We start from the raw sequence: 72,089 nt of genomic DNA, 5'->3' as shown, positions 1-72,089 counted from the left end.
TACCCACTGTGCCACCGTGCTACACCAGTGTGTGTTTTGGTGTATACAGGTAAACTTTTACTGGCACTCTTTTTTTTTCTGTTAAATGAATAACATCAATATTTTAATGTCTAAAAGTCAGGACCAAGAAGATCATGGCAGCAGTGACTCGGTGAGGAATATACTGATACAGCCACACCAAGGTATTAATGTAGAACTTAGTCTACCACTGTGTTTTGATACTTGATTCAACTTGAGTAAAATCCTTAAAATTGAACATGGTATGAAGGATAGTCATAAGCTTTTTGACCCGTTGTCACATGGGGAGTGTTAGATTGGTTATTTTGATGGTTAGAATAAAAATATCTTCAAAGCTTTTCTGTGACTTGCATATTACTTTAGCCAGTGTCCGGACTGGTGCAATCATAATACTCTGAAGTAATGGATGTATTCAGAAAAGCTATTGAGATCACATCCAACAGGAGTTTTTGTAGTGATCCACAGAGTAATCCTCACAGTTTCAACTGTCTTCCAATGTGTCCACTTTTCCGAGAAAACACAACTGTTCAGACCAAAACCAGACAGCTTGCATACGACAAATACTACATGTGATAGTCTGCTGCATTTATTTGTGTGTGTCCACAGTGTAGGAGAGCAGGCTGGCTGTGTGGCTGCAGCCGGGCAGCTGACTGAAGAACAAGTGGCTCAGGTTTTTGCAGCTGCAGAGATCAGCAGGGCCTACAGGAGGACTCATCATGAAAAACTGTTAGAATTCATAATAAAGGACCATGGAGCAGATGATCACTTGCTGGTAACTTAGTTCAGATGACAAGTAAAACTTTGGTATTGTAATCTATCTGGCAGCAAAGAGCTATGATGACTTTATAGTGCCAAACACTTGTATTTTCTTATCCAACAGGCTGTTGTATCTCGTAAGGTATCGTCCAAATGGTTAACAAATTATGAAAATCCTAAAGGTCACCGGGTAATGACTTATATAGAAGATGAGGAGCTGATAGATGGCCTCTACAACTTCTTAGATGAAGAGCTGTAGGCACTTTTGAGAGGATTGACAGAGTTTGCATCATTCTGGATGTGCTGATGCCAGAGGTTAATTAGCCTTCGTAAATCTCTAATGAGTACAGAAAGTGTGTCTATGAGTAACATCCTCTCTTTTTCTGTGTTTTTGATGGGCTCTTATTAAAGCTGTACAAACAGTTGAGAGGATTTCTCTGCCAGAGGCAGAAAATCTGTTCATGGATGGACCAGCATACAGTGAGTGGTACGTCATGTGGTTAAATAAACAGTCCTTTCTTTTTCTTTTCAGCGCCATTATTCTGTTAAATAGAATACCCTATAGTTGTTGTGAATTTAGACAAGAATATAAACTAAATATATATAAATGTGAATATATATGTTTAAAGTGACATTTAAACTGTACATTAGTACATTTTTAGTATTGGTAAAAATACATTTAGAAGTATGCCATATTTAGCATTTATTCTAAACTGTACAAGGTCAAGAATTGTGGTTTCAAATGACAAATGCAGAAGTGTTTCTGGTTGGTATGATTAGAATTTGTTCATTTGTGTGCTTGTTTTTGTTTTGTTTTTTAGTGAGAGGGAAGAGTTTGACAAACTGTACTTGTTTTACAGCAGTTGGAAGCACAAGGAAAGCACCACTGAGACATTTAAACTCAGGATTACATCTCAACCCTACTCAAATAAATGTGTCTCTTTCTTTACTTCTCTTTTGCCTTTTTTATTTCTCTGTGTTAAAATGATTGCACATAATAGAGTTGTATATATTTAATGTAACTATTGATGTAAATAATAAAGGACACTTTCTGTTATTGTTAAAGATTGTTGATTAAGTTCTGTATATTTGAAATTGCGTGTCTGTTTTTAGACAATTGATGTCTTCTGGATTTTTTCTTTAATTGTTATAACTGCTTTGTACAGTTGTTATGCATTTTACATTGTTGTTTTATTTATATATAATTTATAGAAGCGGGCATGCTGTTGTTTTAATACTTCAGTATATTCCTTGATCAGTCTGTTTGTTAAATTTAATCTTTGTGCATTCTTTCTTTCAATTCAACTGACCAATCATTATTGATAATTGTAAATATTTCTTGAAATTGTTGCACAATTTTTATATTGAATATTTATTAATAAAATCTTGTTTTTGGTAGTGATAATACTGAGTGTTCTGTTTAAGTGGTGCTGGTCCAATCACCTTGCGTATTAACACTGATAGATGTGACCAGAGCCTCCACTCGTATCCACATGGTTACAAATGGTGTGCACTTAATCCCACAAGATAAAAGAGCTTGGAAACTGAGCGTCCTGATCAAGGCTTTGCTGTTCACTTACAAACTTACTCCAGAATAATATGCTTCTTACTTATCTTTTATTAGGAGTCACATTTTCAATAACACTTGCATTTTTAACTTAAAATACAGGTTTTACATATGGGAACAAAATTAAAAGAAAAAGATTGTATACGCCTGATAAATAGTCAAAACTTTTGAAGCTCAGTATTCTAAAACCATGATTCACAGCTAGGACCTTGTTGTTCTAAGGTCTTGACATTATATATATATATAGATATAGATATACAGTATATATATATATATATCTATATCTTCTCAAAAAATGAAAGGAACCCTTTTTAATGAGAGTACAGCATCAAGTTAGTGACACTTGTGGGCTATTGATTTGGTCAGTTAAGTAGCAGTGGGGCTTGTTCATCAGTTTCAGCTGCTTTGGAGCACTAGAGTGGGGGGGGCAACAATGAGACGACCCCCAAAACAGGAATGAATGGTTTAACAGGTGGAGGCCACTGACATTTTTCCCTCCTCATCTGTTTTGTCACTCATTTTGCATTTGGCTATGGTCAGTGTTGCTACTGGTTGCATGAGGCCATACCCTACAGAGCTGGCACAGGTAGTCCAACTTCTCCAGGATGGCATATCAACACGTGCCATTGCCAGAAGGTTTGCCGTGTCTCCCAGCACAGTCTCAAGGGCATGGAGGAGATTCCAGGAGACAGGCAGGCAGTTACTTCAGGAGAGCTGGACAGGGCCCCTCGTAGAAGGTCCTTAACCCATCAGCAGGACTCACCAGTTTCTGCTCCTTTGGCCAAGGAGGAACAGGATGAGCACTGCCAGAGCCTATAGAATGACTACCAGCAAGCAGGCAGGCCACTGGTGTGAATGTCTCTGACCAAACAATCACAAACAGACTTGAGGAGGGTGGCCTGATGTCCTCTAGTGAGCACCATGGAGCTCGATTGGCATTTGCCATAGAATACCAGAATTGGCAGGTCTACCACTGGTGGGCACCCTGTGCTTTTCACAGATGAGAGCAGGTTCATCCTGAGCACATGTGTCAGATGTGAAAGGGTCTGGAGAAGCCATGGAGAATGTTATTCTGCCTGTGGCATAGTTCAGCATAACCGGTTTGGTGGTGGGTCAGTGATGGTCTATGGAGGCATATCCATGGAGGGACACACAGACCTCTACAGACTAGACAACAGTGGGCACCTTGACTGCCATTAGGTATCTGGATGAAATCCTTGGACCCATTGGCAGACCCTATGCTGGTACAGTGGCTCCTGGGTTCATCCTGGTGCGCCACAACGGCCGGCCTCATGTAGTCAGAGAATGAAGAAACTGATCACATTGACTTCCCCAAGAACACCTCTGGGTGGGACATTATGTTTCAGTCCATCCGACGTCACCAGGTTGCACCTCAGACTGTCCAGGAGCTCAGTGATGCCCTGGTCCAGATCTGGGAGGAGATCCCCCAGGACACCATCCTTCATCTCATTAGCAGCATGCCCCCCCCTCCCCATATTGTCAGGCATGCACACAAGCACATGGGGGCCATACAAATTACTGAGTGCTATTTGGAGTTGCTGCAATGAAATTTCGGCAAAATGGACTCGCCTGCCTGCCTGCCGCATCGTTTTTTCCCTTTGATTTTTGGGATGTCTTTGAATTCAGCCCTCTGTAGTTTCATCATTTTCATTTCCAACAAACGATGTGCCATCCTTTTGTTCCTAACACATCAGTCCACAGCAGTAGAGACAGCCAGCAAGATTTTTTTTACCATTAAGATCTCATGTGCTTTCAAAGTGTTCCTTTAAATTTTTTATATATTATATATATAATACATACTATTGAAAACTACATTGTTTGCTTTTGAACAAAGATAATACAGTTTTGAGAAGATGGTTTATGTTGCAAGACGAGTCTAAGGTTTTGTGAGTGTGGCTTGAATTTCAGGGGTTGTGCTTACCGTTTTGAGGAAAGGAGAGGAGATTTTAGGAAATGTGTTTTAGCAATTCAGAAAAACGATATTGGCACCCCTTGTAAAAATTTGTAAGAAGGGATATAAAAAAAAATCAGTTTGTTGAAGAACTGTCACCTTGCACTGACAAAATGAGAAACATCGGACTTTTACTTGAAACAAATTCATTCAAAGAAAAACAAAGCTGTACAAAAGTCGCAGCACTCTGTTTGTTGCGTTATCACGCTGACAGGTTATGCGTGAGTATGCGCACATGTTATTTCTGTATCTGACGCGCAGAAATGCTGTACTTGCCACATTTGTTCAACTGTTTGTTGTCTTTGTGAGCGTCTGTTTGATGTAAGTTATACGCTTTGTTGTTAATTTTATTAGAAATATAACCATTCTTCTGCAAGTAATGATACAGCTCTTAACGATGTTTTACTAAAGTGTTCAGGCAACAATTTATGTCAAAATGTGTTCAGTTTAACGTTTAAAACTGTATAAAGTACACTCAGAAATGTCCTTTATTAATATATAAGACCTTTTATTGGCTGTTTAAGTAGTGATTTGTTCGAGTCTGTACAGTGCTAACTTTTATTCAGTGCCTTTGTCAACGACGACACGTCATAGCGCTGTTAATTTCTGCCGCCACCTACTGACCTTTTTGGGTATTACCTGTATTCTGTGAGCTTTCATTTTTGCGAGTTATTTTTATGTTATTGTATTTGTTCTGTTTCAGAAACCACACACACATTTATCCGCAAATAAATATTTAGCTCTACAAAGCCATTGCAACGAATCTTTCCTTTGCAACGTTCAGCAGTTAATTGAGTCTTTCTACATTAATTCTGGTCTGCTTCATCCTTCTTATCGGGGATTAGGATTTGGTGCCACATACACACACCAGTTTGACGCACACACGGTTTAACAAAAGCCCTCATTAAGAAATAAATATTTTTAACAAAAACACTTGCGCCACAATTGTTGGCACCCTTGGAAATGAATGTGAACCAATGTAACTGAAGCAGGCTTCCCATTTAAATTGGACATTGTTGAGTTGAACGGAGTGTATAGGCACTTTCCAGCTGAAATCAATGACGGGATACAAATGTGAGGAGACACAGAGCTAGACTTCCTTAGCCAACCATCATCATGAAAAAGAAAAGAGAACACTCAATCCAAATGAGGGAGAAGTGTGTTGTCCTTCATAACTCAAGGAATGGTTATAAAATAATTGCTACTCACCTGAACATGCCCTCTTCTTAAGTTAGGGCAATAATAAATAAAAGTGTCATCAACTGGATCTGTGACAAACTTGCCTGGAAGAGGACCCAAGTTTATTTTAGGATGGTAAGACAGGCAATATCATCTCCAAGGATCACTGCTGGGGCACTGCAAGAAAAAGTAAAATCCTGGGATTATCAAATCTCCAGAACCACACCGTCAGATGGCAGATTATTTGAAAGGTATGCCAGAAAGAAGTCTTTTCTGTCAGTTATCCACAAACGTAAGCGCCTGGAGTTTGTAAAACGTTACTACAACTTTGACTGGAACCGTGTTCTATGGTCTGATGAAACTAAAACTTTTTGGCAATAAACATGCAAAGTGGGTTTGGTGTAAAAAGAAGGATGGCTACAATGAAAAGATCTTTGTCCCAGCTGTGAAATATGGTGGAGGTTCTGTGATGTTGTGGGGCTGTTTATCCACCATAGGCCCTGGAAACATTGTTAGGGTGCATGGCATCATGGATTCCATGAAATATCAGGAGATTTGAAATAAAAACCTGGCTGCCTCTGCCAGGAAACTAAAAGTGAGTGGTCTTTGGATCTTCCAGCAGGATAATGAGCCAAAACATATGTCCAGATCAACCCTGCAATGGCTAACTGACCACAAAATCAAAGTTCTGCCTTAGCCATCTCAGTCCCTTGACCTGAACCCTACTGAAAACCTGTAGAGTGAGCTGAACAGGATGGACCCTGGATGATCTGGAGAGATTATGGAAAGAAGAATGGTGGTCTCTGGTGCCATGCTCTGTATTCTCCAACCTTATAAATGGAGAAGACTCTGTGATGTTATAAGGGAAAGGGAGGTTGGACAAAGTATTAAATGCAGGGGTGCTAACAACGGAGTTTTTTCTTAAAAATATGTATTTCTTGATGAGGGCTTTGTTTTTTCTTTGAATAAACTCAATTAAAAGTCCGATGTTTCTCAGATGACGGCTCTTCAGCAAACACTGTTTTATTTTCTAACCCTATAAGGGGTGCCAATAATAACGGATGTCACCGTATGTAAGCTTTAAACAGAACTTTCCTTTTCTTTGCTATATCAGTTTTTCTCTATTTTAGTGTGAACTGTTTCCTTTGAAATTTTCCTAAAGTTTTTAAAAACAAAAGATATTTTAACTGTGTATTCATTTCAATGTGTCAAGCCATTGCCAGAATCCCATGAAGCAAACTAAAGCTGCAGAACTTGGGTAATTTTGGGTTAACTCAGCTACAACTATGATAATAAAGTTACTTAATAGCTCAATCCTTTATCTAATACAGCAAGGTTAGCAGGTATAAAAGAAATAAAGCTAAGAACAAGGTCATCTTTTAAATCAGCATTTCTCAACCTTTAAGTATTTGTGACCAGAGTTTTCATAAGAGTTTTAATCGCTCCCCCCTAACGTTTTTTTGAAACCCTAATAAAATTTATTCCTATATTTTTTGCTGCCGATACACCGCTAAAAGTTTAAAATTTCCCTACGAATAGCGAAATTACATCACATATGGCAACATTCACGCCCCCTTTTTTGTTACTTCACACCCCACAGTTTGAGAACCGCTGTTTTAAAGCTTGCTTGCTGCTTCTCTTGTTAGGTGTAGGCCAAGCTTCCAAGGAAATATATTAATAAAAATAATAATACATTTTATTTATATAGCGCCTTTCCCATGCTCAAGGCACTTACAGAATATAATAAAGAACGGCAGCGTATACAGTATATAGCATTGTACAAACCAGATAAATAAATAAAGAAGATTAAGACAGTAAATTCTGGAAAAAAAACAAAAACAGACAACATAATTGATGGTCTCGCACACACATACAGGTTACATGAGCATCTTGACAGAGAAGTAAACTGAGAGAAGAAGGGTAATAAAGTCAAGTAGAGCTAAAAGCCTTCCTGAACAGATGAGTTTTGAGTTGTTTTTTAAAAGAATTCATGGAGTCAGCTGACCTGATTAATTTCGGTAGGTCATTCCAGAGTCTGGGCGCTATACAGCTGAAGGCCCTGTCACCCATGGAGTGTAGATTAGTGAGGGGCACAACAAGATTACCAGAATCAGAGGACCTTAGTGGGCGGACAGGCACATAGTGATGGAGAAGGTCACTGATGTAGTTTGGCGCGAGGTTATTTAAAGCTTTATAGGTTATTAGTAGGATTTTATATTCGATTCTGTAGGACACAGGGAGCCAGTGAAGACGCAGCAGGATGGGTGTGATGTGCTCGCTGCTGCTGGTTCGAGTAAGGACTCTTGCAGCTGAGTTTTGAATAAGCTGGAGCTGTGATATAAGATTAGAAGGGGCACCTGCCAGTAGGGAATTACAATAATCGATGCGGGATGTGATAAAAGCATGGACAAGTTTCTCAGCATTAGAGAAGGACAGGAAGGAGCGAACACGGGATATGTTACGGAGGTGAAAGTAAGAAAGTTTCTTAATGTGATTTATGTGGGCAGAATAAGAGAGGGAGGAATCAAAAATGACACCAAGATTTTTTTACAGTAGAGACAGGTCTGATGAGATCACCGCCAAGACAGACTGGGAAGGAGCTCATTATATTAAGTTGCATTTTAGTCCCAATTTGTAGGAGTTCAGTTTTATTGCAATTTAATTTTAAAGAGTTCTGCTCCATCCAGGTTTTAATTTCACTAAGGCAGGTTGTGAGCTGAGAAAGCTCTGATGAAGTTCCACTTTTAACATTGAAGTAGAGCTGGGTATCATCTGCATAAAAATGATAACCCAGTCCATGGCTATGGATAATATGGCCAAGGGGAAGCATGTAAATACAGAAAAGCAGAGGACCGAGGACAGAGCCCTGAGGGACTCCTTGTGTGACTGGCACAGAGTTGGATCTGCTCTTGCCAAGACTAACAAACTCTTGCCTATCAGTCAGATAGGACTTGAACCACTGGAGGGCAGTGCCAGAGATACCCAGCATGTTCTCCATTCTGGACAGTAGGATGTCATGTCTGACTGTGTCAAATGCTGCACTGAGGTCTAACAGAATTAATATGCTGGTTTGTCCAGAGTCTGCTGCCATAAGCAAATCATTGGTTACCCGTAGCAGAGCAGTTTCACAGCTGTGCCGCGCCCTGAAACCAGACTGAAAGGGTTCCATCAAATTATTAGAGGTTAGGTAATTTGTGAGTTGGGAAGCTACAACACGCTCAAGAACATTTGACAGGAAAGGTAAGTGGGAAATAGGCCGGAAATTGTTAAGATTGTCAGCATCAAGACCAGACTTTTTTAACATTGGGCTTACAGAAGCAATTTTAAAAGTGAGCGGCACAGAGCCAGTGTCAAGGGATGAGTTTATTATTGCTGTAACAGTCGGGATTATGGCATGAAGGCAGGATTTAAGTAGTGTGGTGGGGATGGGGTCCAGTACACAAGTAGTCGGCCTCATCTTACACAGCAGGTTATTAACAAACGCAGAAGTGACTTGTGAGAACTTAGAGAAGGAGCTGGATGGAGTGGGAAAACAGGGAGAGATATAAACAGATGATTTATTTATGTTAGTTGAATTATTTAGATCATTAATTTTGTTACGGAAAAAGTGGAGGAATTCCTCACAGACTTCAGTAGAAGAGGTAGTTGGGCCAGAAGCGGGTTCGAGTAGTTTATTAACTACAGAGAACAGAACCCTTGGGTTATCATGGCCACTTTCTATTATTCTGCCATAATGGGTGTTCTTGGCAGAAGTTAGTGCTTCTCTGTAAGCTCTTTGGTGGTCAGAGAAAGCCTGGATGTGCACGGTGAGACCAGTCTTACGTGACATTCTCTCAAGGCATCGGCCAGCTGCTTTCATAGATCGCAATTCTGAGTTATACCAAGGAGCTAAGCGTTTAAAGGAAACCTCCTTATGTTTTAAAGGAGCTGTTTTATCTAATGCTGAATGAAGGGCTGAGTTATAGTGGTCAACAAGACTATCTAGTGTTGATGGAGTAGGTGCAGACAGTAAAAGATCAGAAATGGATCCAGAAAGGATAGAGGGACAGACATTTTTAAGGTTTCTGTAAGAAATTTGTCGTTTACAGGTAAGAGGTGGGAGAGGTAATGAGACAGTGAAAAATACTGCTTTATGGTCAGAGAGTCCCAAATCAGTGCTGTAAATGTTGGCAACAGATAGTCCAGAAGTGCAGATTAGATCCAATATATGACCGTCAGAATGGGTTGGAAAATCAACATGTTGTGTCAAGTCAAAACAGTCCAGTAAGGAGAGGAATTCATTCCTCAGTTTAGATGTGGGGGTGTCAATATGGATGTTGAAATCACCAAGAAGGATAATTCTCTGAGAGTAAGAGCTTAGGTGGGTCAAAAGTTCAATCAGATCGGATAAGAAGGATGCATTGTATTTTGGAGGACGATAAAGAACAATGAGTGAGACAGGACCTGATTTCGTTATTAGTTTAAGAGCCAGGCACTCAAAAGACAATGGACAGTCAATCGGGACTCGTTTAATGTTTAAGTCATCTCTGACAATTACTGCAAGCCCGCCGCCTTGTCTTGAGCTGCGAGGCTCAGTGTGGAAAGTGAAACCAATTGGAGTCGCCTCTGTGAGACACGCAAATTCGTTTGGTTTTTGCCAAGTCTCCGTTAAACACAGAATATCAAGTTTGGTGTCAGTGATGAGTTCTGACAGCACCAATTCTTTGCCATTAAGAGATCTCGAGTTAAATAGTGCAATATTAGATAATGAGGCTTCTTTTTGCACAGAGCCGCGATCAGGGTTTATTTCCACATAATGTAAATTTGGCACACTGACAATTCTATTTCCAGGGTCATGAGAAGGACGGCGTATTCCTGAGCAAATGCTGCCGGTGGTCTTCTCATTCCAGCCCGGTGGTGGCGGCGACCTGACCCGCGATGTATATATTTCGGGCGTTGCAAAATACCGGCGTCTTTTAGGATGTTCCAGTCAGACCATTTGCTCTGGACAAACTGTTTAATAAGGAGTTTGTCATGAGAGTATTTTAGCATGATACTGGGCAATACTTATCTGAATAGCAGTGGAGAAGCAGCACAGCACAGTGGAACCAGTAGGACAGGCGGGTGTGGTAGCGTAGGTGAGCGGTGATAGCAAAGCAGCAGAAAGCATAGCAGGAGGAGGTAGCAGGATTTGGAGGTTCCAATACACAGCCACAAACAGTAACGCTTGGTAATTTCAGGCGTGATCGCCCCGGAGCCAAAAGCCAGGTTAATATGAAAATCAGATCAGTTTCCAGTCGTAGAGTACTGTAAGATGAAACGGGAGCAGATCAGCATAGCTAATTTAATAAAATCATGGAGACAGATCATCTCGAGGTCCTAGATTGCCAGGTACAAAGAAATGTTCGTAGTTTCTCATCCCGTGATCCACAGACTCAGCTGTTCCCAGTCAAAGTAGAGTCCACAAAAATCTGTAAATATTAAGCCAAATCCATACAATTCGAGTCAGCTGTATCCACGAACTATACATACAATAAAAGAAATAAAACAAGCGTAAGAAAGTGTAGAATTAAGGCGATTTTGTGAAAAGTGTTGTTAACAGGGAGGAGCGGCAACAACATCAGTGCGCCAGTGTCCCCTCACCTGTTGTGGTTATGCTAAGAGTTCGGGATGAAGTGGACGTGCTGGGGCACCATGCAGCAGTACACTCTTATACAGTAATCCCTCCTCTATCGCGGGGGTTGCGTTCCAGACCAGTGAAAGGTGAAAATCCGTGAAGTAGAAATCATATGTTTATATGGTTATTTTTATATTGTCATGCTTGGGTCACAGATTTGCGCAGAAACACAGGAGGTTGTAGAAAGACAGGAACTTTATTCAAACACTGCAAACAAACATTTGTCTCTTTTTCAAAAGTTTAAACTGTGCTCCATGACAAGACAGAGATGACAGTTCAGTCTCACAATTAAAAGAATGCAAACATATCTTCCTCTTCAAAGGAGTGCGCGTCAGGAGCAGAGAATGTCAGAGAGAGAGAGAGAGAGAGAGAGAAAAGCAAACAAAAATCAATAGGGCTGTTTGGCTTTTAAGTATGCGAAGCACTGCCGGGCAAAACAGCTGCAAGGATGTACAATGTAAAGGTAATCTTTCAGCATTTTTTAGAGGAGCGTCCGTATCCTCTAGGCCAGTATGCGAACAGCCCCTCCGTCAGAAGCAGAGAATGTCAAGAGAGAGAGAAAGGCAAACAATCAAAAATGAATACGTGCTGTTTGATCTTTTAAGTATGTGAAGCACCGTGCAGGAAGCCTATCGCTTGATAAAGCAGCCATATGTAAGCCCAGCAAGGAAGAGAGCAATGTGAAGGTAATCTTTCAGCGTTTTTTGAGGAGCGGTCGTATCCTCTAGGGGTGCGAACAGCCCCCGTGCTCACAATATATTTGAGGAGTTTTATTTAATACGTATATGGTTGGGATAGCTTCTCAGCCATCTGCCAATAGCGTCCCTTGTATGAAATCAACTGGGCAAACCAACTGAGGAAACATGTACCAGAAATTAAAAGACCCATTGTCCGCAGAAATCCGCGAACCAGCAAAATATCCGCGATATATATTTAAATATCCATCCATCCATTTTCCAACCCGCTGAATCCGAACACAGGGGCACGGGGGTCTGCTGGAGCCAATCCCAGCCAACATAGGGCACAAGGCAGGAACCAATCCTGGGCAGGGTGCCAACCCACCGCAGATATTTAAATATGCTTACATATAAAATCCGCGATAGAGTGAAGCCGCGAAAATCGAAGCGCGATATAGCGAGGGATTACTGTACACCTAAAAAAAAAATCACATCACATACACTTAACATAGCAGAAGTGGTGATGTGTCATTCAGCTTAGTGGAGCAGGTCAATCATGACCATGTTCTACTTCGTCCTGCTAACTACTGGATGTAGCCAATGATGTCAAAGGTCTTTTGATTATGTAATGAATTCCTGGGAATTGTGATCTAATCAATGAAGTGTATAAATGGAGTGCAGTGCTGACACTTGCTAATAAGGTTGCTTGCGCTCCTGTAAGGGTTACCCTCTTGTAAGACTTCGAAAATAAAGAAGACTGATTGGCACTTCCTCCTGCCTGCATTCATTGCCTCAGTTATACGGAGAGAACAGGGTATCCGGTGGGGGTGTCGGTAAATATCTTCCACACTAATCAGCCATGCAGAAACCTTATGTGCTACATTGAAGTGATATTAGTTTTTTTTTTGTTATCTGCTCATTTTTTATTAAACACATTAAATTCTGTTAGATTTTGTTCATACCATAAAAGTATTAAAATAAATAAAATCCCTTAAAATATACAGTACTGTGCAAAAGTTTTAGGCAGGTGTGAAAAAATGTTGTAAACAAAGAATGCTTTCAGAAAGATAAATAATGATTGCATTTTGTAAATTAATAACAATAAACAAAGTGAGCGAACAATAGAAAAATCTAAATCAAATCAATATTTGGTGTTACTACCTTTTGCTTTCAAACCAGCATCAATTCTTCTAGGTACACTTGCACAAAGTCAGGGATTTTGTAGGATTCTAGTCAGGTGTCTGATCAACCAATTCTACCAAACAGGTGGTAATGATCATCAATGTCACACGTAGGTTGAAACACAGTCATTATTGAAACAGAAACAGCTGTGTAGGAGGCTTAAAACTGGGTGAGGAACAGCCAAACTCTGCTACCAAGGTGAGGTTGTGGAAGAGAGTTTCATGTCATGGCAAGATTGAGCACAGCAACAAGACACAAGGTAGTTATACTGCATCAGCAAGGTCTCTCTCAGACAAAGATTTCAAAGCAGACTGGGGTTTCAAGATGTGCTGTTCAAGCTCCTTTCAAGAAGAAACGGGCAACGTTGAGGATCGTAGACACAGTGGTCAGCCAAGGAAACTTAGTGCAGCAGATGAAAGACAAATCAAGCTTATTACCCTTCGAAATCGGAAGATGTCCAGCAGTGCCATCAGCTCAGAACTGGCAGAAACCAGTGGGACCCAGGTACACCCATCTACTGTCTGGAGAAGTCTGGCCAGAAGTGGTCTTCATGGAAGAGCTGCAGCCAAAAAGCCATACCTCTGACATGGAAACAAGGCCAAGCGACTCAAGTATGCACGAAAACATAGGAACTGCGGTGCAGAAAAATGGCAGCAGGTGCTCTGGACTGATGAGTCAAAATTTGAAATATTTGGCTGTAGCAGAAGGCAGTTTGTTCGTCGAAGGGCTGGAGAGCGGTACAATAATGAGTGTCTGCAGGCAACAGTGAAGCATGGTGGAGGTTCCTTGAACATTTGGGGCTGCATTTCTGGTCAGGATTAATGGTGTTCTCAATGCTGAGAAATACAGGCAGATATTTATCCATCATGCAATACCATCAGGGAGGCATATGATTGGCCCCAAATTTATTCTGCAGCAGGACAACAACCCCAAACATACAGCCAAAGTCATTAAGAACTATCTTCAGCGTAAAGAAGAACAAGAAGTCCTGGAAGTGATGGTATGGCCCCCACAGAGCCCTGATCTCATCATCAAGTGTGTCTGGGATTACATGAAGAGACAGAAGGATGTGAGGAAGCCTACATCCACAGAAGATCTGTGGTTAGTTCTCCAAGATGTTTGGAACAACCTACCAGCCAAGTTCCTTCAAAAACTGTGTGCAAGTGTACCTAGAAGAATTGATGCTGTTTTGAAGGCAAAGGGTGGTCACACCAAATATTGATTTGATTTAGATTTCTCTTTTGTTCATTCACTGCATTTTGTTGATTGATGAAAATGAATGATTAACACTTCCATTTTTGAAAGCATTCTTTGTATACAGCATTTTTTCACACCTGCCTAAAACTTTTGCACAGTACTGTACTTTTTTTTTTTTAACTACTAAAATATGTACAAAAATATTTACCTGTATAATACTCAAAGATCCATCCCAGCCCAGTCACTCAGTACCAAAGGAGTCCAGTCTTCGTCTCAGGTCACTAGATAGCATCCATGTCTCGCAACCATATAGCAAGACAGGAAGCACCAGGACTCTAAAGACTTGGACATTCTTCCTTTTGCACACCCCTTTCCAGCGACCTCATTACCCCCTTTCTCTCCCAGTCTGCCTACTGACTTCATAAGAAGAGTCACCAGAGACATGAATGTCGCTGCCAAGGTAAGTAAACCTCTCGACAAGGTGGACACTCTCTCCACAGACAGACACTGCTGATGGTTGTACCCAAGAGATCATTAAAGGCCTGGAACTTTGGTTTTTATCCAGGGCACTCACAAACCAAGACACTCAGACACCTCACTCAGTCTCTTGAGTGCCCCAATCAGAGCCTCCATTGACTCCTCGAAGATCACAGCATCATCAGCAAAGTCATGATTAGTGAATCTTTCTTCACCAACAGATGCCCCACAGCCACTGGACCCCACAACCTTGCCCAACACCCAGTCTATACAAGCATTGAACAGAGTAGGCACAAAAACACACCCCTGACGAACCCCAGAATCAACTGGTACCAGTGTACAGGCCAGCCATGATATCCAGCAACTTCAGGGGGATCCCACGAACCCTCAGGATTTCCAACAGGGCAGCTCGATCAACTGAGTCCAACACTATCGACAAAGGCTTCAAAGGCTGCTCTACCGATATTTGCGTTTTTGCTCCATGAGAACCTTCAGTGCCAGGATGTGGTTAATGGTAGACTTCTTAGGCATAAAACCAGACTGTTCCGGTCACTGGTAGGTGAGCAAGTGATCACGGATCCTATTGAGGACGACTCTAGCAAGGACCTTTTACCTGGCACCGAGAGCAGTGTTATCCCCCTGTAGTTGCCACAATCCAGGCGATCACCCTTCCCTTTTCAGATAGGGACGACAAGTCCCGTTTTCCAATCAGTTGGGATGATGCCAGTCTCCCAAACAGAAGTAAAGATTGCTTGCAATGCCAGGAGGACAGCCTTACCACCAGCCTGGAGAAGTTCACCCCAGATACCACAGATCCCTGCACCCTTTCCTCCCCCTCAGCTGGTTCACCACTGATAGAATGTCATCCAATTTCATTGTACTTGTGCAATGATAGTAAAGATATTCAATTTAATTCAGTCCAATATAAAAGAAATATTGTTATAGAGCCAAGACTCTAATAAAACGTTAAAGTTTATCAAGAAGATACAAGGCTAATGTGCTTAACAAGTTTACATGTAAAATTGACACATTTGGCTGTTAAGCTAACAAGTCCATCATTTACTAAGCAGTGAGGGCTAACTCTTCTTTATCAGTTCCTTCCCGAATTAAAGATGTGAGCTGTAGTACTCGATACAAGCTCATTTGCTGTCCACAGTCAAGACAAGGAGCAGCCATTTTAACTACAGGACAAAACGAAAAAGGTCTGAACTCATTCTCTTCCTTTCTGCCAAAGATGCAGATTCATTTTCTTGTACATCGGCCATTCCTCTCCAAGCACAGCACTACTCCTCACATTCCCAGTTCTCAGTCCATTACTCCACTTTCTTTAATGTAAAAGCCAATATGTCCGTCCCAACTCTCTCCTAAAGTTCGACAGTCAATTTTCTGTTCACACGACGTTCAGCAGCAAAATGATGTGTGGGATTCCTTAACTAACATAATACTTTCCAAAAGGGTGCACTACAATCAAACTGTAGTAAAGCTCAGAAAAGAGATTCTGAAAACGAAACTAAAAAAAATTTACTGATCAGTGATTGAGTCATTAGTGGTCAAAATTGATTGATCAAGTTTAATCAATAGTCCAGTATTCATATTCAAACAATAGAATTGTACCGCTCTCAGATCCGACACGATTATAATATGCGCTGCCCTCCTTGAGAGGCAGCAAAAGATAATGAAAATAAATAATCTGGGGCGCGGGTGACCAACACTACTTTTCTACTATACAACTTCAATTATAGAGACACACCAGTGAAAGCAGGGTCAAGTAAAAATGATTACTGGAAGACAATACACATGATCACCATAATGAAAAAAAAAAACCTTATATACATAATATCGTGCTGCAGCGCTTCCCCTCCTCACACAAATCACGACGCAAACACTTGAAAACATACATTACTAATAAAGATTTGAGCAAATGGAAACACAACAAAAAAATCAATGGATTTATAGTCTTTTAAATCTTATCTGTACGGTAGCGTTGAGCTCAGTCTGTAGTGGGGAATGAGGCACCGACCATATCTCTTATTCCGGGAAACGTACTGATTAACTGTTCCATGTGCTGGCCCGTCAAGTCCACTCCCATATGCCCAAGTATGTTTAGATAAAGGTGGTCTTTTTTTTTCAGTTTTATTTTTTTGTGCACAATTGTTCCTTACATTGTTTTTCCTTCTATTGATAATCCCTTTTATAAAATAAATCACTTTTCAAATTTGGTCTGGACTTGCCTGGTTTGGTGTCTCTTTGGTTATACGAACAAACACAGAGCACTCGGTTTTGTCACAGGCTATATTCATCTTCGTGTTAATAAATCTGCATCTGATCCAAAAGTTATTTTAAGCATTTAATATAAAAGAATATTAAAGGCTTTTGGAAAATTGAGTTTTTAACCCATTTTGCTTTATGAGATCCAGAAAATTCTTTGAAAAACAATGAATATTTAATTCTTTCATGTTTACTTAGGTAATCTGTCACACCCCAGTAAAATCAATTCCATTTATACCTCTCATTCACATTCCCCAGAGGTACGGGGCAATTTTTTAAAAATGTGGCATTCTGGAAGTGATTTCTACACTTAGGGCAACATGCACAATGGGGTGTTTTGGTTTGTCTGTTTACTCCACAAGTAAACTCGCTTCACTGAAAAAGACCCCACCTCACTTTGCCAGTTCTGTTTCCAAATCACCTTCAGGATTGCACCACCATAACTGACAAAGTAGTACTACCAGAATAATCACAAACACCCCCCCATCGGGCAACACGTGGCAAGAAAGGAGCCCAGTGATTTTTTTTTTTTTTTTTGAGATCTTTATTTAAATACTAAACAATACGCAGACACATGTCGAATTAATGCATGAAAACACTCTCCGGCAGGAATTAAACATTTCTTTTATGATTTTTTCTTTCTTGAAAGAAAAACATTTCACTCATCACTACACACTAACAGTATAACAAGTGTATACTGGCATTATATCAGAAAGTAAAGCGTGTTAATTTTTACTATTGGTTGTCTTAATAGGCTAGGCTCAAAACGACTTTGCTCACGTCTTGTGCATCTCTCCTCTGAACATTTCAGTTTCTTTCGTGAAGTGTGGTGGAATCACTTTCAGAAAAGATTACTTTGTACTTACAGTGCATCCAGAAAGTATTCACAGCACATCACTTTTTCCACATTGTTATATTACAGCCTCATTCCAAAATGGATTAAATTCATTTTTTTCCTCTGAATTCTACACACAACACCCCATAATGACAACGTGATAAAAGTTTACTTGAGATATTTGCAAACTTATTAAAAATAAAAAAATTGAGAAAGCACATGTACATAAGTCTGCGGTGGGTTGGCACCCTGCCCAGGATTGGTTCCCTGCCTTGTGCCCTGTGTTGGCTGGGATTGGCTCCAGCAGACCCCCGTGACCCTGTGTTCGGATTCAGCGGGTTGGACAATGGATGGATGTACATAAGTATTCACAGCCTTTGCCATGAAGCTAGAAATTGAGCTCAGGTGCATCCTGTTTCCCCTGATCATCCTTGAGATGTTTCTGCAGCTTCATTGGAGTCCACCTGTGGTAAATTCAGTTGACTGGACATGATTTGGAAAGGCACACACCTGTCTATATAAGGTCCCACAGTTGACAGTTCATGTCAGAGCACAAACCAAGCATGAAGTCAAAGGAATTGTCTGTAGACCTCCGGGACAGGATTGTCTCAAGGCACAAATCTGGGAAAGGTTACAGAAAAATTCTGCTGCTTTGAAGGTCCCAATGAGCACAGTGGCCTCCATCATCCATAAGTGGAAGAAGTTCGAAACCACCAGGACTCTTCCTAGAGCTGGCCGGCCATCTAAACTGAGCAATCGGGGGAGAAGGGCCTTAATCAGGGAGGTGACCAAGAACCCGATGGTCACTCTGTTAGAGCTCCTGAGGTCCTATGTGGAGAGAAGAGAACCGTCCAGAAGGACTACCATCTCTGCAGCAATCCACCAATCAGGCCTGTATGGTACAGTGGCCAGACGGATGCCACTCCTTAGTAAAAGGCACATGGCAGCCCACCTGGAGTTTGCTAAAAGGCACCTGAAGGACTCTCAGACCATGAGAAAGAAAATTCTCTGGTCCGATGAGACAAAGTTTGAATTCTTTGGTGTGAATGCCAGGCGTCACGTTTGGAGGAAACCAGGCACCGCTCATCACCAGGCCAATACCATCCCTACAGTGAAGCATGGTGGTGGCAGCATCATGCTGTGGGGATGCTTTTCAGCGGCAGGGACTGGGAGACTAGTCAGGATAAAGGGAAAGATGACTGCAGCAATGTACAGAGACATCCTGGATGAAAACCTGCTCCAGAGCGCTCTTGACCTCAGACTGGGGCGACGGTTCATCTTTCAGCAGGACAACGACCCTAAGCACACAGCCAAGATATCATAGGAGTGGCTTCAGGACAACTCTGTGAATGTCCTTGAGTGGCCCAGCCAGAGCCCAGACTTGAATCCGATTGAACATCTCTGGAGAGATCTTAAAATGACTGTGCAGCGACGCTTCCCATCCAACCTGATGGAGCTTGAGAGGTGCTGCAAAGACGAATGGGCGAAACTGGCCAAGGATAGGTGTGCCAAGCTTGTGGCATCATATTCAAAAAGACTTGAGGCTGTAATTGCTGCCAAAGGTGCATCAATAAAGTATTGAGCAAAGGCTGTGAATACTTATGTACATGGGATTTCTCAGTTTTTTTATTTTTAATAAATTTGCAAAAACCTCAAGTAAACTTTTTTGACGTTGTCATTATGGGGTGTTGTGTGTAGAATTCGGAGGAAAAAAATGAATTTAATCCATTTTGGAATAAGGCTGTAACATAATAAAATGTGGAAAAAGTGATGCGCTGTGAATACTTTCTGGATGCACTGTATGTCTTCATTGTCGCTTTCCTTCTGCTGTGCTTACCAGCCCTTCAAGTTCCCACTCGACGTCTCACTCTTTACTACTCAGTGTATAATTATTTGAGAAATGCTTTGCATAAATACTACACCATATGAGATCCACTTCCTCCCAAGCTCCTTCCTAAGCCCCTATTTTCCTTAGCTTCAGCATTTCATCCTTTTTTCTTTTGGTATTTTTCTAAAAGATTCTACTTTCTGGCATGCTGATTGTTTTCTTTCATTGATTCCTCTAAATAAAATATTTTTAGTTTTCATTGGTACACATACTTGATTTGGGTAGCTGTAATATTATTCTGAATTTCACCCACGTCCCAGACCAATGGCATGTCTGGACTTTCAAACTAAAGAGGTCATTGTGTAAAAACAGCAATACACAAGCTTGTCCTCAAATGATTACTGGACAGTAGCTTACCCTCTTATGTTCTTGCTTGAACATATGTTTACATAGTAATAATGCCTGTGAAATAAGACTACCTTCACCACCTACATTAATGTGTAGTCGGAGGTAGGCACTTTGTTCTGGGAGAAGTGAAAGCTGGTATGTGTTTCTTTTTTGGATCCATTTCATACTATGACACAAGGTTTGCCTGAATGACATTTGGTATAGTAACTGTATAACAAAGCTCACCACATGAAAGTATGAAGTCAGATCTGAGCAGTTAAGAGGGTAACTATGTCAGATACTTTTTACTCCTTCCTTCTAACTTACTCCTTCTCTCCAGTGTGAATTCGTGTGTGGATCTGAAGACTGCGTTTGTCAGAGAATCGTTTATCACATTCTGAGCAGCAAAATGGTTTCTCGCCAGTGTGAATTCTTCTGTGCGTCTGAAAATTTGTACGAGTGGAGAATCTTTTTCCACAGTCAGTACAACAAAATGGCTTCTCTCCAGTGTGAATTCTTCTGTGGATCTGAAGATGGCTGCCTCTGGAAAACTGTTTGCCACAGTCAGAACAGCAATATGGCTTCTCTCCAGTGTGAATCCTTGTGTGGGTCTTAACCTGCCCACTGGTGTTGAATCGTTTGCCACACTCAGAACAGCCATATGGCTTTTCCCCAGTGTGGATTCTTGTATGGGTGTGAAGACTGCTACTGGTGGAGAACCGTTTGCCACATTCAGAACAGCAATATGGCTTCTCTCCAGTGTGAATTCTTGAATGGGTATGAAGTTGGGAACGGTCAGGGAATCGTTTGCCACACTGAGAACAGGAAAATGGTTTCTCTCCAGTATGAATTCTTGTGTGCTTCTGGAGACCGCTCCTGGTGCAGAACTGCTTACTGCAGTCAGAGCAGCAAAATGGCTTCTTTCCAGTATGAATAATTTTGTGAGACTGAAGACGGCTACTGGTGAAGAATCGTTTGTCACAGTCAGAACAGCAATATGGCTTTTCTCCAGTGTGAATTCTTGTATGGATCTGAAGATAGTTACTCGTGAAGAATCTTTTGCCACAATCAGAACAGCAATATGGCCTTATTCCACTGTGAAATTTCTTATGAGTCTGAAGATGGCTGTTGCTGAAGAATCGTTTGCCACATTCTGAACAGCAAAATGGTTTCTCTCCAGTGTGAATTCTTGTGTGGGTCTGCAGTTGGGAACGGTCAGGGAATTGTTTCCCACAGTCAGAACAGCAATAGGGCTTATCTCCTGTATGAATTCTTGTGTGTCTTTGAAGACGGCTACTGACAGAGAATCGTTTTCCACATTCTGAACAGCAAAATGGCTTCTCTCCAGTATGAATTCTTGCATGAATCTGAAGATGGCTGCTGGTGGAGAACTGCTTGCCACATTCAGAACAGGAATATGGCTTCTCTCCAGTGTGAATTCTTGTGTGGATCTGAAGCTGGCCACCAGTGGAGAATCGTTTGCCACAGTCAGAACAGCAATATGGCTTCTCTCCAGTGTGAATTCTTGTGTGGGTCTGAAGATGGGAACGGTCAGCAAATCGTTGGCCACACTTAGAACAGCAATATGGCTTCTCCCCAGTGTGAGTTCTTGCATGGATCTTAAGACGGCTACTAGTGGAGAACCGTTTATCACATTCAGGACAGCAAAATGGCTTCTCTCCAGTGTGAATTCTTGTGTGGATCTGAAAGTTACTACTTGTTGAGAATCGTTTGCCACAGTCAGAACAGCAGTATGGCTTCTCTCCAGTATGATTTCTTTTGTGTGCTTGAAAATTGCTACTAGTGGTGAATTGTTTTCCGCAGTCAAAACAGCAATATGGCTTTTCTACAGTTTGAATTCTTGCACATTTCTGAAGATGCCTACTGTCACAATCCGCAGAGCAACTGTACTCTACAGTAGCTGGTGTTAAAATATTTGTTCCCACTGTCTTGGTCTTTAATGGGGAGACTTTGGCACTCTCTTCTGTATCTGCAGAAATATGTAAAAGTACAACTTTATGTAAATGCATGTTTCAAAGAAATCTCACAAGTGAAAACTCTTTAGTGTCAAACAATTCATTCCTGTTCTCTGCTTAACACGCTGGCTGGGGTTTTATCTAAAAAGCATACCTTGCCTTATAAAACATCAAGACATTAAAGTGTAGTGAGCTAACATATCACTACATTGCTTCAAGTGTTTGGATAACTAATTCATTCAAATAGTATTTAATGAAAGCAAGGTTATAAAATAGACGAAAGGTTGGTATAATATGTAGTGCACATTAAGTAAATTAAGGATGTTGTATTCCATAGCAACCTGCGGTCACTCAGATGAATGGAGGATTTGCTGGGTTTATTTTTGAAGGATCTATGAAGAACATGAAAAAAGCTGCTTTACTGATGATAGTTTGTATACCAGGGATTGAGAACGGACATTATGATTTCCCCACCCTCATTGTGGGAAGTGAAAACATTTCATATGGAAATGCTGTGAAATACCTGGTAAAGGTTTTGTTTGGGAACAAAGTTTTTACACATTCTTTTATGTCACAGTTTCACTATTGTAAGAACCAATCTTAGAAACTTAAGGTTTAAAGTTAAAGTCATATTAGTGTTTGTTTAATTTGAATAGAATATAATTTTCTTTCATTGCCATAGGCAATGGTATAGTGTTTACCCCCTCTAAGTTAATATGACATAGAACTTTCTGGCTGTATCTGTGATGCAGTGTGTTAATTTCGACAGTTGTTATTTAGAATAGGTACGTCCCAGTGCTGGCAGGGACTGATATCCCATTTTTATGCTGTAAATGGGTCTAAGCATACAGTTTTCTGACCACTCTATAAGCAAACAAATAAATTAAACAAGATATATAAGCTTTAAACAAAATGTTTCTTAAACAAGATTTTTTCAATACCATTTTTTCTCTATTTTTGTGTGAACTGTTTTGCTTTGAATTTTTACTAAAGTTTTTAAAACAAAGATATTTGGTCTGTGAAATCATTTTAACTTGTCAAGCTTTTGCCAGAATCCCATAAAGCAAACTGAAGCTGCAGCATTTTGGGTAAACGCAGCTACAACTATTAAACTGATGTATAATTGCATTACATTTTAATTACTCCAAATACAGAATATTAAGAATGGCAACCATATATTCAGTTTCAGCAACTAAAAGCTGATGCCTGCTTGCCACTTTTAAAAGCTAGTGTTAAACCCTGTGTCACACACATGCGCATGGGAGGCAGCTAGAGGGCTTAAATAAGTGTAGTACCATGCCAGACCAGGGGGTGGCGAGCTGCACTAACTCTCTATCTCTGTCCTCTGTAGACTATCATTGGGAAATCCCACTAGGTCCCGGTGCCATTGATGATGTCACTTCTGGTACCGGGCACCTTGGACAATGTCACTTTCGGTCCCGAAGACATTGCTTCTGGTACTGGCGCTTCGGCTGATGTCACTTGCGATCTCGACAATGGCCTTTAAAGCCGTCATTTTACCAAAGTCAAATCAGCTCTTTTTTGAACATTGTACCATGCACAACTCATGGAAAAAATACTCATTTTGCAGCCAGGGATATTTATTGTTTCCTGTGTCTTATTGCGACACCTGTTAAATAAAAAAAGAAAAAAAAAAATATTAAAAAATTATAATCAAATGTTGATGCATTTGTTTTTCAAAGTCCCAGATTTCAGCCGTTGGTCCAGAATATAGCAGTATGCAGCCTGCCAGAATTGATGCAACAGAAGTGGAACACAACGCCAGTCGCATGGAATTAAAAGAAGGCAAAGGCTAGAAGAGGACCCTTCACACGGACTTCAAGATGAATTTAAAAGGGAGTCTTGTGTAGACAAAGACGTATTGGACTAAGGTTAAAGAAGTAAAAAAGCTATAGAAATAGAGGTGCTGAATAATGCACTCTCTTCAGATTGGGTTTTGTTAGTTACTGGCCATATGAAATGCACCTTAAGTGGAGGAGGCGGAAGCGCAGAGTTTCTCGTAAGCTTCAGGAGCTGCGGGTTTTGAACACCTCTTTCCAGTCTGGTGTTACCTAACATCAGATTGCCGAGGAACAAAATCAACTTTAATCATCTTCTCACAACAAGTAAGGATTACTGTCTCACTTCAGTGCATTGCCTATAAAACTGATGATCTAAACTACCATCAAGCCAAGAATTGGCTAAACAGTGCAGTGAGAGATGTTAAATGGCAGCATAAAGGTAAAATGGAGCTTCAGTTTTCAGCAAACAATAGCTCCTTTGTATAGAGAAACCTTCAATCCATTACTAACTATACAAATCGGGAGTGGTCTCCCCTCAACTTTCTCGCATACTCAGATATGGGAATGGATATTTGAGGAGTAAACCACAAGACAATGATTATAATTTTTTATATTAAGTACACTAAAGAGCCATCAGCAACAAATCAAAATTAATATAATATTGAACAATTAAGTTGAATTAAATTGGACTCTGCAGCTGCATGAATAAAAAAGTACCACTTCCGGTTAGCGGAAATAGTTCAAATGTTGATAGAAATCTACGTTTTGTACCTAATACTTGTATGCAAAATTTGGTTGACCCAAGTGAAAGTGTACTGAAGACACAAACATAGTTCCGAAAAAGCCAAGATTCATCAAAATCTCGACATTGAATTTTCGGGCGATTACAAAACTTTTCCTATACTTCATATATGAGAAAGTCAGGAAGGTCTAAAACACTGAGATTCATCAAAATCTCGAGATTGAAGTTTTGGACAATTACAATACTTTTCTTATACTTCATATACGAGAAAGTAAAAAGACATTCCCTAGTGCTTACTCAGATTCTTCCCTCCCTGATAAACTTCACAGGTTTTACAGCAGATTCGAACAACAAAGAGCTGAGTATCAACAATCCCTTTGCTCCTCTGGTCCTCAGGTGTCTCGGACACCCGTCACTTCTTCACAAAAGCTTCACCCATCTTCTTCCTTTTCTATCTTTAGCCGTCTCTTGCACAGCGTAGTGTTCCAGATTGCTTGAAAACTTCTGTTATTGTTCCAGTTACCAAAAAGGGATAAAATGAACTGCTTCAATGATTAGAGGCCTATTGCACTTGCATCAGTTCTAATGAGAATATTGGAAGGGCAGTTGTAACCCATCCTAAGTCTGTTAACGATGTTCATCTTGACCCATTTCAGTTTGCACACAGAGAAAGGAGATGAGTGGACGACTTCATAAACACAGAACTACACTTAGTACTAGAGCATCTGGATGTTAAAGGAACTTACGCCAGGTTACTGTTAGTAGACTTCAGGTCAGCATTTTACATGTCTGTCTCTGAACTGATGCTAACTAAACTTGGACAAAATTGAATTGAATGCTTCCTTTAGTAAACAGTTTTACAGTTTTCTGACTAACTCGAAGCAGTATGCTTGGATGGGTTCCCACCCTCAAGGCCATGCATTTCTCCCATACTGTATTCCTTGTACACCAATGACCATAAGTTACCTGATCTTTAAGTAAATATCATGAAGTTTGCTGATGACACTACTATTATTGGACTTGTTTCTAATGGCATATACCTTGTGTTTTGGTGCACTACACATAAGCTGGTACTCGATCAGCTCTATCAGTAGTTATCACCTTATTATCAGTAGTTACAACCTGTTCTACAGTTAATATGGTGGAATCCTTCACATTCTTGGGCACACCTATCACAAACACTCTCAGTTGGGACATTAACACAACTTCTGTCTCTAAGAAGGCTTATTTCAACTAAATAAATGAAATATTTCACAGCCCAACCTAATATAATTTTACAAACCCATAATTTAGAGTCTGGTCACATTCTCCACTGTTGTCTGGTTTGGTTCTGAAACAATTGACTCCAAAAATAAATTACAGCCTGCTGTGAGGAGTGCTGAGAAAATAATTGGCTGTGCTTTTCCATCTGTTGAAGTCCGGCAGTATCAGGATCAGCACAGACTCCTCTCACCCAGGTCATCACTTGATCCAAAACCTCCCCTCTGCTGAACGCTTTAGGTGGACCAAAACTAATTGACATCTAAATTGTTTCTTTCCCAGAGCCATAGCCCTTGTAATCCAGTTATTTAGTTGGTCTATGTTGCTTACTGATGTGTTCTCTCATATACTGTGTAAAGATGGATGTGTGTATTGTGGCAGACGGTTGGGGCTCTTGCAAGCGTGGCCAGAGTGTTACCTCCTCCGGAGTGCTAGATGGCAGCCCCCCTGGGTTGCAGTGGTGCCTAGGACTCCAGCAGGGCTCCATGGGAGTTAGAGTTTGGTGCAGCCCTGTTGGGATACGTGGGCGCCGCCAGGGGGTGCTGCAGCTGAGACCTTATGGGCAGCTCTTCCACCACACCCAAAAGTGCTGCCGGAAATGCGTCAATGTGCACCTTATATAAAGGGCCAGCAGACAGTACTTGGTGAGCCAGTCAGGTGGTGGGAGACTAAGCTTGCAGAGAAGGAGTGGAGTAGAAGAAAAGAAAGAAAAGGGACAGAACTGTGGTGCAGTGTGCTTTTTGGGACTGTGTAGTAAGCTTGTGGGGTACGGGGAACACGTTGCCCACAAAGAAAAAACAAAACAAAATCACGTGTGCTTTGAACTTGTGCCCTACGCCTGTCTGTGTCGGGTTGAGGTGGCGGTACGCCCCCTAGTGTACGACAGTATGTACAGTATATGGACATGTAGGCGTGTGTGTGTGTGTGTGTGTGTGTGTGTGTGTGTGCGCGCGCGCAATCACTCTATACACACACACACTTGCACATCTCATTTATATATGCACTATTCTGCAACTGTTTATTATATATGTAAACTTCTGTTATTTGTAAGTGATATGTCCCGATATATGCAGCTCCCATACTACCAGGTTAAAAAACCTGTATATTAAGTACTGGCAAATAAAAGTAATTAGAGTTCCAATTCTGAAAAGTGAGCAAACCTTTTCAGTTACAATGGAATGTAAGCAGTACATTCCACAATATAATTTCCAATCTTTATGCATTACAGAATGCATTTGAAAAAGTATTCCGTCAAGTTTCAGCTACTTCACACATAGACAAATAGACAAATAACTTTAAAAGCATACAAGGACCATTTCACGTAAGTTACACCATAGCTGTCACAATCTGCATCTGTGAAATGGAGTGGAAAGTGCCTACTACTATGGAAGTGAAACATCGAATAAAGACATCTAGAAGGGTCAACAGAATGCGCTTCAGACAAAAATGTTGCCATTATTATGAAAAGTGACCAAAACCCTTCATTGTAGCAAGCCAGCACAGGACGCAGTGAATTTTTGACGGGTGGACAGAATCAGAACCAATGCACCTTTCTGAAAAGATGTTTATAAAAATGTATAACCAAAAATATTCAGGTCAGCAGCTAAATACTACATGTACAGATATATTAGATTTAAAAACAGAAATGTGCGGAATTTAGTGACTGAAGGAGTGACTGTTGCAAAACTTCCCAATAAATTAAACGACTGAATAATCTGTAGTTCTATCATTCAGATACTATTTTCTAGTTTGTTGTTCAAGTGAATGCAGTTCTTCGTAGAAATTCAGTCGTGCCTCTGTCTGTTAGTGCGTGTGTTTCCTGTATGTTTTCTCATTAAAGGTACATGAATTAGCTAACTGCATGAGAAAGAAATGTCAAAGTGAGCAGTATCAGATACCCTATGTCAAAAAAAAACAACACTAAAACACGAGCTTATCTGCAGAATTGAGGGCAAAACAATATCCTGGTGACTTTTATAAATCTGGACAACAACTTTTCTGCAAGTTTTGCCCACATGCCATAGTACCCTTTTAAAAATTAACAACAATGTTTCTGGATGTAATAAATGTTTTGTCTTGCAGTGAAAAGGCACGCAAGGTCCACATTTGACTCTTCCGTTATAAACTCAGCACCTGTAAACCTGGGCAGAAGAGCAGGCTTCTCCTCAGATGCAACAAGCCCTTAAAAGCGGTCACTTTTTTATTTCTGTTTAATTCCAGGATTTAGCGTCTTGCAGATTAGTTTGCTTTTGCTTTGTAATTCATAATTTTAAGATCTGCAGTAGATGAAGCTACAGATGTAATGATGCGCTTTTTTAATCTGTAAACATTTAAGGTTTAAGAATCATTAGAAATTATTTACATGATTGCAATTACAGGTACTGAAGACCAGTAGTTTTTGGCAGATGTTATTCTTATGGAAAGCTGCAACTTTTCCACCTTTTCACAGGCGGCACTTCAGACCCTTCACAACAACCAGCTGAATCTTAATGACATTTTAGCAGTGGTTACAGACAATGCACCATACTGTCTGAAAGCAGACCAGTAAGTTTTAAAAGGAGTTATGCCTAACAGTGTGCATTCAACCTGCTTGTGTCATGTCATTAGTTTGATGGGAGAGACCTGACAGCACTAGAAATACTTCAGTGAGGCTGCATCACTAGAAATGTGGGTAAAGTCTGCTTTCTTCAAGAAGACTGCCAGGAAATGGAGCTAGGCAACCTTCTTGTCACTGACAGAGATTGTGCTGACTAAGGCATACCCCCGCCATCACCCCGTTCCCAAACCCCCTAGGCAGAAAACACCAGGTGGAATAGCTGATTCGAATCAGTAGGGTACCTCGCTGGACAAAGTCACCTCTACAAAAAGTTCTTTCTGGCCGAGAACACATCAGCTCAGGCTGTATCAAATATCCTAGACTCTAAAAGTGAAGTTAACCTTCATCTCAGAAGGATCCATCAAAATAGTAACAGCTCTTACAATTCTGGAGGGCACTCACTGTCCTACTGCAGTCTCAGCATACAGCATCATGGAGGATCTGGGCTCCTAGTTGTGCTAGTGTGCTGTTTCATTTAAAGGAACGTAAAGAGCCATTTCATTATTGTTTGTTTTATTGTAGCTGAAGAAAAACAACAAAAAAAGTAAAAACCGAAAAATCCGAATCAAAGCAAAAATAAAACGATGAAAACCGAAAAAAAACCAAAACATAATTTGTGAAAAAATAAGATTCCATAGGGCCCTACATACTTCAAGTTCTCTTAAAGAACTTCTAAAGGTGTTTTCTTTTTTTCTCTCTCTGCTGCAATTTCCTGCATCGTCTGGTTAATTTGGGTAGATGTGAACTTGCCTATCACACTTAAGTGCAGACTAAAACAAACCTACCAAGGCCCTTTAGAAAGGGTGGTCATGATGCAGTATGAATCTGATCCAGACCAATCTAATTATAGGAAATACTTCACGTAAAAAGGGAAACATTCCTTTCTGTAATTAGGCAATCTCAGTATAAAACTAAATACACACATTCAGACACGTTCGCATAGAACACCTCGCACAGGTACCATTCAATCAGATCTATCCTAGTGTGTGATTTAGACTCACAGCTTATATATCTTTCTCTCTCAATCAATGGACTATTCAAAAAATGGTATAAATATACTTATGATAACCATATACAAGCTGGCTAGAAATAAATGCCCTGTGCAACTGATGAACACAGATACACACAAATGGTTGTCCTCTAAATGTGAGCACACTTTGGGCATGATGCAGACACTGGAGACACACGTTCACTTTTGATTGTGTTAGCCAAATATTCCAACGTGAACATTAACAGATATACACAGGCATAAGAACAGCAGATATGTGATCTGAAATAACCTAAATGAGAGCAACAGTCATATAGTAGGCTACTGGAGAGTAAACACGCAACCTCATAAAGTGAAATTAAATTCACCCTCTAAATGAAATTGAAGCACATCACTGTAGGCAGTCAGCAGAGTGTCATCTTCTGTAGAGCTGCCCACAGCAAACATGTCCTTTCTGCAGCATGCAAAGTGACGAATCGTTTTCATGTACTCTTCTACTTATTAGATAAAGACATTCTGCTCACATGGGTGCATTTTGTAAATAAACCACACAGTTGTTGCTAATGCAGTGGTGCACAAGTGCAGCTTTTGTCGACCTTTCAATAGGATATTTCCCAGGAAAAAATCATTTCTACCCAATGAAAAAAAACTACAACATGGCCATGGGTGTTTATTGGTACTTCTAGTTCAGCCGAAATGTTACGGTGGGTAACACGGCCAGACTAACTGGAGACTGAAACGAAGCAACGAATCAGCAAATGAGCTAGGAATGTGAAAATGCCATTACACTAATTAATGCCGACATTCCTTGTGCATTAATCTCATGGTGCTTAGTACACCATGTTTTAAAAAGCAACCAAACGTCTAAAGTCTCTTAAGGGAAATGCAAAATATTTATACTATGTGCATGGCTGCCAGTAAAAACATCATCTGGTACACAAGTTAATTAAGTCAATGTCTGCTGTTCAGGTCTACCCTGAGATTTATTATTATTATTAATATTATTAAGAATACAAGTATCTTTAATATTGTTTTATACTAGTAGGTTGGTCATGCCCATCTACATTAAATGTGTGTGTTTTTAAGTAATAAACTTATCCAATCATTTAAAATTTACTATACCTTTAATGCATACAACCATACAGTATATTCATACTAGCTGTGTAAGCCCATGCTGTAAAAAGCCTGGGGTCCTAGAAACTATTGAAAATCATAAGAAAAAAACTGAAATGTAGAGATGTCAGGTAATTGAAAGGAACTACTCTGGGCATTTCTCTCCTAGGAGGATTCGTTTTGCCGCTGTGCTCACCTCGCTTGTGTTATTAGCAGCTAAGCGAGTTTGTTTCCTTGGAGGTGAAGCCCTTACCCCAACTCCACTTCTCACTTCAGGCCCGGACAGATAGACATAAACACTTCCACGTGTAGACGTTTTGTATACAAGATATGTATCTGTTTTGCAAAATGCTAGAATCACATGCATTTAGTGATCTAAGGGGAAAAAAAAAGTTCATTAAATTATGGAGAGGAAAAAAAAAAAAAAAAAAAACTTGCTCAAGTGATAAAACTGTTATGTTTGCAACGTACAAGACTATTTGGAAACTGAAATGTGACAACTGACAGGCATCAGCTAGCTGCCAGCGTCACACATTGATAAGTCTGGAAGATCTGGTTGCGATACTGCTTCATAGTTCAGGCAAACCGAGATCTATGGGTTTAAAACATGGAGAGTTCATTGTCATTTTAATGGATGCATACAAAAGGGGCATTTTGAGAAGTGTTGATTATGCCAGATTAAGACAAATCTTCATTTCCAAGCTCAGTTGCGAGTGAAAACACTATTCAGATAACTCACACCTGCCCAGAGCCTTATTTTGTTTTTATTTACAAATTTTTCTTTTTTTTTTTTACTTAAGTACCTACCTTCTCCAGTATGACCTGAACAAGATGCTTTCTCTGTTTTGACTATAGCACATTCCAAAGTCTCCGATTTAACATTTTCCTCCTTGACAGACTTTATAATCGCATTTTCCTGCATATCACTATTATAAAGTGTTAACTCAGATTCCTCTTTAATGCCTATTGGCCATTCACAATCCTCCATTTTAATGCAAGGACCCTCCTCCTGAAGGTGCACAGATTCCCATTCACTGTCCTCTTTCTTAATGGCCATAGTACTTTTCTTCATGGTATTGATAAAAATCAGTCCTCTGTGTAATGAAGGATTCTCCACTTGCTGATCACTACTACTCTCTTTTATAACCACCTCTTCACATTTAAATCCCACCTGTGATGACACCTGAACAGCTTGGTCAATCTCCTCCATCTGATGCAGTTACTGGAAATGGAAGCTTCCTTTTTTCCCTCTGTAGACTGAGCAGAGAAGAACAAAATTAGAACTACACCAGACTTTTCCCACAGCTCACTGCCCACCACCCATGAATCAATCTAGCTGGGAGTCACTAGACATGTACTCTCTACAGAATGTCAGCATTCTGCTCTGCTTCTGTGCACTGGTTAGTATACTAGTGCTGCCGGGTTCCACCAAATAATGTGCAACTGATAGCTTCAGAACCCTCACTGTGCTAATTGCTAACTTCTGCCAAGAACACCCATTATGGCAGAATAATAGAAAGTGGCCATGATAACCCAAGGGTTTTGTTCTCTGTAGTTAATAAACTACTTGAACCCGCATCTGGTCCAACTACCTCTTCTACTGAAGTCTGTGAGGAATTCCTCCACTTTTTCCGTAACAAAATTAATGATCTAAATAATTCAACTAACATAAATACATCATCTGTTTATATCTCTCCCTGTTTTCCCACTCCATCCAGCTCCTTCTCTAAGTTCTCACCAGTCACATCTGCGTTTGTTAATAACCTGCTTCGTAAGATGAGGCCGACTACTTGTGTACTGGACCCCATCCCCACCACACTACTTAAATCCTGCCTTCATGCCATAATCCCGACTGTTACAACAATAATAAACTCATCCCTTGACACTGGCTCCGTGCCGCTCACTTTTAAAATTGCTTCTGTAACCCCAATGTTAAAAAAGTCTGGTCTTGATGCTGACAATCTTAACAATTTCCGGCCTATTTCCCACTTACCTTTCCTGTCAAAAGTTCTTGAGCGTGTTGTAGCTTCCCCAACTCACCAATTACCTAACCCCTAATAATTTGATGGAACCCTTTCAGTCTGGTTTCAGGGCGTGGCACAGCTGTGAAACTGCTCTGCTACGGGTAACCAATGATTTGCTTATGGCAGCAGACTCTGGACAAACTAGCATATTAATTCTGTTAGACCTCAGTGCAGCATTTGACACTGTTAGACATGACATCCTACTGTCCAGAATGGAGAACATGCTGGGTATCTCTGGCACTGCCCTCCAGTGGTTCAAGTCCCTATCTGACTGATAGGCAAGAGTTTGTTAGTCTTAGCAACAGCAGATCCAGCTCAGCGCCAGTCACACAAGGAGTCCCTCAGGGCTCTGTCCTCGGTCCTCTGCTTTTCTGTATTTATATGCTTCCCCTTGGCCATATTATCCGTAGTTATGGATTGGGTTATCATTTTTATGCAGATGATACCCAGCTCTACTTCAATGTTAAAAGTGGAACTTCATCAGAGCTTTCTCAGCTCACAACCTGCCTTAGTGAAATTAAAACCTGGATGGAGCAGAACTCTTTAAAATTAAATTGCAATAAAACTGAACTCCTGCAAATTGGGACTAAAATGCAACTTAATAAAATGAGCTCCTTCCCAGTCCATCTTGGCAGTGATCTCATCAGACCTGCCTCTACTGTAAAAAATCTTGGTGTCATTTTTGATTCCTCCCTCACTTATTCCGCCCACATAAATCACATTAAGAAACTTTCTTACTTTCACCCTCCGTAACATATCCCGTGTTCGCTCCTTCCTCTCCTTCTCTAATGCTGAGAAACTTGTCCATGCTTTTATCACATCCCGCATCGATTATTGTAATTCCCTACTGGCAGGTGCCCCTTCTAATCTTATATCACAGCTCCAGCTTATTCAAAACTCAGCTGCAAGAGTCCTTACTCGAACCAGCAGCAGTGAGCACATCACACCCATCCTGCTCCGTCTTCACTGGCTCCCTGTGTCCTACAGAATCGAATATAAAATCCTACTAATAACCTACAAAGCTTTAAATAACCTCGCACCAAACTACATCAGTGACCTTCTCCATCACTATGTGCCTGTCCCGCCCACTAAGGTCCTCTGATTCTGGTAATCTTGTTGTACTCCACACTAATCTACACTCCATGGGTGACAGGGCCTTCAGCTGTATAGCGCCCAGACTCTGGAATGACCTACCAAAATTAATCAGGTCAGCTGACTCCATGAATTCTTTTAAAAAACAACTGAAAACTCATCTGTTCAGGAAGGCTTTTAGCTCCACTTGACTTCATTACCCTTCTCTCAGTTTACTTCTCTGTCAAGATGCTAATATAACCTGTATGTGTGCGCGAGACCATCAATTATGTTGTCTGTTTTTTTTTTCAGAATTTACTGTCTTAATCTTCTTTGTTTATTTATCTGGTTTGTACAATGCTATATACTGTATATTCTGCCGTTCTTTATTTATTCTGTAAGTGCTTTGAGCATGGGAAAGGCGCTATATAAATTAAATGTATTATTATTATTATTATTATAATTTAACATTTTCTTTCTACTGTGTAAGACTGAATTCCAATTACCCTCCACATATTGACAAATCTGAATTGTGTCTGTGGCTTCATCTGTTGTAATTTTACGGTCTCTAGTTATTATTCTTCGCTCCTCTCAAGTCAAATACTTCAGCTGTTTCCTCATTAAACCTTGATGAATTAGTGAACCACAATCTGGCCGTCTAAATTCATTTAATTATCCTCACAGACACCTTCGCTGGACAGAACTTTAATAAGTTTCAAACTAACCGGCCAATAATTACTGTACATCACGATAATGTTTGCATTATCATGTGTGTTTATCCACACAGAATGTGTGTACATATACTGTGTTGTGTGTGCACACGTGTGTATATTTATATACTAGCCATCACTCATGGCTTCACCCAATAATATCCACTTGCAGAGCCACAGCACCATATGTCACCGCAGTTGTAGACCTGGAAGTGACGTCTCCGTCGTTTCAGGACTGACTTCGTAAAAATTACTTTTGGAAGGTTTCGGCAGGTCTCGCAAAGCCCGGAAAGTAACGTCGGGTGAAAAACCCGTTAAGAAATTAAGCAATAAAAATGAGAAGGGAAAAACAGTACATCAAACCAAATAATACGCATCATTGTGAAGTTCAGAGGGTTTCTGCCATCACGTCGTGTCACACATCAAACTAAACAATACGGATCGTTTTTGTGAAATACACTATTAACATTTATGTTGTGTTCGGGTCTCTGGGGTACGGAACCATTTAACATGACGACAAAATTAAAATCATCAAGATCTGTGTTAATTGAAAATAGTTTTTCGCTTGCATTCATGAAATGAAATACACAATTACAATGTTTACACCGCGTTAGAGTTTAGTAAAATGTTAATAACAAAGGTGATTACGTTTTTGAAAATGTACCATGCACGTGTGCAATATTGTTCTAAACCAATTTAGAATAAACATTTAGGCCAATGTAATATTTTTAAACACGCATGTGAAGAAAACGGCAATACATATTCTGCACTGAATTATGCAATATATTAATTGCCTTATATAGAACTACTCTAGTTTTTGTCACTTATTATAAACAATGGGCCATTAAAAAAAAATACTAATAAGAACACAATTTGTTTATATAGCACCCTGCCCAAAATTCAGAAAGAACAACAGGACCGATATAACATTGGCTACAAATAATATCTTCATTAAATAAAGATAAATACAGGATATACAAAACATTCAAATAGAATAAAAGACAATAATGCAGACTAAAATACAACATATAATACTACAAAAAAATCTTGAACAAATAACAAATGCAAACCCTGAGTACCTGGACAGACAGATGGGGTAAACTGAAAGAAGGGGCAGAATGTCAGGTCTGTTTAATGTCTTACTTAACAAATGAGTTAAAAAAACTAAAATGAATGGAGTCCGCTCATCTCATTAACTTGGGAGGTCATTCCACAGTCAGGGCGCTATATACAGCTTAAAGTCCTGTTGTCACCCACAGAGTACAAGTTAGTGGGAGGGGGGGGGCACAGAATGAGAGGACCTTGGTGGGCAAGTCAAGAACAGAATTTGATATTCAATCCTGTAAGACATGGAGCAGTGAAGGTGCAGCAGGATGGCTGTGATGTGCTCGCTGTTGGTGGTTCATGTCAGGACTCTTGCAGTTGAGTTTTGACATCAGCTGGAGCTGTGATATAAGATTAGAAGTGGCACCTGCCAGTAGTGACTTACAATACTCAATGCTGGATGTGATAAAAGCAGACACAAGATTCTCTGCATTAGAAAAGGAGAGGAAGGAGCAAACATAACAAATGTGACACAGGTGGAAGTTTCTTAATATGGCTTACATGGATTGAAATAAGAAAAGGAGGAATCAAAGTGACACCGAGATTCTTTGCGGTAAAAGAAGGTCTGATGAGATCATCACCAAGAATGGTTGAAGAGGACCTTGTTTTCTTAAGTTGCACTTTAGTGCCACTTTGCAAGAGTTCAATTATGTTGAAATTTAATTTTAAAGAGGTTTGCTTTGTTCAAGTTTTAATTTTAATTCAATTTCACTGAGGCAAGTTGTGAGCTGAGAAAGCGGTGATGAAGTGTCACTTTTAACACTGAAATAGATGTAAGCACCATCTGCATAAAAATGATAAGCCAGTCCAAAGCTATGAATAACATGCTCAAGGGGAAGCACAGAGATACAGAAGAGCAGAGGATATCATTTCATTAACAAAGGGAAGTCAGATGGAGGAACTCCTGTAAGAAATTAAAGCATGAGGGTTGTCCTGGACATGACACAAGCTGCATGGCCACAACGCCATATGCAATAACTTTTACACAAACTGAGACAGTAGCTCCTCAAGAGGAAGGTAACAATACTTAGCACTATAAAGAAAAAGTCAGAGCTCCCATCTTAACTGCTGCCACACAGAATAGGCCAGTGAAGACATTAAAGTTTGTCTAAACAAATGACACATCCTTGGTGAACAATGTGATCTGCACAGGGATAGGAGATGCCATGGCCAGAAATGATAATAGATTATAATGCTACAAAAAGAGGAGTGGTGAATTCAGACAAAACATTACGCTGGATGCTGGCCACAGACAATTTTTCAACATATCGAACATCTCAGAACCTTGAACTGAGACTGGAACAGGGAGAAGGAGACTGAGCCTTCTTGAGGAGCAGGGTAAACCATTGGAGACACCTCGCATGCCACTGGGATGACAAGTGCCAAAGCCCCCAGCAAGTACAGCCATTGTGTCGATTCAACAGTCCAATCCACAGGCAAACCAATGATGGCACCTGAAGTATTTATGCATAGTCAGTGTGTCTGTGTGTCTCACTGTGTTATTTTAGCCTGCTGAACTGTACAATTATTACAGTATTGTGTAGAAAATGAAAATATTCAGTTCTGCTTCATAAACAAATAGAATGTGATCTGAGGGTAAAGAGTAAACAGGTTATTTACATTGCTTGTTAAAATAAAGTGACCATCTGATTTAAAAAAAAAAAAACAAGTCCCTCAATAGTACATACGTTGCAAAATGTGTCATAAGATGAGATTCAACACAATTATTTAACAACAACAACTTCTTTGACAGGTTTGACCACCCTAACCCACTCTCACCTCGGAGTACTGCATCCTCCACACATCCTTCTGCTGATACCAGCATAGGAGAGACATCCCCACCCATAATTACAACAGCGCAAGTGAGCAGAGAGCTGAGGAGACTTCGTGCCAGCAAAGCAGCGGGTCCAGATGGAGTATCACCATGACTGCTGAAGGTCTGTGCATCGGAGCTGGGGGGTCCTCTACAGCGCATCTTCAACCTGAGCCTGGAACAGGGGAGAGTCCCGAGGCTTTGGAAAACATCCTGCATCACCCCAGTCCCAAAGGTATCACGTCCTAGTGAGCTGAATGACTTCCGGCCTGTTGCTCTGACATCACATGTGAAGACGACCATGGAGAGGCTGCTGCTTCACCTCCTGAGGCCACAGGTTCAACACGCCCTCGACCCTCTGCAGTTTGCATATCAAGAGAAGGTGGGAGCGAAGGATGCCATCATCTATATGCTACATCAATCCCTCTCTCACTTGGACAGAGGCAGTGGTGCTGTAAGAATTATGTTTCTAGACTTCTCTAGCGCCTTCAACACAATCCAACTTCTGCTCCTTAGGGACAAGCTGACAGAGATGGGAGTAGATTCATACCTGGTGGCATGGATTGTGGACTATCTTAAAGAAGGACCTCAGTATGTGCATCTTGGGAACTGCACGTCTGACATTGTGGTCAGCAACACAGGAGCGCCACAAGGGACTGTACTTTCTCCGATCCTGTTCAGCCTATATACATCGGACTTCCAACACAACTCTGAGTCCTGCCACATGCAAAAGTTCGCTGATGACACTGCTATTGTGGGCTGCATCAGGAATGGGCAGGAGGAGGAGTATAGGGACCTAATCAATGACTTTGTTAAATGGTGCGACTCAAACCCACCTACACCTGAACACCAGCAAAACCAAGGAGCTGGTGGTGGATTTTAGGAGGCCCAGACCCCTCATGGATCCCGTGATCATCAGAGGTGACTGTGTGCAGATGGTGCAGACCTATAAATACCTGGGAGTGCAGCTGGATGATAAATTAGACTGGACTGCCAATACTGATGCGCTGTGTAAGAAAGGACAGAGCTGGTTATACTTCCTTAGAAGGCTGGCGTCCTTCAACATCTGCAATAAGATGCTGCAGATGTTCTATCAGACGGTTGTGGCGAGCGCCCTCTTCTACGCGGTGGTGTACTGGGGAGGCAGCATTAAGGAGAAAGACACCTCACGCCTGGACAAACTGGCGAAGAAGGCAGGCTCTATTGTTGGCATGGAGCTAGACAGTTTGACATCTGTGGCAGAGTGACGGGCGCTCAGCAGGCTCCTATCAATTATTGAAAATCCACTGCATCCACTAAACAGTGTCATCTCTAAACAGAGTAGCAGCTTCAGTGACAGACTACTGTCACTGTCCTGCTCCACTGACAGACTGAGGAGATCGTTCCTCCCCCAAACTTATGCGACTCTTCAATTCCACCCGGTGGGGGTAAACGTTAACATTTAACATTATACAAAGTTATTGTCTGTTTTTTACCTGCATTATTATCAATCTTTAATTTAATATTGATTTTTTGTATCAGTAAGGTGCTGCTGGAGTAAGTGGAATTTCCCCTTGGGATTAATAAAGTATCTATCTATCTTATTTTTCATGCTTCTAAAAGAGAAATAAAAATATGATGTTTGTAAACTACTGCATTTGTGAAGGACTGAAGTGGGAGGCTATCCAAAACTATCATTGAGTGTATTTCAGTAATTTGTGTAGTGACTTATAAAACAACAATATTACATTAAAATACACTGCTCAAAAAAAATAAAAGGAACCCTTTTTAATCCGAGTATAGCATCAAGTCAATGAACCTTCTGGGCTATTGATCTGGTCAGTGAAGTAGCAGAGGGGATTGTTCAACAGTTTCAGCTGCTTTGGTGCACCTAGAGGGGCAACAATGAGATGAACCCCAAAACAGGAATGAATGGTTTAACAGGTGGAGGGAGGCCACTGACATTTTTCCCTCCTCATCTGTCTTTTCACTAGTTTTGCATTTGGCGACAGTCAGTGTCACTACTGGTAGCATGAGGCATTACCTAGACCCTACACAGGTGGCACAGGTAGTCCAACTTGTCCAGGATGGCAGGCACATTAATACGTGCCATTCCCAGAAGGTTTGTTGTGTCTCCCAGCACAGTCTCAAGGACATGGAGGAGATTCCAGGACACTGGCAGTTACTCTAAGTGAGCTGGACAGGGCCTCTCGTAGAAGGTCCTTAACCCATCAGCAGGACAGGAGGAACAGGATGAGCACTGCCAGAGCCTACAAAATGACCTCCACCAGGCAGGCCACTGGTGTGAATGTCTCTGACCTCTGACAAAAAGAAACAGACTTCATGAGGGTGGCCTGAGGACCTGACGTCCTCTAGTGGGCCCCGTGGAGCTTGATTGGTATTTGCCATAGAATACCAGAATTGGAAGGTCCACCACTAGCGCCCTGTGCTTTTCACAGATGAGAGCAGGTTCACCCTGAGCACATGTGACAGACGAGAAAGGGTCTGGAGAAGCCGTGGAGAACGTTATGCTGCCTGTAACATCGTTCAGCATGACCGGTTTGGTGGTGGGTCAGTGATGGTCAGTCTGGAGAGGTATGTGAAGTAGCAGAGGGGCTTGTTCATCAGTTGCAGCTGCTTTTTTTTGTCATGGAGGGATGCACAGACTTCTACAGGCTAGACAACAGCGCCTTGACTGCTATTAGGTATTGGGATGAAATCCTTGGACCCACTGTCAGACCCTATGTATCTTATGCCCTGTCCAGGGTAACCCTCATGCCTTAACTTAATTATCTTAATTTTCTAATAATATAATCTTATATCACAACTCCAGCCGATTCAAAACTCAATTGCAAGAGTCCTGACACGAACCACCAACAGCGAGCACATCACAGCCATCCTGCTCCACCTTCACTGCTCCCTGTCTTTTACAGGATTGAATATCAAATTCTGTTCTTGACCTGCTCACTAAGGTCCTCTCATTCTGCGCCCCCCACTAACCTGCACTCTGTGGGTGGCAGCAGGGCCTTCAGCTGTATATTGCGCCCTGACTGTGGAATCAGGGGTGTGGAAATCAAATTTTTTTCTACTTGTCCACGGACAACTTAGAAAATCCACTTGTCCGCCAGTTAAATTCACTTGTCCATAAACAAATAACAAAAGTGAAAAATAGCTTATTTTTTCTGATCTCTTATATTGATACCAAAACTGCCTTCCATTTTAAAACTGAAAAAAGTTCTTTCAGGGAGTAGTATTTTGCCATCTTGCTCTAGAACATTTTATAAAAGATTCCCTTATCATTTTAACTCACAAATAAACAATGCCTTCATTATAGCTACACTAGTTCTGTTTCACATACTACAGTTACAGTGAAGATTTTTATAGATATTTCATAACCTTTAGAAACTGTTAGAATGTTTTCTTCTTTATTTTTAATAAACTGACAGCACGAAACCAACTTGTTTTATATGAAATATTTGCTAATCAAAAACGATCTATTGACAGCTCATCAAAATTGATGTTGTCACGCAATAAATTTCTTAACTCCTCAATATATCACAACCTACACGAAATTTCAGGAAAGATTAACTGACTAACAAGCTTTGTTATGTGGTGAAAACAATTGCATTGTAAGTAAAATGATTGCATTTTTATGTAGAAATAATGAATTTTATCAATCTTCTTCTATAATATGCTACCGTGGCTGTTCATTTGTCTGTCCAGGATTTTAAATCACCTGTAGCTTGCAAACCATTTCACCTTTTGACTTGAAATTTGGTACACATACAGTATACTACGTGACGTCTACTATCCACTTTCGGGGTGATGATTTGTATTACTCTTTATTTTTATTTTATTTTATTTTTGAATCAACTCTCGGCAGTGCGCAGCAAGGCGGCACATGCGTATGGGAGCCTTCTCATTCCCCACCACCTTCGCTAATCATTCTTGAGGCAGATTGAAGACTTAAGTGCCAGTTTAAGTGAAAAATTAAAGAAAATGTACTAAGTAATTGCAACACAAAAACTAACTTAATCAGTTTTAACACGAAAAGATGCCAACGAAAGAAGAGAAGCAGCGGGCCGCTAGGGTGGAGACAAGAAGAGCTGCTCAGGAAGCAGCAAGCGCATCAACCAAACGACTGGTAAACGTACAGAGAAAGAGGATGAAAACTATGAATGCTCAAGTCAAGTGTATTCCCTGCATGTTATCATGCAGTACGCCGTTACTGGTAATATATAAAAGTTATTGATTATAATGAAAAATCATCAGATAACATCGTAATGTCGGCATGAAAAAAATGACCGCATCTCCAAGCGTGCAAGTATTAGGGTAAAATACTTATGTAAGACCATAAGAGTGCTTCCCCTTTGAAAAATCAGCCGTCATTTTGTAAACAATATTGAAAACCAATTTGAGACATGAAGAACATGCCTAAGTAGACTGTTTCCGCACAAAGTACGTACCCAAATGTTTAAAATGTGAAAGTAGTGGTAAAATATGCCCTGCACAGCACATAATATTTTTCTCCAGAACAACTGTAACCAGAAAAACACGCTTGTCCGACGGTCAATTTACTCGTGTCGGACGTTGGATTTCCGCACCCCTGGGAATGACCTCCTGAAATTAATGACATCAGCTTACTCCATTCATTTTTTTTTTTTTATTAACTCATTTGTTTAGGAAACAGACCTGACATTCTGCCCCTTCTTTCAGTTTACCCCCCTCTGTCTGTCCAGGTACTCAGGGTTTGCATTTTATCACAATTTATGTTATTTGTTCAAGATTTTTTTGTAGTATTACATGTTGTATTTAGTCTGAATTATTGTCTTTTATTCTATTTGAATGTTTGTATATCCTGTATTTATTTAGTGAAGATATTATTTGTAGCCAATGTTATATAGGTCCTGTTGTTCTTTCTGAATATTGGGCATAGGAAGGATGCTATATAAATAAATTGTGTTCTTATTAGTATTTTTAGTTTTTTTCTTTTGATGGCCCATCGTTTATAATAATGACAAAAACTTGAGCAGTTCTATATAAGGCAATTAATATATAGCATAATTCAGTGTACAATATGTATTGCCATTTTCTTCACAGAAGAAACATTAGATTGGCTTAAATGTTTATTCTAAATTGGTTTAGAACAATATTGCACACATGCATATTACATTGTGTGCATATTACATTTTCAAAAACTTAATCACTTTTATTATTAACGTTTCTACTAAACTCTAGGTGCTAACATTGTAATTATATTGTATATTTCATTTCATGAATGTAAACGAAAAACTGTTTTCAATTAACACAGATCTTGATGGTTTTAATTTTGTCGACATGTTAAATGGTTCCCACGGACCCGAACACAACGTAAATGTTAATAGTGTATTTCACAAAAACGATGCGTATTGTTTAGTTTGATGTATGACACAACATGATGGCAGAAACCCTCTGAACTTCACAATGATGCAAATTATTTGGTTTGATGTACTGTTTTTCCTTCTCATATTATTGTTTAATTTCTGAACAGGTCCTTGACCCAACATTACTTTCCGGGCTTTGCCGAGACCTGCCGAAACCTTCCAAAAGTAATTTTACGAAGTCAGTCCTGAAACGATGGAGGCGTCACTTCCAGGTCTGTAACTGCGAGTCTACAACCATAAACATATATAGATAGATGCCACATTCACTGTGTTGCCCAGTCGACACGGTACGTCAGTGCGTACGCCATATTGCGAGTGGCAAACGTGCCATTTAAACTAATACAAGTAAACGTGGAAAACGGGTTTTCTGATGAAAAAGCAATAACGTTTAAAACAGTATCATTTACATACAACAGATTTTGGCGAATTGTTTAAATGCAATTATTTATATCCATTTATACACTAATAATGGCAATTATTAAATAATTCCTCCCATATAAGTAACATTTCTCAAACTGCCTTCTTCCATCTCCGAAACATTTCTAGACTTCGTCCTGTTCTTACCCAACACAGTACTGAAGTACTGTTTAATGCCCTAGTCACCTCACGTATAGATTTCTATCTGGCATCCCACAAAAACTTATCCTTCGCTTACAACTTCTTCAAAATTCTGCTGCCAGGATAATATCCTGCTGTTGTAAATCCACTGAACATATTACACCTATTGTCTCTCAACTTCACTGGCCCCCTGTTAACTACAGAATACAATACCAAATATTGCTCTTAACATTTAAAGCTCTCCACAACCTCACTGATCTCCTACACACTTACACTCCTCTCGCTCACTCAGATCCTCATCTGCAGCTCGACTTTCTGTACCACACATCAGACTCAGTGCTCTAGGAGCTCGAGCGTCTCTCATAGTGCTCCTCAACTCTCATATACGTCAGCTCGATTCAATAACACATTTTAAAACTACCCTCAAAACTTATCTTTCAAACTGGCATACCAATTGTGAATTTTTCACTGTTACTGCCAGTTATCTTTGTCTTTCTTTTAACAGTGAAATGATACACTCAATGACAAAAAAACTATTTTATTGTATACAAATTGGCTTAATAATTTCTGAAAACATTTCACTCATTCCTCTCTCAATCTATCTCTCACACACACACACAATGTGGTTACTTAAATATATACAGGGTAGGATCTAAAATCCATGAAACAGAACTGTCTTACATAGCTTTTTCCGTGTGTTGCCACTCTGCAATTTGAGAGTATTCAGTCTGGCAATATGGTGCAGCCTTAGTTTGTGGAAGTCAGACACAACTAAAGACATGAGCATAAAATGATGGTTGTCAATTTCAAACTGTGTTTCCTCAATGTGTTCCTTGAGAAAAAACGCATCATCTGAACCAATCTCAGCCCGAAAAAACTGATTTTGATCAAAGATACACTGACAGCTTGTCCTAATGTCGACTGTCCGATAACACGCTCAGCTACTTTGACCACCTTGACTGGACCCTCAGAAGGAATCATCAAACCTCCTTTGTTTTTTAATGTGAGCAAGTGGTAGCTTTGATCATGTGATGTCGGTACAGCATCTGTTACCAAACTAGCACGGCACACATCACAGGACAGCTTTCTCAAAATCCCGTTTAAGGGCTACCTCCCACTGCTTCCTGAGGTGGATTTCTTTGGGAAACTTTCAAAGTTTGAGAAATGTTAACAGTTAACAACAATCTACATAGCTAGTGACTAAATACGTTTAGCCAAAACGTTGTTTGGAGGCTCACTTGAGAACATAAATGCATAGCTTTGCTATCTTAGCCTGGCGTAGCTAAGTTAAGATTATAAAACGGGATTTTCTAATGGCCAAATATAACCAAAACCAATTGTTCAGCTTTACCTATGAAATGTAATCCCTGTGATCTGGTTTAGAGCGTACAGCGGTTTGTACACTCCCAAGCAGCACATGCGTGAGGCGTCTTTATTCATACAACGTTGACGTACGATGCTGCTGGTCATGAGGCGTCTAGTAATTCTATGTCTATGGCTTCACCCGCAAAGAAGTGAAAGAGGACAGTGAGGAAGGCCCTGCCCAGCTCCCCACTCCTGACGTCACGCTTTTCCCTCCCCTTGGCCCACAGCCTGTGTCTCGGATTAGCGCGAATACATCACTCCTGCAAGCCAACTATGATTCTTAGCGCGAAGAGAAAAGTCGCAAAATTAACCGGAATTTTCAAGCAAATCCTAGAAAAATCCGGATCTAAATCTGTGAAGTAGTTCTCTTGTGAAAGGTGGACAGACATACAGCCATTAGATTTTATATATTATACATAATGCCCACTCCTGTATGTATGTGTACATATATCTATCTCTCAAAGTTTACTCATTCACACACTCATCAATATAAACACAATTGCCCATTCAGTCAAAAAGATGAAATATGCATATTCCGTATTCCGATATATTCTGTAAAATTGGAGGAGGAGGAGGTCGAGGGCTCACACTGATAAAGCGCATTGCCGCACCCACCACACAACAACCATCTCAGGATGACAGAGAGAGGGAAAATAAAAAATCACACGCTTTTAAAGAGGATAGATCTGAAGAACTGTGCTTTGGTAAACTGATAATCTCTTATATCTTAATGCTATTTAAAATCTGTTTCAACTCACAATTGTCCTCCTCAGACATCAGGTTAACATTTCCCATACACTAAACAAAGTTTTACTGTGTATTGATTAGTTTTTACAAAATCTTTTAAGTCATTGTTACATATATTAAGGCAACTTACATTATATACAACACATCTGGGGTTTAGAAAAAACAAATTCTAAACCATATGTGCATTCTTCGACTAAACGCTAATTAAACATACCAAATCCGTCGCGCAAATGTCGCCCCGTATTAATTTGCTCAAAGTACTGTAATTTTGTGTTTTTTCTCAATAACAACCGCAGTGTGCGCGAAATCCTGGTACAAATAGACAGCAGGATGAAAAATTCAAAGTGGCTGCAAGTGTGTCTGGGCTGTTTAAGAACAGAACTGGGAGTCGACACTGAATGAGAGTTGAACTGTGGACAGCCCACCCAGAAGGAGCCCGGGCGACGGAAAATAAAGGCCTTTACATGCTGCAAGAAGACTCTGGAGTAAATCGAGACCACCGAAAACAAAGTTTCCTTGCTGTTCGGCACCCTTTAACAGAATATACACCTGAACACTCCACCTGAAGAAAAAGAAAAAAAACAAACGATAGAGACAAAAATCCGGAAGCAAGCAATCTCAGATAGGCGCCGCGAGGTAGCATGCATAAAAGAAATTAGACACCACAAGTGCTCCCGTTTTAAATTACAAATGGAATTCAGCGGGATGCATGCATCAGCAGATTGGGACTCGCCGACTGTCTAATGAGAGTCAGCACAACACAATGCACTAGCAAAAGTCATTATGACCCGCTCGGCGACTGAGCTCTCAGACACTGACAATGAAATCCAGTGCTGCTATGTTTCATTTTTTTATTTTTATACACACCTTTTCTCGCTGTTCGTGCCAAAAGAACCAACATCACCACCACCTAAACTGTTCAGTTGAAGCTCGCGCTGTACAACACGTGATGTCACCCCACTTCCGTTTCCGTTGCTCATATTGACGATGTCAGAGTGCATCGGGTAACGATTAGCCAATGGAAAAAAAGTCTTTCCGAATGGGAGCGCAACTAAAGGAGTCAAAATAAAAGTCCCTTAAGCCGATGTTCAATCGATTCGTCCTGCTTTGTCGAATTGTACTACCGTAACACGAATAGTTAAGGTCTATCGATCTGTGGTACCAAGTCGAAAAAATACTACTGCACATAGTTACGCAACTTTAACAGCTAAAAGAAATCCCCGGCATAGTAAAGAGTAAACTAAGTGTGTCTGCAAGAACGACATTACCTAAGAATGCACGTAAGATCCAATCTTATAAAGTTAATGGTAATGGCAAAATTTACATCAGTGGTGCTTAATTTGAAACAAAGGCACTTTGTGAGATATATATTTTATACGCCTCATATTTAATTCTTTCCAGTTGTTTAATTTATATCTCTTTTGAAAGCCCTCAACAAATGAAGCTACAATGTTTCAGGGCATGCAGAGATGGTTTTGTAATCAAAGTATCTCAGAGGATAAGGTTTGTGACAGAAGAAAATGGGGGTGAACTGTAATCTAGCGATACTCATCCAACAGAATCACGTGCTGATTATTAAAGATCTGTGACGATTGCATCAGCAACAGTAACACCAATATGCTTCTTCTCTGCTTGTTCATTTGCACTGTCCGATTTGAATATTTTAAAACTGTAAGAGTGATGGCTTCATTAAGCTATATCGGCTAAAAATAAAATGTTGACTAAATTGCCCACCAATGCCTGGTCATTCTGGCCCCCTAATCACACCCTGTCTCTAATTGTTCCCCTCTCTCTCATCACTTCACCACCTAACAGCTCAGGTATGGTAAGTGTAGTGGCGCAAAAAATAAATAAATAAAAATGGCTGCCATCATATCATCCAGGTAGATGCTGCACATTAATGGTGGTTCACGTCGCTCCCCACTCACTAAGAAAAGTGCTTTGAGTAGTGAGAAAAGCGCTATATAAATGTAAAGAACAATTATTTTTTAAATAAATTTACACTACCACAACAGCAACTCTAACCTTAACACGGCCCATCTGTATATAACACATAATTAACACATATTAAAAGAATAATTCCTCTAACTTAATTTGATATCTATCAATTTGTTTGCTTTTCAACAGTAGATAATAAAATAGGAGTGGAAATATAGCAATAATTATGTAATTAATATTTTATGTGCTGTTTGACACATTTTAACTGTTTAAATTGTTCTGTATTATTTTCCTCCATGATTTTCAAATAGACCTGCATATGAAGCACAAAAGATCTTTGGAATGGAGTGGACGTCATTACTGGACTCCGTCAATCCAGGGCTCAGTTGCTGGAAGGTAACACGTGCAAAGTTAACACCCCAACCAATTTTTTATTTCTCCCATCAACACCACCTTCCAGTGGACAGCCCCCCCCCCCCCCCGACCATCTGTACTGCATCAATATCTCCTACCACTTCCTGACTAGTCCACCTCTGACCACCACAGTATTGGTTGTCCATAACTGATGACCAAGTGAGGAGGCTACACACAGGAAAAGCCGCTGGACTAGATAAAGTCAGACCTCGAGTTCTTAACTCCTGTGCTGACCACTTCTGTGGTGTCCTTTTCTGTCTGTGATCCATCCATCCATCCGCCAACCCGCTATATCCTAACACAGGGTCACGGGGGTCTGCTGGAGCCAATCCCAGCCAACACAGGGTGCAAGGCAGGAAACAAACCCTGGGGAGGGTGTCAGCCCACCGCAGGATGCACACACACACACACACACTAGGGACAATTTAGGATCGTCAATGCACCTAACCTGCATGTCTTTGGACTGTGGGAGGAAACCAGAGCACCCGGAGGAAACCCACACAGACACGGGAAGAACATGCAAACTCCACGAAGGGAGGACCCAGGAAGCGAACCCTGCAGTCTCCTTACTGCGAGGCACAAGCGCTACCACTGCGCCACCGTGCCACCCCTCTGTCTGTGATGTTGTTTGATTTTTTTTTCCTTCAAATGGTTTCTGAATTATAGAATTTTCTAGACCAGTCACTTTCAATCCTAACCCCCATGCTGCTGCAGATTTTTGGTCCTTGAAGTTTCTCACTCAGTCATTTCCCCTCTAACTGTTATTTAATTAGATGGCTTGTTTCCTTCAATTAGTATGCAATAATTGTGTGAGATATTTAAAAAGACTTTATTTTAAGTTATTTCTCTTTTGTCATTTTAATATGAATTCACCTTTATGCTGAAACATTTCCTCCCTTAACTGTATCCTAATAATGCCCACTAGCAATGAATGCATCAGAAATTGGGGCAAATGTCCCAGAATGATGAAAGCTTAACATCGGAAATATCCAATCTAGGGTTACTAAATTTGATTGTAATACAGCCAACATTTAAATGTGTTACACATATATGATGTCAATACAGTTTGCACTGCACTTTTCAAAGTGTTTCTGTTTTTTAAGCAGTTAATAATAATAATAATAATAATACATTTTATTTAATAGGCGTCTTTCTTAGCACTCAAGGTCGCCTTACAATGAAATTAAACAACATTAGTAAAATAAAAACAAAGAGAAAGATAAATCCAAAAGCAATAATTAGCAAACAAACAAAGATAACTGACAGTAACAGTGTAAAATTCACAACTGGTATGCCATTTTGAAAAGATAAGTTTTGAGGATAGTTTTAAAATGTGTTATTGAATCGAGCTGACGGATATGAGAGGGAAGAGAATTCCAGAGTTGAGGAGCACAATGAGAGACGCTCGAGCTCCCATAGAACTTAGTCTGATGTGTGGCACAAAGTCGAGCTGCAGATAAGGATCTGAGTGAGTGAGGGGAGTGTAAGTCTGGAGGAGATCAGTGAGGTTGTGGAGAGCTTTAAATGTTAAGAGCAGTATGCAGTATTGTAATCGGTAGTTAACAGTGAAGTTGGGAGAGAATACGTGTGATATGTTCAGTGGATTTAGAACAGGTTGTTATCCTGACAGCAGAATTTTGAAGAAGTTGTAAGCACACTGGTGGGTCTCACACAGATATACAGACCTACAGATGTTTAGCGCGAATACTGTATATCGCTCCTGCAAGCAAACTATGAAACAGCGCAATTGAGAGAAGTCGCAAAATCAACCGGAATGTTCAGTTAGTATTTATAAAATTTGCTTTATTTGAAACGTTTCAAACATACAATCATGCCAAAGTGTTTTATTTTGAATTTATCACCATTAAAACACCATTTTAATACTTTAAGTCTGGTCATTTTTATGGAAGGTTGCACCACCTGATTTTTTGGGGGGTTTGAGATGCCAAAACATTAAAGAATACACAGGTGGGGAAAAGTAGTGAAAAACAGTTGTAAGTATGTGAAACACAGAGTTTATTGTTGTATTATTATTATTTTATTATTGCATTATTTATTTGTCCTATTTGTATTATTATTAGCAAGTAGACTACAAGAACGTGTAAATAACGAAGGCTGGCAACAAGCACTTACAAGACTGTACCTAAATGTACTGTGCCATTGTGATATTCTTTTGAGTTAATAAAGCTATTGTAATAATCATAACACTGCATGTCTTTTTCCATACGAACAACTGTAAATCTACTTTTGCCCACCCTTGTATATTATTTTCATGTACTGGAAATGTATTCAAACTAGGTTTTATAGAATAAAGTGATACATGTCATGAATTGTTTATATATGTATTATATAAAAAAATCTTGGGACGAGACGAGACTTTCTCAGAGAGACACTTTCACGTGCTGCGATACAAAGAGTAGATGACAAAGTAGAACATTGTAAAGAATTCAAAAACGTTGGCATGATCCACATGCACAGCAGGTTAAAGATAGTGGAAGTAGGAAAATTCGAAAGTCTCAAAAAAATGACAATAAAGATCGCATTAGCGCAAACAAACGGAAATTATTACTCAGTGAAATAACGGAACAGCAAAAAGAGATCAAATATATTGTTTGGATTTAAATTTTAAGTCGGAGACTTGCTGATCGTCTAATTCATGTTGCCATCAGGGAAAAGTAGTGTTTCTTCCCAATGAAGAGGCGTATCTGTGAGAATTAAAAGATTTGTTGTTTGGTGAAAGTGAAATCCACATACGCTGTCACACTTGAGTCACAGAGTTGTACAGATACACAGGAGATTTTAGAGACAGAAACGTTACTCAAACACTTCAGGAGTTTCAGGAGTGAATCGATCTCCGTGGGTCTAGTCAGAGGGGACAGTTCCGTCTCTCAGTTACAAGAATAGAAAATCTTACTCTTCGTAGGGGCGGCACCTCGGGAGCAGGACCCCCAACGGGAGCAGAGGAAGTCTGGGGGGGAATAGAGAAAAGGCAGTGAAACAAATAATAATAATTCATTACATTTATATAGCGCTTTTCTCAGTACTCAAAGCGCTATCCACACAGGGAGGAACCGGGAAGAGAACCCATAATCTTCCACAGTCTCCTTGCTGCAAAGCAGCAGCACTACCACTGCGCCACCTGTGAGGACAGCTGCTGTTGTCACACACGTGTGATTAGGAGACAGCTAAAGGGCTTAAATACAGGTAGTTCCATGCCAGACCAGGGGGTGGCGGAGTGCACTAATTTTCCCTCTCTATCTTTTGCAGGCCATTCTAGGGAAATCCCACCCGGCTCTGGGGCAGCCACTGACGTCACTTCTGGTTCCGGTTTTGATGACATCACTTCCGCTACTGCCTTTAAAGCTGCCATCTTGCTTCCTAGAGATCAGTTCTGTTTTGGACTCGGTTGAATGAGCATGTCTCTGTTTTTTGATACTTTTAGCAGCCGTAAACGATTAAATGGGTGGCTGCCCCAAACCTTCTCGATGTCTTTTGGTCGTTTTTCTGACACTGTACAGGTTTTAAATGTTCAAAGAGATGCAGATCACACGGCACAGCAGCAACAGCAACAAGCCAGCAGCTGATCAAGCAAAGAGGAGGTAAAAAAAAAAACAAACAAACTGTATTTGCTTCCCATTGTATCACTGTTTAAGAGGGGGTTTTGGAGGAGCAACCACATCTCCTTGGGGAGCGTTCAGCCCCCCACTTCACAACACGAGTGGCAGAAATGTGAAGTGGCTGGCACATAGTGCGGGGGGTTGCAAGCAAAGCAAGTGGGGGGCAAAGCCCCCTAGTTCTTTTAAAAGAAAATAAAACACTCAAAAAACGCATCCAAAAACAAGCTGAAAGGTAGATTTGTCAGACCACAGCACACATTTTCATTTTGCACCAGTCCATCTCGAATGAGTTTTAATGAGCTTATACTTTGCATGGTACATTTTCAGTTTGCATTTGTAGATGCTGCAATGAACTGTGCTTCCTGACAACGGTTTTCCAAAGTACTCCCAATGCCATGTGGTTACATTCTTTACAGAAGAGTGTTGCTAGAGGGTTAGAAGATTGTGGGCATTTAATGTTGGTTACCAAGCTTGCCCTTTACAGACACCAGTTTCCCCAGATTCTTTGAATCTTTCATTGGTGTTATGGACTATAATTAGTGAAATTCCTAATCTCTTTTGTTATCATGCATTGAGAAATGTTGTTTCTAAACTGTTTGACTAATCGCTTACACAGCATATGGAAAACCCGTGACCCTGAACTCATCCTTACTTGTAAACGACAAGACCTTTCATGGATGCTTGTTGTATAACCACTCATGACAGCATCACCTGCTACCTAATCTTCTCTTCACCTGTAAAAAGTTCCAAACAGGCTTTTTTGACACATTCCACAGGTAAACAGGCACCTGTCACAATATTTGTGAAATGTGTTGCTGGGATGTGTTACTGTTGTGCAAGAATCGTTTACCACATTCAAGACAGCAATATGGCTTCTCTCCTGCGTGAATTCTTTTGTGAATCTGAAGATGACTAATTTGCAAGAATTGCTTACCACATTCAGAACAGCAATAGGGCTTCTCTCCTGTGTGAATTCTTTTGTACTTCTGAATGCCGCTTGTGTCAAAAAATCGTTTGCCACATTCATTGCAGCGATACAGCCGCTCTTCTGCATGAATTTTTGTGTGTCTGATTAGATGGCTAGTTTGTAAGAATTGTTTCCCACATTCTGAACAGCAATATGGCTTCTCTCCAGCGTGAATTCTGATGTGCTTCTGAAGACTACTACTGGTCGAGAATTGTTTTCCACATTCACTACAAGAATATGGCTTCTCCCCAGTATGAATTCTTGTATGAATATGAAGACTGCTCCTGGTCGGAGAACTGTTTCCCACATTTAGAACAGCAATACTTCTTCTCTCCAGTGTGAGTTAGTGTGTGTTTCTGAAGAGAGCTGTTAAAAGAGAACCGCTTGCCACATTCAGAACAGCAATATGGCTTCTCTCCAGTGTGAATTCTTCTATGGATGTGAAGATTTCCACAGGTGGAGAATCGCTTGCCACATTTAGAACAACAATATGGCTTCTCTCCGGTGTGAATTCTTGTATGGGTGTGAAGGTAGGTTCTCTTGGAAAACTGCTTCCCACATTCAGAACAGCAATAAGGCTTTTGTCTAAAATGAATCCACCTATTATCACAGGATGAAGATTTACATTTAAATGTCTTTTTCTGCTGTGGTGGGTTGGCACCCTGCCCGGGATTGGTTCCCTGCCTTGTGCCTTGTGTTGGCTGGGATTGGCTCCAGCAGACCCCCGTGACCCTGTGTTCGGATTCAGCGGGTTGGAAAATGGATGGATGTCTTTTTCTGGTCTTGGCAAACAAACAAAGCAGTCGAATTTGTACTGCATACCCATTGTTGGGAGTTTTTTGCATCTGTCGCAGTTAGTTCAACAATAGTCAGAAAGCTATTATGCAAATTGGCCGAGTCAAAATCCCAGGTTAGGATTTCACCATCTTTGCATTTTTATTCTGCTTCATCTGTCGTCGTCTACTCTGATGAAAGGGCCAAGGAAACGAAGGCAAGAAATTTCTGTCTGCAGACAAATATGCAAACATAATAGGGTTAGAAAAACATATGACAAGAGGCAACCATTTAGTGGACAGAAAACTGTTCCTTTTGAAATATACTCAACTAGCACAGTGGTATTTTGCTCTATTCATTTTGCCTGTGAATTAATATCTTTATTTAACCCATTATTTTGAATAAAAACAAAGAAAAGATGACTAAAAAGAAAAAAAAAACAAAAAAACAAAAGCTTTCAGTTTTAAACCAAATCCCAATTACTTAGAATTTTCTATTATACTACTCTAATAATCCCTAAAACTAAGATTAATTTCTACAAAATTCTAGAAATTCCATTTTCTTTGAATAGACATTACAGTTGTACTTTAGAAACCCCTAAAACATTAGATTGTATGTTTAACAAGGTTTAAGAGAGATGGCACAGTGAGTAGCCCTGGTGCCTTATTGATCCAGAATTTCTGGTCTGAATCATCCAGTCTGATATCGTCTATGTGGATATTCCAAGTTTGAGTGTCTTCTATTGCATGAGAGACTTTTCTATTATACTCTAGTAACACATAAAGGTAAGTTTTATTTCTGTAACATTCTATAAAACTTTCAAAGGATATAATTTTCGGACTAATCCCAGTCCTGGGGCCCAATGAAGCTGCAGGACTTTGGTCCTCCCAGTTTCCCAAAAAGTCAGTCATTTCCCTCTAACTGATCTCATTGTTTCATTAGCTGAGCCCTTTACTCTCCTCTTATTCTGCATTTAGAAAATACTTTTAGTGTGAGTTTTATATTCAACACATACTCTGCCATATGATGAATTTAACTCTCTTTTCTCATTTTAATATTCATTCACCTTTTTTTTGGTCGCTTAATTGTACCCTAATAATGACAGTAAACAATGATGAAGTACAAAGAGGTGCAGATGACCCAGAATGATAAAAGACTTAACTTCAGAAATTTCAAAACTAGGTTAACTAAATTTTATTGAAATGCAGCAAGCATTTATGTGTGATACATGAAGATAACATAATGTGTATCCTGTTCTTAAGATTTTTATGATCATGTGGAAGTAACCCCCGAGGAAGACAGAAATAGTTCAGTCAATCAGTCTTTATTTAGTCACAGATAAGTACGTGGATTCCACGTTGCAAGGCAGAACAGCAAAGTTCTAATTTTTCGATTGTTTTTTAATAACTTTCTTCCCTCCCTCATCCCCTTCCTTATCAATAAGCACAATATGTTTATCTAAGCATTTCACCTTACGTTGCATGCATCGGCTAACCATTTCTAATTTGTGTACATTGCAAAAGGGGCTCTAAAGAAGGAAAAGTCATCTCTCCTGTGTCTAACAGATGCGTTCCTAAGGTCAGCTTACTGCACCCTGTCTTATGTGAATTTGCCCTTGGGATTAATAAAGTATCTATCTATCTATCTATCTATCTATCTATCTATCTATCTATCTATCTATCTATCTATCTATCTATCTATCTATCTATCTATCTATCTATCTATCTATCTATCTATCTATCTATCTAATGACAGACGCCTGTATGAATAACCTGCCGTTTACAGCAAAAATAGCTTTTAACCCTTAGTAGCTTGCAAGCAGTTACATTTTCTTTGGCAATCATCATCAGTGTGATTTTCATTTTTATGTTTCCAGCCATTAGATACTAATGGTTCTGAGGCTAGGGATCTACACTGGCAATCGGAAGGTTTTGAATCCGGTAAATGCCAATAGGGACACTGCTCTGTTGGGCCCTTGAGCAAGGCCCTTAACCTGCAATTACTGAGTGGTTTGAGTAGTGAGAAAAGCGCTATATAAATGCAAAGAATTATTATTATTATTATTAATGAGCACATTAGTAGGACTCATACTGAAGTAGCTCCTTGAGGATTTGCTGAATGCCACAGCTAAAAAACTGGAGAATGTGGGAGTCAGTCAACATATGCTCAGGATAGGTTGTCCATTAGCCTGGTCAGTATGCTAGAGTAGCAAGGAGGAGACGGCCATCATGTCGGCCTACATGATTCTCGGGTGAAAAATATGGTCACATGGACCAACATTAATTACAACGCCGATGAAAATAAAACTCTGTGTACGCCCTGTGGAATGAGGCAAACATGAAAGAACACCACAAACCTGAAGAGGCTTCTAGAGGCGCGCCATCCTGAGATTCATGCCAAGGTATGTAACGTTATCTAAGTGGCCACTTGCCGCTACGCCAATGCTGTTATCTCTGGTTCTCATTCAACCTGCTAAAACGAATGCGTTAAGTGCGATTTAGGAAAACGTACTTATTAACGAGAGAGAGAGAAAAAAAAGCACACAGACACACATAGGATTTGGATGTTGCCAGTTTTATCCCTTTACGAGTTATTTAAGAAATAGATCCGTGCAACTTTGAAAGTGCAATCAGATGCGCTCAGCCTCAAATGCGAGTTGTAACCGTTTAGCATTTGTTACAGCAGATGAAATGTCGGGGGGATTCAACTCTTAATACCGTGTCCTACAGTCCTACACAGTCCAGATAAAGGATTAGAAAGTTTGCATTTGTTCCTTCATTGTAATGAGAACATCTACAAGTCTGTCTGGGGATCTATTTATTTTGTAACTGGAGGGTACGGTTTAGGTTCATGCACATACGGGCACAGTGGCAGTGACGACAACAGTTGTAGCAATTAAAATTTAAGGCAAGTTTCAAACGAAGCAGCTGCTTGGCTTGTCTACATCACCGATGAAATAAGCTGCTCCATTTGTTAATATTAACATAAAATGTATTTAGAATTTCAGTGCCTGAAGTGCATCTTCCAATTAATACGAAATGTACATGTACAGTACGGCAACACGGCACTGCTTCATTGCTGAATACGAATCTGCAAACACTACATTTGTGTTATTCGTTTGGATTTTTTGGGTAAACTAATATTTACGAGCATAACCCCTAAAATGTGAAGAACGTAGTAAAAGCACATACATGTGTCATACAGTCATATGAAAAAGTTTGGGAACCCCTCTTAAATCTTTGGACTTTTGTTTATCATTGGCTGAGCTTTCAAAGTAGCAACTTCCTTTTAATATATGAAATGGAAACAGTAGTATTTCAGCAGAGACATTAAGTTTATTGGATTAACAGAAAATATGCAATATACATCATAACAAAATTAGACAGGTGCATAAATTTGGGCACCCCAACAGAGATATTACATCAATACTTAGTTGAGCCTCCTTTTGCAAATATAACAGCCTCTAGACGCCTCCTATAGCCTTTGATGAGTGTCTAGATTCTGGATGGAGGTATTTGTGACCATTCTTCCAATACAAAATCTCTCCAGTTCAGTTAAATTTGATGGACAGCCTGCTTCAAATCATCCCATAGATTTTCGATGATATTCAAGTCGGGGGACTGTGACAGCCATTCCAGAACATTGTACTTCTCCCTCTGCATGAATGCCTTTGTAGATTTCGAACTGTGTTTTGGGTCATTGTCTTGTTGGAATATCCAACCCCTGCGTAACTTCAACTTTGTGACTGATGCTTGAACATTATCCTGAAGAATTTGTTGATATTGGTTTGAATTCATCAGACCCTCGACTTTAACAAGGCCCCCAGTCCCTGAACTAGCCACACAGCCCCACAGCATGATGGAACCTCCACCAAATTTGACAGTAGGTAGGAGGTGTTTTTCTTGGAATGCTGTGTTCTTTTTCCACCATGCAAAGCACTTTTTGTTATGACCAAATAACTCAATTTTTGTCTCATCATTCCAAAGCACCTTGTTCCAGAATCTGGCTTGTCTAAATGAGCATTTGCATACAAGAAGCGACTCTGTTTGTGGTGTGAGTGCAGAAAGGGCTTCTTTCTCATCACCCTGCCATACAGATGTTCTTTGTGCAAATTGCGCTTTATTGTAGAACGATGTACAGATACACCATCTGCAGCAAGATGTTCTTGCAGGTCTTTGGAGGTGACCTGTGGGTTGTCTGTAACCATTCTCACAATCTTGTGCATATGCCGCTCCTGTATTTTTCTTGGTCTGCCAGACCTGCTGGGTTTAACAGCAACTGTGCCTGTGGCCTTCCATTTCCTGATTACATTCCTTACAGTTGAAACTGACAGTTTAAACCTCTGAGATAGCTTTTTGTAGCCTTCCCCATAACCATGAGACTGAACAATCTTTGTTTTCAGATCTTTTGAGAGCTGCTTTGAGGATCTCATGCTGTCACTCCACAGAGGTAAGTCAAAGGGAAGCACAACTTGCAATTGACCACCTTAAATACCTTTTCACATGATTGGACACACCTGTCTATGAAGTTCAAGGCTTAATGAGCTAATCCAACCAATTTGGTGTTGCCAGTAATCAGTACTGAGCTGTGACATGCATTCAAATCAGCAACATTACAAGGGGACCCACATTTTTGCACAGCCAGTTTTTCACATTTGATTTAATTTTGTACAACTAAATACTGCTTCACTAAAAATCTTTGTTCAGAAAACACCCCAGTACTCAGATGTTCCTAGGAAATGAAAGACATACCACTGTTATCTTTCTTGTTGAAAGTAGAGTAAATTATTATGTAGGCCGAGAGGGGTTCCCAAACTTTTTCATATGACTGTATATTAGAATGGTACGTTAGTGACTGCAATGTGGTCTCTCAGTTTGGATTAACTGACTGCCGGTTACTTTTATAATTGTGGATTTGCACACAGGCTAAGCAGTAACAAAGTCTGATCACTCATGTCAGACACTTTGAAAAACAACACAGCAAAGTCTCTCTGACAAGAGTTCTGAAATATTGGATTCATGTGAAAAATAGACTCATCCATTAAACTTTACACTTCAGTGTGTTTTTAACAAGCTAAGGATGTAAATATAAATCTTGTAATAGCAAATAGCAACCTAACAGTGGGATTCCCAGACAAACCAGATTTTTAAAAGTATTTTGTTACAAAATCAGCTTTTAAGCACTTGTTTAAATGTAAAATGCCTACTTTATTCTGGAATTCACTAATTCAACAGTAAAGATATAAAATTGTTTGAATTTTTAAGTGTTATTTTAATCAGTATTTTTAAATGGCTGGAGAAAAAAAAACTATCAGAGAATAAATGTAGAATGTGCACATAGTCAGATAAACTCGATAGTCCAGGATGATCTCATTCTTTCTAAACCCGATGTGTGCTGCATGGTCCAGCCCTTTATTGGTAAAATCTTATGGCAGCATAACGAAGGCACATTGAAGTCCAGTAAACTGTGATGACAGACCAGAGCTGCCATTATCTGACCGAGAGCTTTTGGAGTAAGTCCTTTCTACACCTGCTCTTCATTTTATGTTCACTATACTGTATGTGGTTTGACTCCTTAGTGTACATGCCAGTAAAACAGTTTAGAGGCACAGTATATTATGTGCAAATTCATATGTTAAACAAGATGTCCATCTGATTTTGACTGTTTGACTAATTTACTGTTAGTCGACTAAAACTGATTTACTTTTTCTCTACTAAAATTAATTTATTTTTTGTCGACTAAAACTAACAACAACTGACTGACTTTTAGTCACTTTGTGACTAAAACTAAAATGCAATTTAGTCAGAGAACAAAGACTAAAGCTAAATTAAAATTGTATTGTCAAAATTAACACTGCAACTAAAGACAAGGAATACAACGTACATTCATCCTGTTTTTAAACATGCCCATCTGGAGCAGGGTCACAGGGAAGATGGTGCCTCTCTCAAAAAGCATTGGGTGCAAAACAGAAACAGTCCCCAGACAGGGCACCAGCCCATCGCATGATGAACACACTCCAATTTAGTATCGCCACTCCACCTAATATTCTTGTCTTTGGACTGTGGGAGGAAACCGGAAGATCAAGAGTAAGTGTAATACATTGCGTACAGCATATGTTATCTATTCACTATCACCACAAGGGGGCACCAGTAAACCCTAAACCAGGAGTGTCCAACTCTGGGCCTGGAGGGACGCAATGGCTGCAGGTTTTCATTCTAACCCTTTACCTCTTAATCAGTGACAAGTTTTCAATACTAATTAACTTCTTTTCTCTTCATTTTTTTAAGGATTCAGTTCTCTGAATTGACTGTTTTCTTCATTAAATGGCAGCCAAACAGAAATGAGACGTGAAACAAGCCAAGAGATAACCAGCTAAACTGCGGCTTCAAACTCCAACCAATTCATCTCCAATCACTTTCTTAATGAGAAGCCAGTTCTTGCTGTTAATTAAACTCATTATTTAACTCCATGGCTTGTTGCTGCTCTCATTCTGCCACAGCAGTTGATTTTCTGTTTTTTCTAAGGACACCATCAAAATGTTCTGGTGACCTGAGAGATCAACCTTACTGAGACCTTCACCTTTCTTTATTTTCACATATTGTGTGGTGGGCACAGGTGAGCTGGTCATGTGGTGGGTTGTTTTGTGTCTAATTATTGTTTGGCTGCATGCTAATTAAGGAAAAAGAAACAACAAAGGGCTCAAGTTAATTAAAATTAAGGCAAAAGAAGTTAAATAGCAGCAAAAACTGGTCACTAATTAAGAAGATGGTTAGAATGAAAATTCACAGGAAAATTAATGGAAGGAATTATTAAGGATAAGATTGACCAACACCTGGCAAGGACAGGAGTTATTCTGAGCAGTCAGCATGGGTTCAAAAGAGGGAGGTCGTGTTTTACTAACATGCTGGAATTCTATGAGGAGGCAACAAAAGGTTACGATCAAAGTGGAGCAGATGATATTATTTATCTGGACTTTCAGAAAGCATTTGATAAGGCGCCCCATGAGAGGTTGGGCATCACACTAAAAGAAGTGGGAGTTCAGGGTGATGTTTGTAGATGGGTGCAGAATTGGCTCAGACAAAGGAAGCAGAGGGTGATGGTGTGAGGAACCTCATCAGAACTGGCTGATGTTAAGAGTGGTGACCAGCAGGGGTCAGTGCTAGGGCCGCTGCTATTTTTAATATATATAAATGATTTAGATAGGAATATAAGTAACAAGCTGGTTAAGTTTGCAGATGATACCAAGATAGGTGGATTAGCAGATAATTTAGAATCCGTTATATCATTACAGAAGGACTTGGATAGCATACAGGCTTGGGCAGATGAGATTTAATGTCAGTAAATGTAAAGTATTACACATAGGAAGTAAAAATATTAGGTTTGAATACACAATGGGTGGTCGGAAAATCGAGAGTACACCTTGTGAGAAGGATTTAGGAGTCATAGTGGACTCTAAGCTATCGACTTCTAGACAGTGTTCAGAAGCCATTAAGAAGGCTAACAGAATGTCAGGTTATATAGCGCCCTGATGTGTGGAGTACAAGTCACAGGAGGTTCTGCTCAACCTTTATAACACACTGGTGAGGCCTCATCTGGAGTACTGGGTGCAGGTTTGGTCTCCAGGATACAAAAAGGACATAGCAGCACTAGAAAAGGTCCAGAGAAGAGCAACTGGGCTGATTCCAGGGCTACAGGGGATGAATTATGAGGAAAGATTAAAAGAGTTGAGCCTTTACAGTTTAAGCAAAAGAAGATTAAGAGGTGGCATGATTGAAGTGTTTAAAATTATGAAGGGATTTAGTCCAGTGGATCGAGACTGTTACTGTAAAATGAGTTCATCAAGAACACGGGGACACAGTTGGAAACTTATTAAGGGTAAATTTCACACAAACATTAGGAAGTTTTTCTTTACACAAAGAATGATAAACACTTGGAATAAGCTACCAAGTAGTGTGGTAGACAGTAAGACGTTGGGGACTTTCAAAACTCGACTTGATGTTTTTTTGGAAGAAATAAGTGGATAGGACTGGCGAGCTTTGTTGGGCTGAATGGCCTGTTCTCATTTAGAGTTTTCTAATGTTCTAATGAAAACCTGCAGCCACTGCAGTCCTCCAGGTCCAGAGTTCAACACCCATATCCTAAACCCAACACACAGTGATCTCCAACACATTTAAGTGATAAAACAAAGAATATTTATTTACACAAAGAACTTTTACAATAACCAGCCACAATAATGCAATATCCAACAATTATTCCTGCTATCTGTACCTCTGCCGAGTGTTGCCCACTGTCTCCTGACTCATTAATATGAGGCAGCGGGGCTCCCTTTTATGAAGGACCTGGGAATGCTTCTGGTGCCACACCAGGTCTTACAGGAAGCAATTTCAGGGCATACAGTAAGGCGGTCCTCCCCCAACAGTACCCTATACAGAGCACAACAGGACTGAATTTCAGGACTCCGTTTCCCAAGCACCCCTGCGTGTCCTGACTGGGTTCCTATACAAGAGCTAGTGCCACCTGGCATATGGGGGATGGAACAGCTCCCGATTCTTGGTTTCTGTTAGTCCATTTCTTAATAGACACCGGCTGGACAGAAAGTTATTGCTCCTTCCCAACAGACAATTCATTTGCCATTCCACTCTGGCCTCCCTTCTGGGTAATGAATCCTCCACCTTCCCAACCAGGATGCCCATTCTCCACTTACGACAAAAAAACAACAAATTAGAAATTGTTAGTATCAGTGGCTGTGTTATGATCTGTGAATACAAACTCTCCCTGAATCTACTGGTGCAAGTGCTAACTTTCCTGTACAGGAGATAAGTATCTGTGCATGAGAGGTAAGATCTTTAATACGGTTTGCTTCTGTATAGCACCATATGCTACATATGTACCAGACAGATTGCAGTGGTGTGCCAGCAGTACTCCATGCCAACTTCATCAATCTCTTTAGTGCTTTGTGGTCCTGAGCTGAATGCTTCTATCCTGAAGTTATAAACCCAGTATCGATTACACAATGAACCTTTAGAAGCTGGAAACCATGCATGGTTTTAAGATATCTGGACTTTCATTAGGATATCCAAGTAAGTAAAGGTGTTGGTGAAACTTCTTCTGCATGGCTGAGATGTGTTCTGCCCACTTCATGTTATCAGTGATGGTTCCAAGAAATGTCAAAGCTGCTGAGCTGATCCTCTCCATTGTATCCCCTCTTACTTCCCGAGGTCCATGCTCAGCTCTTTGGTTTTGCTGGATATTACACATCCTTCTGCTGATACCAACATAGGAGAGACATCCCCACCCACAATTACAGCAGCGCAAGTGAGCAGAGAGCTGAGGAAACTTCGTGCCAGCAAAGCAGCAGGTCCAGATGGAGTATCGCCGCGACTGCTGAAGGTCTGTGCATCAGAGCTGGGGGGTCCTCTACAGCGCATCTTCAACCTGAGCCTGGAACAGGGGAAAGTCCCGAGGCTTTGGAAAACATCTTGCATCACCCCAGTCCCAAAGGTATCACATCCTGGTGAGCTGAATGACTTCCGGCCTGTTGCTCTAACATCACATGTGATGAAGACCATGGAGCGGCTGCTGCTTCACCACCTGAGGCCACAGGTCCAACACGCCCTCGACCCTCTGCAGTTCGCATACCAGGAGAAGGTGGGAGCGGAAGATGCCATCATCTATATGCTACATCGATCCCTCTCCCACTTGGACAGAGGCAGTGGTGCTGTAAGAATTATGTTTCTAGACTTCTCTAGCGCCTTCAACACCATCCAACCTCTGCTCCTTAGGGACAAGCTGACAGTGATGGGAGTAGAGTCATACCTGGTGGCATGGATCGTGGACTATCTTACAAACAGACCTCAGTATGTGCGTCTCGGGAATTGCAGATCTGACATTGTGGTCAGCAACACAGGAGCGCCGCAGGGGACTGTACTTTCTCCGGTCCTATTCAGCCTATATACATCGGACTTCCAATATAACTCGGAGTCCTGCCACGTGCAAAAGTTTGCTGACGACACTGCTATCGTGGGCTGCATCAGGAGTGGGCAGGAGGAGGAGTATAGAAACCTCATCAAAGACTTTGTTAAATGGTGCGACTTAAACCACCTACAACTGAACACCAGCAAAACCAAGGAACTGGTGGTGGATTTTAGGAGACCCAGGCCCCTCATGGACCCCGTGATCATTAGAGGTGACTGTGTGCAGAGGGTGCAGACCTATAAATACCTAGGAGTGCAGCTGGACGATAAATTAGACTGGACTGCCAATACTGATTCTCTGTGCAAGAAAGGACAGAGCCGCCTGTACTTCCTTAGAAGACTGGCATCCTTCAACATCTGCAGTAAGATGCTGCAGATGTTCTATCAGATGGTTGTGGCGAGTGCCCTCTTCTACGCAGTGGTGTGCTGGGGAGGCAGCATTAAGAAGAAGGATGCCTCACGCCTGGACAAACTGGTGAGGAAGGCAGGCTCTATTGTTGGCATAGAGCTGGACGGTCTGACATCCGTAGCAGAGCAACGGGCACTCAGCAGGCTCCTATCAATTATGGAGAATCCACTACATCCATTAAACAGTGTCATCTCCAGACAGAGGAGTAGTTTCAGCGACAGACTGCTGTCACTGTCCTGCTCCACTGACAGACTGAGAAGATCATTCCTCCCCCAAACTATGCGACTCTTCAATTCAACCAGAGGGGGTAAACGTTGAACATTATTCAAGTTATTGTCTGTTTTTTTATCTGCATTTTTTATTACTCTTTAATTTAATATTTTTGCTGCTAGAGTATGTGAATTTCCCCCTGGGATTAATAAAGTATCTATCTATCTATCTATCTATCTATCTATCTATCTATCTATCTATCTATCTATCTATCTATCTATCTATCTATCTATCTATCTATCTATCTATCTATCTATCTATCTATCTATCTATCTATCTATCTATCTATCTATCTATCTATCTATCTATCTATTAGGAGAGGGAATGTTACCTATTGTGACTCCACTGTGTCAAAAGGCAGATCTCTCTTCTATAAACCATCTTATCATTGTTGGCGACTGTAGGAATCTGGGCACATAAAGAAGTACTCCATTGAACTGAACTGAGACTGATCGGGCCTGTTGTGGTAGTTGTGTCATTAGCAAAGTAAATGATAGAGCTGGAGCCCCGTGTCTGGTTAAACAGGTGAGCTAGGAGTGCAGCATGGGCCCAGCACACTATCTTATGGAGTGCCAGTGTTGAGGACAAATCAGTGCTGCCAATGTGCATACTGTATGTTGGGTCTGCCAGTTAGCAAGCTTAAAATCTAGTTGTGGAGAGTCACTAAGTCCTAGGTCTAGGGGCTTGGTTTTGATTGTACAACAATGTTAAATGCTGAGATGGAGTCTATGAACTTTACAGTTGTTATTGTTTAGGTGTGTCAGGGTGGCATAAAGAGCAAAGGCTCCACAGTATCAGACAGGCCGTGACATCATTAAAACACTAACCAAATTATATGTCACATTATGAAAGAAGAACGGTGACAAAACAGTTACTTCTGCCTACTGACAGCTTCGGTATATAACAGACGTTAACTTTTGCCCAGTCACTGCCTTTGTGAAGTCCCTTTTGTCTACAGGAGTTTTCTCCTGCTACTTCCAGCTGCTTTTCAATAAATGGGAAACTAAGAAGACGTGATGCTTTGGTTACTGCTGGTGTCTCACATTAACAGCTCCCAGGTTTCAAAAAGTGGGCTGCTCACTGACTGTCCAGATTGTCCCAGTGTGAGCGAGTGAGTGTGCTCGAAAAAGGATGGCTGGGTCCTGCCTTATACCCAATACTCAAAACAGTTTTCAGCTCTCCATCGTCCATCGATCCTCACAGATTGTCCACTTCTCACCATGCAATCTGTGCCTTTTATAAACAAACATTAACAGAGTTGTGGGTATGTCTTCATTATTTTTGCTTAAACTTACTGTCTGTTAAAGGAACTGGTTATTTTTTACCTTAGAAAAGTGATTGTAGCAGTTTGGCTACCTGAAATTAGAACGCTGTATTTTGGTTTATTATTAAACTGTGGTGCTCCATCCCCTACTCCACTTTTAATACCGCAAAGCTCACACTCAGTTGTTTACTTGTTTGTCCAGCTTTCTGGGGCAGAATGTGACTTTATAGTCTGAGGACTCTACTGGACAGTCCAGTATGCTAGATGTCACATGCAGAGTGCAGCCTGTTTGCAATGTCTGGGCCCATCAGTTTGTGAATATCTGCACATGTTTTCAGATTTTTGTAAGAGAACTTCTTGTTGTACTTCTTGGATTCCTGTTCCATTGGTGTGTATTAAAAAGTGAAACAATCTAGAGACACCCTGACTTATTCACAACTGATCTGAGCCAGTTTGAAAGTACACACCAGCAGATACTTCAAAATATTAGGAACGGGTTTTAGTCAGAGTGCCCAGAAAGAGACGAATGCAACACAACACACTAATGCAAACCGTGTTGTTTTTGTAAAACAAACTGCCCTCTTTTGCTTTTACTCATGAAATATTTGCATACGATTTGTGCTTCTTTAAAGCAGTAAAAAACCACCACTGCCAAATTATATGAAGGATTTACCCTTTTACAACTGTGGGCTTCGCTCGCCAACCCCCTGCCTGCACTACATGCTTGCCTCTTTGTGGTTCTGCCGCTCGCGTATGGGGAAGCAGATGTACAATTTAAACATTGTTATTTTCATGGGAATTGTTACATATGCATAATAGAACTAACTATTTTACATTACAGCGAGTAATTAACCATAGTAAAACATAATTAATTGAAAGTAAATTATGTTTCATGTTGCGTTAGAGGTATTCATTGATAATACAATTTTGTTCTGGTTGGCTTTGAAATTAACACGCAAATACTTTTTAAACTTACACTTTAACTGTAAAACTTCAGTAAAAACTATTTTTTGAATTACATTTTCCTCAATATTGCATTGAATTTTGATTCTGTGTTTGGACTCTCATTGTGACAACACAACATATAACTGTCCGTAACTGAATTTTGTTTCTTTCTCTCTATTAAATTAAACGACTTTTTCAAATGTTTGGCTCTGCGATTTGTTAATTGTCTTTTCAAAAGCTGTTCTAACCGGAAACTGTAAATGTTTTAATACGAATCCATATCAAGATCTCCTTTGGTGTCTAATGTTATCCCCTGAAGATGGACTACATTACCTTTCTTGGATACATCCTTCTTTCACCAGTAATTCAGCCGGTGGAAGACCTGATGTTGTTAACGCTTGTAGATATTCTACAGGATATTGTAAGTTGTTGTTTTCATCTTCTGCACCATCACCACCATCTCTTTCAGCACAGTCTATTGATACGCATTTAACCAATTTGCCGTGTAACCAATCGACATTTTTGGAGTTAATTCTTTTGACTTCATCGTTTCTCAGTGCTAGGATTGCCCGTGTACTCATTTCTTCTGTTGATAACCCTTCATGATGAAATTCTTTAATAGGATTTGCATATAATACATCTTCTTTAATTGGGAACTTAAAGTGAGGAAAACATTAAAATTTATAAGAGCTGAGACAGCACAAAATGTTTCTGTCAAAAGCATTCACACGAATGAGAGGTGAGAGGGCCGTGTGTGTGGCTGAATATGGTTGAGAGGAGGGTGTGACATGAAAAAAATCTCATGCCAAGGTTTCACTTGAAAAAATCTTACAAAAAGTCTTGTCTCATCGCAGGATTATTTTATTATAATAGAGAGATAAGATTCTAACAAGTACATACATCCATCCATCCATTTTCCAACCCGTTGAATCTGAACACAGGGTCACGGGGGTTTGCTGGAGCCAATCCCAGCCAACACAGGGTGCAAGGCAGGAACCAATCCCAGGCAGGGTGCCAACCCACCACAGCAAGTACATACACTCTAAATTAAATTAAAAACAAAGAGAGCACCCTTCAGGTATATGACATCAAACCTAAAAACTAGATAGATAGATAGATAAGAAAGGCACTATATGATAGATAGATAGATAGATAGATAAGAAAGGCACTATATGATAGATAGATAGATAGATAGATAGATAGATAGATAGATAGATAGATAGATAGATAGATAGATAGATAGATAGATAGATAGATAGATAAGAAAGGCACTATATGATAGATAGATAGATAAGAAAGGCACTATATGATAGATAGATAGATAGATAGATAGATAGATAGATAGATAGATAGATAGATAGATAGATAGATAGATAAGAAAGGCACTATATGATAGATAGATAGATAAGAAAGGCACTATATGATAGATAGATAGATAGATAGATAGATAGATAGATAGATAGATAGATAGATAGATAGATAGATAGATAGATAGATAGATAGATAAGAAAGGCACTATATGATAGATAGATAGATAGATAGATAGATAGATAGATAGATAGATAGATAGATAGATAGATAGATAGATAGATAGATAGATAGATAGATAAGAAAGGCACTATATGATAGATAGATAGATAGATAGATAAGAAAGGCACTATATGATAGATAGATAGATAGATAGATAGATAGATAGATAGATAGATAGATAGATAGATAGATAGATAGATAGATAAGAAAGGCACTATATGATAGATAGATAGATAAGAAAGGCACTATATGATAGATAGATAGATAGATAGATAGATAGATAGATAGATAGATAGATAGATAGATAGATAGATAAGAAAGGCACTATATGATAGATAGATAGATAAGAAAGGCACTATATGATAGATAGATAGATAGATAGATAGATAGATAGATAGATAGATAGATAGATAGATAGATAGATAGATAGATAGATAGATAGATAGATAGATAAGAAAGGCACTATATGATAGATAGATAGATAGATAGATAGATAGATAGATAGATAGATAGATAGATAGATAAGAAAGGCACTATATGATAGATAGATAAGAAAGGCACTATATGATAGATAGATAGATAGATAAGAAAGGCACTATATGATAGATAGATAGATAAGAAAGGCACTATATGATAGATAGATAGATAGATAGATAGATAGATAGATAGATAAGAAAGGCACTATATGATAGATAGATAGATAGATAGATAGATAGATAGATAGATAAGAAAGGCACTATATGATAGATAGATAGATAGATAGATAGATAGATAGATAGATAGATAGATAGATAGATAGATAGATAAGAAAGGCACTATATGATAGATAGATAGATAGATAGATAGATAGATAGATAGATAGATAGATAGATAGATAGATAGATAGATAGATAGATAGATAGATAGATAGATAGATAGATGCCAAATATAACTTACTTCTCAAACCTGATAAATTCCTGTCTGGCAGAAATTACTCAAATCACGTACATAAGGATGCCATTTCAAAATATGTCCTTTAAAAATAAATAATGCAAAGCATATCTTTAATGAGAGGATCAGACATATGATCTTAATATTCAATATATAAACACACATTTCCTCCAACGGTGAACTCACCTAATGCACTACATTGTTTATGGGACATTTAATGGACATTTAAATCCTCTAAAGGCCCCGTCACAATACATGGCAATCCCAACAATTTTCAGCCGCAGACTTCCTTTACATAGTGATCTGGGGGCAGTTGGGATGTCCTTCTGTGACCCCTGGTCATGTGCTCTGACATACCCAGTAACTCAGCCAGGCTTGTCTGCGACTCACTCAAATTAAATAAAACTGTTTTGTTTTTTTCTTAGATCACAGAAGCAGGCTCTGTGTACATGACAGACGACAACCAATGAGTGCTCATCCAGCCCAACAATCTATATAATGCAGCAATTAGGAATAAGGAACACGGGTGTTTAGGAACTCCCAGGCAGACGAGTGAGTTAACTGTCTGATGTTTCAGGTTGTACAATAGAATATTAGAACAATCTGGATGAGGACTGGCCAGTCAGTCCAACAAAGCTCGCCAGTCCTATCCACTTACAGTAATTCTTCTAAAAAAACATCAAGTCGAGTTTTGAAAGTCCGTAAAGTCTTACTGCCCACCACACTACTTGGTAGCTTATTCCAAGTGTCTGTGGTCCTCTGTGTGAAGAAAAACTTCGTGTCTGTGTGAGATTTACCCATAACAAGTTAAATTTTAAACACTTCAATCAGGTTTCCTCTTAATCTTCTTCTGCTTAAACTGAAAACGTTCAGCTCTTTTAATCTTTCCTCATAATTCATCTTCCCTGCAATCGGCCTAGTAGCTCTGCTCTGGACCTTTTCTAGTGCTGCTATGTCCATTGTGTAACCTGGAGTCCAAAAACTGTAGTGGTGTTTAGCTAGGCTATCGTGCTTCTGAATAAAAAGGTTTAACATTTGAGCATATACTCCAGTTTGTGAATCATGGAGTTGTGTGTGTGAAATTTACCCTTAATATGTCCTTGTGTTCTTGATGAACTCATTTTAAAATAACAGTCTCAATCCACTGGACTAATTCTCTTCATCATTTTAAACACTTCAATCAGGTCTCATCTTGTTCTTCTTTTGCTTAAACTGTAAAGGCTCAGCTCTTTTAATCTTTCCTCATAATTCATCCCCTGTAGCCCTGGAATCAGCCTAGTCGCTCTTCTATGGACCTTTTCTAGTGTTGCTCTGTCCTTTTTGTAGCCTGGAGACCCAAACTGCACCCAGGACTCTAGATGAGGCCTCACCAGTGTGTTATAAAGCTTGAGCAGAACCTCCTGGGACTTGTACTCCACATATCAAGGTGCTATATAACCTGACATTCTGTTAGCCTTCTTAATGGCTTCTGAACACTGTCGGGAAGTCGATTGCTTAGAATCCACGACTCCTAAATCCTTCTCATAATGTGAACTCTCGATTTTCCGACCGCCCATTGTGTATTCAAACCTAACATTTGTACTTCCTATGTGTAATACTTTACATTTACCGACATTAAAATTCATCTGCCACAAATCTGCCAAGCCTGTGTGCTGTGCAAGTCCCTCTGTAATGATTCAATGGATTTCAGATTATCTGCCAATCCACCTATCTTGGTATCATCTGCAAACTTAACCAGCTTGTTACTTTAATTCCTGTCTAAATCATTTATATATATTAAAACAGCAGCGGCCCTTGCACTGGAACACCACTCTTAATATCGGCCAGTTCTGATCAGATTCCTCGCACCTTCACCCTTGGCTTCTTGTGTCTGAGACAATTCTGCACCCATCTATAAACATCACCCTGAACACCCACTTTGTTTAGTTTGATGCCCAACCCCTTATGTGGCGCCTTACGTATATATACGCTATCACCATATAAACAGCATTTAGGGTTGTTACGAGTGCAGAACTCACCACGGTTACAAATCTCTTTATACTAAATCGGAATCAGATTATAATCTCCAAACCCGCCATGCAGCGTTGTATTAATAAACCCACAAATCAGCGCTCTGCCAGTTATGAAGAATATTCGCTCGCCGCGACCTCACATTTAACTGACGGGATCAATTAATATTAATGAACTGCGGCGACTGCAGCTGTAGAAGTGAAATACGAAAGCTCGTGGCTGTAAACTGAGGTGAACATCACACACCACGACACGACTGTACGACAAGTGCAGCGCGTGTGTGCCGGAAGAAGAAAACGGAAGACAGGGCCTTACACGCCGTTGAATGACCCTCGTACGAAGCCACACCACGCAAAATGTCTCTCAATTTACTCTTCGCAGGGAATTCTAAGACACCGTTGACAATGAAAGACAGCCAGAAATCAATTAAGCTTTTCTGTTTATATGGTCCGCCATCCACCTCTCCAAAGCTCAAAGGATAGGCCTACCGCGATTCGAGAAAGCGAGCAGAGGGAAGAATAACGGTGGGCAACGGCTACGTCTCTGAACGCTTTAAAGGGAAAAAAAAGGAGTAAGGGAGCTTTGAAATGACCTGTGTGGCACAGTCACCCTACAGGGAAACCCCACCGAGCCCGTGCGATACACCAGAGACGGGCAGCTCTGTGTCTCTGATGAAACTGCACTCCAGTGACTGTGTGACTGCTGCTGGGTCATTTCTTTTCTCTTCACTATAGATTAGGTAAGTACGTACCTTTTCTATTTTGGGCCGTTTTTGTTCTCGGACGGAAACGTACAAATAGACCAGTGTGACAGAACTGCCTCTCAATTTAGCAGTTCAACATTCGCGCCATGGTTGGAACGCTGCGCCTTTCTAGTTCTGTTTACGTCGCTCTGGCTGACGTCATCTTCTTGTAAATGTGCTATCACAATACACACAGCACCCACTGAATGGCTGGTTCAGAGTGCATAAGCAACAGAGATGAGAGTAAACAGAACTTCATCTGAAGAAATGTAAAGCTGCTCACCTTCTCCGAGTCTTCCCCGCTGATGTAGATGGCAGTGTGGCCTGCCTCCTGTTTTGTGAAGTCTATGGGCAGCTCCTTGACTCTGCTGAATTTAAGGGTTTCAGTGTTGTCCTGGCACCACTGAGTCAGCAGGTAGACATCATCTTTCTAAGCAGTCTCATCATTTTTGCTGATCAGGCTCATAATGGTGGAGTCATCAGAAATGTAATGGTGGAGATGGTGTGACGATGCAGGTTCCACTCCATGCTCCTATCTTGCTTCTGGGAGCTCTTGAACCCAACACCATTGGTAATGTCACCGATGAGCTAGGCAGTGAGGTACAACAAAGCAAGGGGAGTCACCAGTAGAAAGGTACCGGGATCTGTTTTTAAAAGGATGGCTTCCAGCCGTTATTTTAACCTCGGGTTTTAAAGGATTTATTTTGTATTGGATTTTAACCTCCACCTTTTCACTTGTTTTTACGGATTATTTATTTAATGACGTATATTTGATGCACTGTACTTTATTTAATTTGGACACTTTGTTGTTGCTGTTTTAAATAAAAGCACTTTGCACTTTTTGCATCATCCCCTTGCTTCATTGTTGTGCCTCACTGCCTAGCTCATCGGTGACATTACCGATGGTGTCGGGTTCAGAGCTCCCAGAAGGAAGATGGAAGCATGGAGTGGAACCCGCATCGTCACAGATAGCCACATGGTAGCTGCCTTAAATAATTATACATTTTGTTTAACACCGCCTGAGCTGCTGTTCCT

The 72,089-nt window shown here is 40.2% G+C and overlaps 1 protein-coding gene across 1 annotated transcript; it reads right to left on the bottom strand.

The window, feature by feature from the left end:
- Window positions 1-17,489: 17,489 nt before the first annotated feature.
- LOC114666050 (oocyte zinc finger protein XlCOF6-like) lies at window positions 17,490-46,225 on the bottom strand. The gene is made up of 4 exons (XM_028820760.2): window positions 46,138-46,225; window positions 31,284-31,733; window positions 19,583-21,989; window positions 17,490-17,810 (listed from the first exon to the last, which is right to left on the bottom strand). Exons 2-3 carry the CDS (start codon window positions 31,684-31,686, stop codon window positions 20,323-20,325), a joined length of 2,070 nt encoding a protein of 689 aa, XP_028676593.1. The 5' UTR covers window positions 31,687-31,733; window positions 46,138-46,225; the 3' UTR covers window positions 17,490-17,810; window positions 19,583-20,322.
- Between the last annotated feature and the right edge of the window lie 25,864 nt (window positions 46,226-72,089).

This window comes from Erpetoichthys calabaricus, chromosome 1, assembly GCF_900747795.2.
Source record: "Erpetoichthys calabaricus chromosome 1, fErpCal1.3, whole genome shotgun sequence".
Taxonomy (NCBI): Eukaryota; Metazoa; Chordata; class Cladistia; order Polypteriformes; family Polypteridae; genus Erpetoichthys; species Erpetoichthys calabaricus.
This window is presented reverse-complemented; position numbering and strand designations above follow the sequence as displayed.

Bases quoted from the DNA above. Each gene is read 5' to 3' on its own strand.
- LOC114666050 (XM_028820760.2), bottom strand. From the start codon at position 31,686: ATGGAGGAGATTGACCAAGCTGTTCAGGTGTCATCACAGGTGGGATTT. The intron at 21,990-31,283 runs GTAGGTACTTAA...ATATTTCTGCAG, and splicing joins TTCAGGTCATACTGGAGAAG to ATACAGAAGAGAGTGCCAAA.